Source organism: Hoplias malabaricus, chromosome 7 (genome assembly GCF_029633855.1).
Source record: "Hoplias malabaricus isolate fHopMal1 chromosome 7, fHopMal1.hap1, whole genome shotgun sequence".
In the NCBI taxonomy this organism is placed as follows: domain Eukaryota; kingdom Metazoa; phylum Chordata; class Actinopteri; order Characiformes; family Erythrinidae; genus Hoplias; species Hoplias malabaricus.
Window position 1 is genome coordinate 5,363,622 of NC_089806.1, and position 71,278 is coordinate 5,434,899.

The window sequence follows — 71,278 nt, forward strand, 5'->3', positions numbered from 1 at the left end:
CACCCTTCAAAATGCATTTTCACAATATCTGCGTTGCCAAACTAATGTTGCATCGTCATGTTGTGTGTCAGCAGCACAGTTCCGTGGTGTGAGGCAGGGCTCAGTCATAGTTCCCCTTTCAGAGCTAAGCCCTAGGACGTGATTCTTCTGTCACTGATGTTACTGATAAATATATTTACGTGGTGTTTTGTAATGTTGTAAACTAATAGACAGATCAGGATGAACTCTGAAAGCTGCAGCACGGGCTTTAGGAACTGGACCGGATCACACACTCCGATCAGATTCAGCATCAACAGAGATCCACAATGGCCCGGTCTGGGACAAAGGGAAGAGGGCTTGTTCTCATAATTACAGCATTGTGCGGGGTCAATTATCCATGAGCTCCCAGTTAAACACACACAGCTCACGCTGATTCACTTTCAAGCCAGACACAAGTCACAGGAGGGGGTCCCGCAGATCCAGCCCCCCGTACTGAACGCTGGAAGATGGGAAACTTAGAGGACGGGAGGCCCCAGCCTGGAGGATCAGGGAGGCCTTGCCCTTAAGCGGGAGAGTGCCTCACACTCCCTAGAGATCACTATCAACTCACCAGAGGTGTGATACGAGTCTGTTTAAGTTTTTTGACACTGGGAGCACAGTTCATACAGCACTGCAGAGCTGATGGATATTTGGGTTTAAACAGGTGCGAGGTGCTCCCTCGCTTAAGGGCAAGGCCTCCCTGCTCCTCCGGGTTGAGGCAGTTAACCACTGGAGTTCAGTTAACATAAATCCAGATGACATTAATATATTCCAGTTTATAAATACCTGATGCTAATTTTAATGTGGTTCAAGATCAACTGCCCTTTTGGTCCCAAGGCTGGAGCTGTCCCCTGAGGACACTGTCCCCTGACCCTCATCCCTCACCCAATCAGAGAACCCAGGGGGACAAGCTGGTGGACTCTGTGTCCCTCCCTTTAAATCCAACCCAGTGTAAATCCAGGGTTAAACCAGGACAGACCAGTGTCCCACGGGGACCAGAATGACCCTCTCTCCCTCCTCCCTCTCCTCTCTCTCTTTGTCTTGCTTTTTTCTTCCCTTTCTCTCACTCTCTTTTCATTTATCTCCCCCATCTCTGTCTTTCACTCTCTCTCTCCCTCTGCCTCCTTTTCTCTTTATAATTATATAACCGTCCGTAGCCGGCAGCTTCAGTCTTCCAGTAAAATGCTTAAAAAAAAAGTCAGCACTAAGGAAGGTTACCTAACGCCTCACATTTGCATTATTAATTTGATTGATTACGTACACTGTTCTCTGTTGGCCACGTGTCAAATAAATGCTCTGGCAGCACTTTAACTTCCAACACCAGTTCAGATCAGCGGAGGGCTCCTGTCCAGCTGCAGTTTGTTTAAATCTTACGTAATGTGCCCCGGAGCCATTAGAGAGCTCTGAATATCTAAAACACGCTGCGTACAGTGCAGGCTGCGTCTCTGTAAATGGGCAGCTGTGGGTTTGGATGCGTTCCCGTGAGGCTGCGTGGACACTGAGACATGTCCTGAGGTTTGGGGTGGGTCCTGGCTGTCTCTGACAGTAAGGACTGTCTCTACAACAGTGGACACAGCCTCTCGGCCCACTCGCCTCTCCCCCAAACAAAGAGCGCACTCTGCTGAGAACAATCCTGCTGCTGTGACTGCACCGTCCTCAAGAGTCACCATTCCTCGGGACACATTACACACACTGAGGCCCTGTCCCAATCCTCAAAGCTTTATTAAGCTTTGAGGGCCTCTCCGAAGTGAACACTTTCACTGGAAATTCAGGAACACACTCGACTGCGTCGCCTGACTTCAGTGTTTTACTGAATACTAGACTCCATGTGTGACACCGCATAGGATCTCAGCGGAGAGTAGATGACAGCCTTCAGGAACCCGTGCTCATGTGTGCACTTCTGAGAGACACGCACCGAGTGTTCATGGGGGACACAATATGTTGGAGACAAAACAGTCTCCTGTGACGGACTGCACCTCATCCAGGGCGTGTTTCAGCCTTGTGCCAGATGATGCCACACAGGATCTGAGACCACCACAACCCTGATCAGAATGAAGTGACTACAGATGAATGAATGCGAGAGCGGGGCAGACTAATGCTAGTTTTAGGACACAAAACTATAGTAAATGCTAGTTGTATAACACACAACACTAAATGCTAGTTTAATAAAAAACAAAACAAAAAAACAACAATGCTAAATTCTGATACAAAGGCTAGTTTTCTGATACAAAACAGTGCTAAAGGCTAGTTTTCTGATAAAAAACAACGCTAAAGGCTAGTTTTCTGATAAAAAACAACGCTAAAGGCTAGTTTTCTGATACAAAACAATGCTAAAGGCTAGTTTTCTGATACAAAACAACGCTAAAGGCTAGTTTTCTGATACAAAACAATGCTAAAGGCTAGTTTTCTGATACAAAACAACGCTTAAGGCTAGTTTTCTGATACAAAACAACGCTAAAGGCTAGTTTTCTGATACAAAAAAATGTTAAAGGCTAGTTTTCTGATACAAAACAACGTTAAAGGCTAGTTTTCTGATACAAAACAACGTTAAAGGCTAGTTTTCTGATACAAAACAACGCTAAAGGCTAGTTTTCTGATACAAAATGTTAAAGGCTAGTTTTCTGATACAAAACAACAGTAAAGGCTAGTTTTCTGATAAAAAATGTTAAAGGCTAGTTTTCTGATACAAAAAAATGTTAAAGGCTAGTTTTCTGATACAAAACAACGCTAAAGGCTAGTTTTCTGACACAAAACAACGTTAAAGCTATTTTTTTTATACAAAACAATGCTAAAAGCTAGTTTTCTGATACAAAACAACACTAAAGGCTAGTTTTCTGATACAAAAAAATGTTAAAGGCTAGTTTTTTTTGATACAAAAAAACGCTAAAGGCTAGTTTTCTGATAGAAAACAATGCTAAAGGCTAGTTTTCTGATACAAAACAACAGTAAAGGCTAGTTTTCTGATACAAAACAACGCTAAAGGCTAGTTTTCTGATACAAAACAACGCTAAAGGCTAGTTTTCTGATACAAAACAATGTTAAAGGCTAGTTTTTTGATACAAAATGCTAAAGGCTAGTATTCTGATACAAAACAACACTAAAGGCTAGATGTATAAAACAACACTAAATGCTAGTTTTCTGGTACAGAACAAAACTAAAGGCTAGTTTGATTATTACTCTATATATAATGTATTTATAAGCGGTGTCATGAATTACAACATTCACAAAAGCAGCCTCAAGACTCTACTCAGAATTCTGTGCTGTTGTCCTTTGAAAATAAAGTCAGCTGCTCAGCTACAGAAAGCAACAGCAGTGAGTTATTATTTTTCATGTAAGTGTTTATTGGTAGCTTATTATAGATTCATCATTATATCCCAATTAATTTAGTTTATATCTCAGCAGCATGTCATGTATATAGTTTTAATATAAAGGTGATTCTTAAATTTAGTACTTCAGTTAGCAGAGAATGTCAATGTATAATGTGTTAGCAAGAACATAGTTATTTATATTTATATATAAACAATACATGCTAGTTTTCAGATACAAAACAACACTAAATGCTAGTTTTATGGTTATAAAAGAACACCAAAATCGGTTTTTAAAATATAGGACAACTCTAAATGCTGGGTTTATAATTCAAAACTACATTAAACTAGTATTAATAAAAATAAACCCTCACTAAATGCTAGTTGCGTGACAAAAAAACAACACTGAATGCTAGCTTTAGGCTAAAAAGTCATTTCTTTTGAACTGCATGGCCATAATTATTAGTACAGTGAACTGTAATGGCCCCAGATCCTTTTGAGAGTCAATCAACAGCTCTGTAACACACACAGAGTGTGAACAGAGAGTGGCACAAAGAGACCAAGTGCAGCGTAAAGGGAGATAATGTTTTAATTATAAACACTAATGCTTCTGTGTATTTCCCCAGCTCTGACAAACAGGCCTTTCACTCGTGATGAAAGATCATGTTTTTGTGGAACAAAGTGGCGCTCTTGGCCCTCTGCCCTCGTCCGAGCGCAATGAGGAGCGTCAGCACCACCACAAACAAAACATTTCCTCTCAGAGGAGTCGGCGAGGTTCGGCGTTCCTCACTCCGCGCCTGTCCTGCTCCACTCCAGAGGCCGGTTCAGCGCGGTTTGTCACATGAAATCCCCAGTCCGTGCCTGAATGTGTGTGCAGTGGGACTTTAAGCTAACATGGCATTCAGAATCAGTGTTTTTGAGCGCGTTATCAGCCTGCGCAGACTTCACCAACCCCCACTTCCTGCCTCGCAGTCAGGAAACCCATGGCTCTGTTTGATACACAGTGCTGCCGCAGCATCACGGCATCGCAGCCTCTGATACAGGAACGTAAACAGGGTCTCGGGCTCATTTAGCAGCCGTCCGCCGGCGCTTGGACTTCTCTGGTCAAACGACACGATCAGTTACCCTTCAGGGCTTCACTAACTACTGGATAATATGATCAGCCATAACATTAAAACCACACCCTTGTTTCTACTCTCATTGTCCACTGGCCACACAGGAGCACCCTGTTGCTCTGCATACTTCGTTACCCCCGTCTCCCCCTGTTCCTCAGCGCTCAGGACCCCCACAGAGCAGGTGTGATGTGGTGGTGGATCATTCTCAGTGCTGCAGTGACACTGACGTGGTGGTGGTGTGTTAGTGTGTGTTGTGCTGGTGTAGAGTGGATCAGACACAGCAGTGCTGCTGGAGTTTTTAAACCCCTCAGTGTCTGGACCGAGAACAGTCCACCGACCAAAAACATCCAGCCGACAGCGTCCTGTGTCACTGACGAAGGACTAGAGATGAAGAACAGGGTCAAAGGAGTATAGCAAAGTATGCAGAGCAACAGATGGGACTACAGAGTGCTCCTGTGTGGTCAGTGGAGCTGAGAGAATGCACAGTGAGTGTAGAGACAAGGAGGTGGCTTTAATGTTACGGCTGATCGTTGGGTACATCACTTCCACAGCAGTAGGTGAATATTACCGTGGCCTTAAAGGCCCGTGTGTGGTCAGGCCTCATCCCCCGGACTGTTCCCCGCCGTTTCTGAGCAGAACTGAATGAGTGGTGATTCCAGTCTGTGTTTCAGAGAGTGCAGCACACACAAAGAAGTAAAATTAAGAGATAATTCACTCACCGCTGTGTTTCTTCATGAGAAAGGCGCGCAATGTAGAAGCAGAGGGAGGAAGTGGCGGTTCAGCATAAGTTCTCTAGAGTGAAACTCCACAGAGGAACTCAAGTCTCTCAGCCAATAGGAGCTCGCGCAGCACATCAGCAGCACTTTCAAACACATGTGCAGTAAACACCGGTGACCTCACGACACAACGGACCACTCCACAGAAAGGGCAGGTCACGACGGCTTTGGGAACATGAAGAGACCCCTGGAACTGATTCATCGATACTGGAACCTCTCTAACCCTCTCTGAGTGTGTGTGTGTGTGTGTGTGTGTGTGTGTGTGTGTGTGTATATATATATATATATACACACACACACACACACACACATTACTGGGCAAAAGGCACATGCAAATGTTGAAAAGTAAAGATGACTTCAAAAATAATGTCATTAATTCTTTGTCACTTGAAAGAAAAAGACAACAATGTGCAGTAAACATTAACAAAGGAAAGAAAGTTATTATTATATGTGACAACCCTTTTTCTTAATATTAGTCGTAGGTAGAGTTTATACAGCTTTATAAAGAAATTAGATGGTAGTTTTACGGAGCTATTGTTACACATTTATATAGCGCCTTTCTAGACACCCAAGGACGCTTTACAATCCACACACTGCTCAGAACACTCCATCCACACACACACTGGTGAGAAGCAGCAGCCAAACGCATACAGCGCACTCTCGACCAGGAACGACCGTCCACCTGGAGGACTGCATCGGGCACTAGGGTTTCACCCAGGACACAGCGCCAATCCATATCTGGGCACACACTCATTCACTCACTCAAACAGACTCAAACCTGAGACGCCGGAGGAAACCCGAGACCCCGGAGGAAACCCACGCAGACACAAGGAGAACACACCACACTCCTCACAGACAGTCACCCGGAGGAAACCCACGCAGACACAGAGAGAACACACCACACTCCTCACAGACAATCACCCGGAGGAAACCCACGCAGACACAGGGAGAACACACCACACTCCTCACAGACAGTCACCCGGAGGAAACCCACGCAGACACAGAGAGAACATGGAAACTCCACCCAGATGGGACTTGAACCCAAGATCCCAGCGCTGAGAGGCAAACGTGCTCACCACTAAGTCACCGTGCCGCCCGAGCGTCTTGGAGAATCTGCCACAGTTCTTTTAAGAAGTTGGATTGTTACACTTCTTTTTTCATGAAAAACTATGGTTTTTTTTTTGTTAAAACATAACCCTTTCTTTTTTACAATGAGTAGATTTCTTTACAAAACTACATTTATTATCTTTTGTAACATTATTATAATTGGTGAAGTAAATCTAAAATGTATTTGTGCTGACTCAGTAATGCAGAATTCATTTCTATATGTGAATGTGACGCTCTCAGACTAGAACAGACGCACGCAGAAGAGGTTAAAGTGTTTATTAACAATAACAGCAATCCAACAGAGTAGTCTTGAACACGCAGAGGGTAAACACACCAGCAAACAGGAACGCATAGGCAAAACACAGTCATAAACACTAGAGGCAGTCCTAATAGTCGAAACCAGAAAGAGTATCAAAGTCCAAAAAGGGAGAGGCAAAACCGTAGTCAAGGAAACAATCGATGAAAAACCAGAATATACAGACAGACAACACGCTCAGTACGCTCTGAGAACAGGGACGATACTTCACTTATGGAAGGTGAGAGTTTATAAAGGGTCTAATGCAGGCGTACTCAATCAATACTCAGGAGAGTTGGAGTTGTGACAGGTCGACCAGGTGGTTGGAGGAGTCATGTGACAGACAGAAGAGTTCTGGGAAGTGGAGTTTCAGGGTTCAGGATGTAGAGTTTGTTCACTAGGCCGCTCGTGCCTCAAACAACAAACACCTCCATGTTTCAGCTTCATTCCACCTCCATGTTCCTAATTCCAGAGGGATTAAGGAGGATAGAAGACAGAACGGGAGCTCTGTGTGTGTGTGTGTGTGTGTGTGTGTGTGGATAAGAAAGTGAGCGTTAGTTATGATATTTAAAACATATTTCAGCACAAATAAAGTGTAATCTACCTCCTGAACTCGACAGTAGGGTCACTGTTTACTCCTCTAAATAAAACCACTACATCCTGTAAAAAGAGTGAAATATGGGAGGCCAGTTTGGTAAAAATTATGTGGTGAAATGAATGTAAAGAATGTTACATTCAGAACTATATTTGAAGAGCAGTGCTCTACACACACACACACACACACACTCATCTACAGCAGAACACACCAACCTCAGAGAGACGGACGGCCTGAGAAAACACCTCTGACTCGTTGGTTATTTGGGGGGGGGGGGGGGGGGGGGTCTGTTTGCTGAGCTGTTACCGTGGGCTTGTTTTCTGTTGAGGATCCTGTTTGTCGGCCACAGTCAGCGCCTCTCAGACCCTAATCAAAGCCCTCTGCTGCAGTCACAGCTTCTGTTCTTCTGGGAAAACAATACACTACACATTACACCATAGCTGTGAGGATCTGATGGTATTCGACCACATCATCACTTCAGAGGTGAGGTCCTGATGTTGAATGATTACGCCCCAAACGTACTGGATGGAGCTCCATCGCTCCAGAGAACACAGTTCCACTGCTCCACAGCCCAACGCTACATCTCTAGCCTTTGCTTGGCATTGGCCTGTTTGGTTACGGGGTGTGTTTTTACTAAGCTGTTAACATGCGCCTGTTTTCTATTGAGGTACTGTTTGTAGGCCACAAAGTGGTGCCAGGGGGGCTCCTAATCAAAGCCCAGCGGGAGGTCTCGGGTCAGACTGGACCACTTCCTCCAAAGATCAATGTCTGTCTGGGTCAGAGACAGTAATGAAGTGCCTGAGGAAGAAGGACAGATTGAGGCTGTGCTTCCACAGCAAGCACCTGGGAACTTTAAGAAGTTAACTGTGTCAATGAACAGTTAAAGCCAGTGTCCACATACACACACACACACACAGAGAGAGAGAGAGAGAGAGAGAGAGAGAGGGAGAGAGAGAGGGAGGGAGGAAGAAAGAGAGAAAGAAGGAGAGAGAGAAAGAGACAGAGAGAAAGAGAGAGAGAAAGGGAGAGAGAGAAAGAGACAGAGAAAGGGAGAAACAATGAAAGAGAGGAAGAGAGAATGGGAGAGAGGGAGAGAAAAAGAGAAAGAGACAGAGAGAGAGAGAGAAAAAGAAAGAGAAAGGGAGAGAGGGAGAGAAAGAGACAGAGAGAGAGAGAGAAAGAGAGAGACAGAGAGAGAGAGAAAGAGACAGAGAAATGGAGAAAAAATGAAAGAGAGACAGAGAGGAAGAGAGAGAAAGGGAGAGAAAGACAGAGAGAAAGAGAGAGAGAGAGAGAAAAAAAGAAAGAGAAAGGGAGAGAGGGAGAGAAAGAGACAGAGAGAGAGAGAGAGAAAGAGAGAGAGAGAGACAGAGAGAGAGAATGAAAGAAAGAAAGAAAGAAAGAAAGAAAGAGAGAGAGAAAGAGAGAGAGAGAGACAGAGAGAGAGAATGAAAGAAAGAAAGAAAGAGAGAGAGCGAGCCTATCATACCGGACCAAGCCAGTTTGTTTATTTGCCCATTTACAGACACTGGGGCTTCGTAAATACACTACAACTGTTTCCAGAAGAAACTGACTGGAGAGCAGCACATGGAGAGAAAACATCCTGAGAGTTTTATTAAAAAAGTGTTTTTGATTACAATCGTGATATTTAAGTACATTTTTCTACTAACCTTTCAGGCTCTACACAGTCAATCTGGACCCACACACATTTTCATATCGTCTCTCGTTGTAGTAGATCTTCTAACTCGGGGCGTCTTACTGTTCCTTGTTTTAGACGTACGACGCTGGGTGGTGGAGCTGTCAGTGCTGAGCGCAGCAGAGAGGCAGTGGCAGTACGGTCAGAGGGAGCTGTGGAGAGTTTTGTGAAACCCTCTCGTCCTGCAGTGATTTTAGTGCCGTCCGGATACAGGAGTTAATCTCTGAGGAGACGTGGAGAGGGTTTCATTACCACCCTCACCCCCTGAGACCCTCCTCCACTCCCAGCAGGGCTTTAGAGGCTCTTAAATAAATGAATAAATGAATATAAATAAAGTAAACAATGACTATCTCTGGTTCGGTCGCGAGGTTCGTTTCACTGAAGAATGCGACGTTGCCTCTAAAGAGTCTGTTTGTAAGAGGCGTCAGAAACCACACACTCTTGGCCCTGACACGTCAGCGTGTTTCTATATCAGCGCTTCAGCGCTCACAACCTCACACACACACACGAGCGTGTGTTACTCAGCCCTGACTTCAGGTTCCATAGGAACGTACGCTCTGTGTCCAAAAGTGTGTAGACCACATTCGTAGCCTTGGTGCATGAAGCGGAACGCTCTGGAGCAGCTGCACACGAGCTGCCACCACGTTCAGTGCTAAGTGTCGTCCACAGGGCTATAAAGACCCTCCGCACTCGGGTGTGGAGCAGTGGAGCTGCATTTTGTGGAGTGGTGGAGCTCCATGCAGCATCTTCGGGATGAGCTCGAGTGGCTTTGGTGATCGAGAGTTTCAGCAACTGACCTCAAAATGTGAATGCCATCAAATCCTCACAGCAGTGTTCGTCTAGTGTAAAGGCTTCCTAGGAAAGTCGTGCACAAAGGGGGACCACATGGTTTACACCCATCCAGCCTGTGGTAGGTATTGGGCATGGAGACCAGGTGAAGGAGTTAAACAGTCGGAGTGAGAAAGTGAACAGCCTCAACAACCCTCCCCCTGAAGCACTTCCACGACAGACCTGCAGAGACAAGCCGAGAAACACCCGTGTGTGTTTACACAACTGTCTTATACCTGCCACGACACACCAGACCATCACCTTACAGAGAATATTCAATCAGCTGCTTGTCTCCTCAGAGGGGACTTATTCTCCGTCGTCTTCACAGTGGAACACAGTTCTGTTTCTTAATGAAACGTCTGTGACCTGCTTCGGTCCAAACCCCACGAGCCCCACAGCAGTGTTCTCCCCCTGTGTAAACAGCCCTGTTCAGAACGCCCGCTTTCAGCACCTGTTCCTTTAAATGATAATGAGCCGCTCGCTGTTCACCCCGACCCCGAGCGCACAGCAGTGAGGAGCGAGGAGCAGAAGCTCTGGTTTTTAGCCGTTTTCACTCTGTTCTCTTTCTTCTCCGTTTTTACTCAGTGCTCTTATTTCTCCGCGCTCGTTGTGTCTGTTTGTTTACCCTTGTCTTTGCGCTCTCACATAAACACAGGTCCAGCGCTGTGATTGGACAGACTCAGACGAGGGGGCGGGGCCATTCTAAAGTTTCCGAACTTGATGTCAGAAGGTTGCAGGATCAGAACGTCTTGTTTTCTCACTTAGAACACAGAAAACTGACTGGGGGTCTTGTTTTACAGTGTGTGGGTTGGTTATTTGCATATTGAGTAACTTTTAAAGTACATTAACGGTCATTAATATGAGCAGTGAGTGATGTAACAGAGCAGACACCCTACAGCTCTAACCTCACAGCAGAACCTCAGAGCTTCACACCTCCCTCAACTGTAACTGACTGCAACAAAACAGAAAGCCGAAGTTCACTTCTGCTTCTAGGAACACGTGCCTCTGGCAGAGAGCCGGTCCACATTCAGGCTGCTGGAGCCACCAAGCTTAGACACATAGGCACCAAGACGTCAGCAGCAGATCATTTAAGTCCCGTAAGCTGAGGGGGGCCTTCGTAGATCGCACTTGTTGTTCTGCTCATCTCACAGGCACTTGATTGAATTGAGATCAGGGGAATAGTGTTTGCGGTGTGGCAGGTCGCATTATTCAAAGAACTTGCTTTCCCTGCATGGTACCCACTCCACTCGCTGTTTGGTTCCCTGGATTTCCACCACCACAGCTGCCTCCCTGAAATGTAGCCATCAACAAAACAAAACCCCATCTCTAATGGGAACAGTGGGCTTTGGAAACGGCGGTGGTAACGTTAAGCGGTGTTTACTCATGGTGTATTGGCGTGTTGTTGTTGTTTGGGACTGAACACAGCTCCGTCATCAGTTCAGACAGATCAGTAGAGTTTGTTCCTTCCTTGTTGCAGCGTCCAGCTCTCGCTGGATTCTTTCATCTGCCACCGATCCAAGGAGCGTTTGAACCTCTTCAAAAGACCACGGCGTAATTTTACGAGCTGCCGTCGTGAGTCGGATAAAAACAAACGTGATCTCTGCTGCAGCTGGAGATTTTACAGATGGAGAGTTGGTGCTGGTCGTCTGCGTCGCGTGGCGTAGAGTGACGACTCTCTCTGGACAATCAGCGCTCTGCAAGGTTTACACGCCACGGTTTAGTCCCTACTCGACTCGCTCTGAACCACGAGAGAACAGCCACTAAACAAGAACCCGCTTCCAGAACCAGGACCTGCTGGAAAAACCAAGTTGAGCAAAGTAGAGACAATGGAAAGGGAGCTCCACTCCAGAGTGTACCTCTCTGTTAAACAATGCTTTTCTATGGAGATTAAGTCGTGTTAGCAGTGGATCTGAAATCAATGAGTTAAGGAAAAGAAACAAGGCATTAACTAAATCATCTGCCTGATGGTTATTCAGTCACCGCTGAAATGGGAATCCATCTTTGTTAGTTTTTTTATTGCTCTCCGGTTGAGGCACCAGCCAATCAGAGGACAGCAAATAACACCAGGCCGGCTACAGTCAGCCTCTGATTATTTGCCTCGTTGCCGTGTGCGGTGTCCTCTGTTATTCTGCAGAGAAGGAGAATACAGACCCTCTGGGAGCTGAGACAGGGCCGTCGCTCTCGGTAAACACACCTTAATAGAACAGTAAACAAACAGTCACACTTACTCTGATGATGTGGTTAGAGTGCCCCCTGTCAGGGATGGAGGCCTCCTTCCTTGTGCACGTGCATTACATCAAATTCACACCGGGAAAATGGAAATAAAGTGAATAACTTGTTCTCAGTGTCCAGTGTGAGAGGAATAAACCAACGTGTGGTCCGCTTCAGACCAGCTGCCCACGCTCCAGCCACCACCAAGTGCCTTAGAGCTGCCTCTACACTGAAGCTTCCACAGACTCCTAACTGTTATCAGCAGTAGACTGACCATCTTTTACATTCTTTACATTCTTACATTTCATGTAAAGACTAATATAAACACGTGTCATCCCCCGATAAAACCCCCGTATAAACAGCGACACTGGGCACGTCCCGGTTCCATACGTAACACAGTCTAGTGTCTGAGCACGGAGGAAAGTGTCCACGATGCATGCTTAGAACCACTCGGACTCAGAGTACAGCGCTATTAGACACTGTTTGTGTCTTTGCCGTTTCAAAGCAGGACGCTAAAAGCTGCAGTTAAAGAGCTGTGTTTGTTTGAAGATAAATCTCTGCCGAAGTGATGGAGTCACAGCTGGCAGTGAGGTGTGTTACCATAGCAACGCTACATCACTTCCTGTTTAGTACGCAGTGGGGCACTATAATAGTTGGTCTATTTAAGTGCAAAAACTATATGTTGAAGACCAGTATTAGGTATAAACATAATGGTACCCTATCACACCACACACTGAACAGCGCCCCCTTGTGGAGCAGCTACTAAACGTGAAGGAGTGGTGCCACCCTGTGGAGAATTTGAGGCCAAACTTGAGTGAGTGAGTATATACGAGAGGTGAGAAAGTGAGTCATTTAATGTATGAGTCATTTAAGATACATTTTGAATGAATGAATGAATGTGTATTCGTATTTGCTTGTGAATGAGTGAAAATGTATTCATTCATTCATTATCTGTAACCCTTATCCAGTTCAGGGTGGCAGTGGGTCCAGAGTCTACCCAGAATCACTGGGCGCAATGTGGGAACAAACCCTGGAGGGGGCGCCAGTCCTTCACAGTGCAAAATGTATTTATATGTATGTGAATTTGTGAGTAAGTATGAGTGCATGAGTGTATGTATGAGTAAGTGAGTGATCTACAAGCCAGTTCCACGAGGTTCCTCTCATGTAAACACACTAATCCGAGCGTGGACCAGTCCCGGCTCCAGAGGAGTGATGTCATGCTGCTCTGAGGTGTCGTCTCCTAACTCTGAGACACAAAGTCAATATCGCTTCATATTTAATGACCCCAGTGCTTCATCTGCAGAAAGTTAGGATCCATTAAGTCCTCGTCTTACTGCAGGTTTCTCCTGACCACAGCCCTCCTCGGGGAGGAACACTGAGAACACACACACGGCACTCACCTCAGAGTCTGACACTGACCCGGCCTTGACTCAGACGGGAGACGGAGGTCTCTGGGTAATGGAGGAGTCGATGGACCCGGCGGCACAACTAGGGTCCGACTAAAGCTGATGGCGCTGAGGGTGGGGCCTGTGTGGTGGGAGTGCTGGATGTACCAGTGACCTCCGTAGCCCATCCTGACTCCTCTGTTCATTATCTGAATCCACCACTGCATAAAAAACACCTCAGGTAAATAAAAGGAGGTCATAGCACACACTAGGGCTGTGTGATACTGCACAATTCATGATAACATCATCACAACGATGAAAACAGTACGATAAATCATTCATTCATTCTGCAACCGCTTATCAAAGCACTTTGAATTGCTTTTGTAGAAAAGGTACTCTATAAATAAACTTGCTTTGCTTATCCAGTTCAGGGTCGCGGTGGGTCCAGAGTCTACCTGGAATCACTGTGCGCAAGGCAGGAACACACCCTGGAGGGGGCGCCAGTCCTTCACAGGGCAACACACACTCACACATTCACTCACACCTACGGAGACTTTTGAGTCTCCAATCCACCTACCAACGTGTGTTTTTGGACTATGGGAGGAAACTGGAGCACCCGGAGGAAACCCACGCAGACACAGAGAGAACACACCACACTCCTCACAGACAGTCACCCGCAGGAAACCCACGCAGACACAGAGAGAACACACCACACTCCTCACAGACAGTCACCCGGAGGAAACCCACGCAGACACAGAGAGAACACATCACACTCCTCAGACAGTCACCCGCAGGAAACCCACGCAGACACAGAGAGAACACACCACACTCCTCACAGACAGTCACCCGGAGGAAACCCACGCAGACACAGGGAGAACACACCACACTCCTCACAGACAGTCACCTGGAGGAAACCCACGCAGACACAGGGAGAACACACCACTCCTCACAGACAGTCACCCGGAGGAAACCCACGCAGACACAGAGAGAACACACCACACTCCTCACAGACAGTCACCCGCAGGAAACCCACGCAGACACAGGGAGAACACACCACACTCCTCACAGACAGTCACCCGGAGGAAACCCACGCAGACACAGGGAGAACACACCACACTCCTCACAGACAGTCACCCGGAGGAAACCCACGCGGACACAGGGAGAACACACCACACTCCTCACAGACAGTCACCCAGAGGAAACCCACGCAGACACAGAGAACACACCACACTCCTCACAGACAGTCACCCGGAGGAAACCCACGCAGACACAGAGAGAACACACCACACTCCTCACAGACAGTCACCCGCAGGAAACCCACGCAGACACAGGGAGAACACACCACTCCTCACAGACAGTCACCCGGAGGAAACCCACGCAGACACAGGGAGAACACACCACACTCCTCACAGACAGTCACCCGCAGGAAACCCACGCAGACACAGGGAGAACACACCACACTCCTCACAGACAGTCACCCGGAGGAAACCCACGCAGACACAGGGAGAACACACCACACTCCTCACAGACAGTCACCCGGAGGAAACCCACGCAGACACAGGGAGAACACACCACACTCCTCACAGACAGTCACCCGGAGGAAACCCACGCAGACACAGAGAGAACACACCACACTCCTCACAGACAGTCACCCGGAGGAAACCCACGCAGACACAGGGAGAACACACCACACTCCTCACAGACAGTCACCCGGAGGAAACCCACGCAGACACAGGGAGAACACACCACACTCCTCACAGACAGTCACCCGGAGGAAACCCACGCAGACACAGGGAGAACACACCACACTCCTCACAGACAGTCACCCGGAGGAAACCCACGCAGACACAGGGAGAACACACCACACTCCTCACAGACAGTCACCCGGAGGAAACCCACGCAGACACAGGGAGAACACACCACACTCCTCACAGACAGTCACCCGGAGGAAACCCACGCAGACACAGGGAGAACACACCACACTCCTCACAGACAGTCACCCGGAGGAAACCCACGCAGACACAGGGAGAACACACCACACTCCTCACAGACAGTCACCCGGAGGAAACCCACGCAGACACAGGGAGAACACACCACACTCCTCACAGACAGTCACCCGGAGGAAACCCACGCAGACACAGGGAGAACACACCACACTCCTCACAGACAGTCACCCGGAGGAAACCCACGCAGACACAGGGAGAACACACCACACTCCTCACAGACAGTCACCCGGAGGAAACCCACGCAGACACAGGGAGAACACACCACACTCCTCACAGACAGTCACCCGGAGGAAACCCACGCAGACACAGGGAGAACACACCACACTCCTCACAGACAGTCACCCGGAGGAAACCCACGCAGACACAGAGAGAACACACCACACTCCTCACAGACAGTCACCCGGAGGAAACCCACACAGACACAGGGAGAACACACCACACTCCTCACAGACAGTCACCCGGAGGAAACCCACACAGACACAGAGAGAACACACCACACTCCTCACAGACAGTCACCCAGAGCGTGACTCAAACAGAGTGACAGAGACACCACCTGCTGCTCTACCGTGCCGCCCTACGATAAACATTGTGGTAATAGTGATGTTCTGACTAGTGTATGTAATAACCTCATGCTGTTACCCGTAATAAGACCTATATTCTTTACCTGAGCAGTTTAGACACAGTGAGGTACGAGGGAAGGTGGCTCTGAGGCGGAGGTATAATGGAGAGTGACTTCAGTGGAGATGGTTTAGTTACAGAATATCAGACGTACAGTAAACCATGGTGATACGTAAGAAATGAAAGAAGCCTGTAACAACAGAAGAAGGAAACACAACTGATCTGTTCCACCTCCTCGAGCAGAAGCACCCGGCTGAGGATGAGGAAAATCTAAAGAGATGTTAGAAGAGTTCAACAGCCAATGAGCTCCAACTCCAGCTCTAACCCCTCTACTGACTCAGCACTGACACTGCTCTGGGTTCGTTTGGGTATTTACTGTGATGCTTTAATGTTACTTTTTGTATAATTCTTTACGTTTGCTCTTTATATTCACACACTACATTTTGATTGTGTTGTACAGGGTGGTCATTTATATGGATACACCTTAATAAAATGGGAATGGTTGGTGATATTAACTTCCTGTTTGTGAAGCATTAGTATATGGGAGGGGGGAAGCTTTTCAAGATGGGTGGTGACCATGGCGGCCATTTTGAAGTCGGCCATTTTGGATCCAACTTTTGTTTTCTCAATGGGAAGAGGGTCATGTGACACATCAGACTTGTTGGGAATTTCACAAGAAAAACAACGGTGTGCTTGGTTTTAACGTAACTTTATTCTTTCATGAGTTATTTACAAGTTTCTGACCACTTATAAAATGTGTTCAAAGTGCTGCCCATTGTGTTGGATTGTCAACGCAACCCTCTTCTCCCACTCTTCACACACTGATAGCAACACCGCAGGAGAAATGCTAGTACAGGCTTCCAGTATCCGTAGTTTCTCTCCTCTAACATTAATTAATTTATAAAAAATCAGATTCTTTGTAAATTTTACAAGGTTTACAAATTAAACAAATGTTTACAGACTTTTTGTTCGCTTCTGAATGTTTGAAACTTACATTTGTAGTTAAAACTTTGTATTAATATCATTAATATACATTAAATATATTTAAGTGATGGACAAGTGGAAAAGATGAGATATTTAACTGAATACATTTAATATTAACATAACATTTATTTTGTTGCAACAGTGTGTTCATGAAATTGACAAAAGTATTTTTCAGTGTTTCTCATATCACCGAGAACATCCTTATTGCCAAAATACCCCACGATATTGTGATATAACTCTAGGACCGTATCGCCCACACCCCTAGAACACACCCTGACTTTAACCCCCTGTTTACTGTCTACACCACACTCACAGTGGAGTTTCTGAACGTCTGATGAGTGCACAGAGCCAGTTTAAATAAATTAGACCCGTGTTTTTATTTTAACAAGCTTCAGAGAGACTCCTGCCCAAAGGTATCTACGATATACATCTTATGTTTACTGTATTAATATCCACAGGTTTGTAAAGACTGTATTGCTCTTGTACTGCACACTATTGTTGTGTTGATCATTATTTTATTGTGGTTTCCGGTTTTAATTTCACCCAGAGCTGGTTTAAAAGCACTGCAGGCTGAACAGTTCAGACCACGTCCCAGGTGGGTTTCTGTGGGTGTAATTCATTTTAGTCATGAGAATATCTTACACACACACACACACACACACTCTGACGTGGTGGTGGTATGTTAGTGTGTGTTGTGCTGGTGTAGAGTGGATCAGACACAGCAGTGCTGCTGGAGTTTTTAAACCCTGTGTCCACTCTCTGTCCACTCTGTGAGACACTCCTCCCTCGTTGGTCCACCTTGTAGATGTAGAGTCAGAGACAGTAGCTCATCTGTCGCTGCACAGTGTGTGTCGCTCGTCCTCTAGTCCTTCATCAGTGACACAGGACGCTGTCGGCTGGATGTTTTTGGTCGGTGGACTGTTCTCAGTCCAGACACTGAGGGGTTTAAAAACTCCAGCAGCACTGCTGTGTCTGATCCACTCTACACCAGCACAACACACACTAACACACCACCACCACGTCAGTGTCACTGCAGCGCTGGGTTTGGTCCTGAGCGCTGAAGAACAGGGGGAAATGGGGGATAATAAAGTATGCAGAGCAACAGATGGACTACAGTCTGTAATTGTAGAACTACAAAGTGCTCCTGTGGACAGTGAGTGGAGATACAAGGTAGGTGTTCCTAATCCAGTGATTGTTCAGTGTGTGTTCAGTTGGGACCGTCTGTAAACTGCACTAAACTCATGGGTCTGTGATGTGTTACTCCCCTGAGGCTTTATTAAGGACTCAGAACAGAACTGGAAGCTGTCCCCTTTAGTCATTTGCTGGGGTCCTCCTCCCAGTCCACGTCCAGCAGCTCGTCCTCGACGAGGGAGGAGCTGAAGAGCGAGAAGCCGGAGAGGAGTCCTGTGGGGCCTGCTGAGCCCAACTGAAAACACTTCCTCCTGTTTGAGCTCACCGCCGTCTCCACAGCTCCCTGAGCTCGGGGGCTGCGCTCTGGCTTTGTGCTGCCGCCGTGGGGCCTCCTTTCTGCACCGCGGCCTGTGGTTGAGTTCATTGGCGTCTGTGGGTTGGCGACTCTCTTCTCCCTCGTTTCCTCCGCAGTCTGTGTTTCCGTGTCCTCCGCTGAGCTGGACGCCTTTTCCATTAAGCCGTCCTCGGAAACTGGCAAAGCTTTGGGCTGCGCCGGAGCCGCGGTGGTCTTCTCTACGGCCTTCTCCTCTGAGGAAACGAAAGAGAACCTAGAAAGTTTGGCCAGGGTGGAGGAAGCCACGTTTTTCTGAGGTCTTGGCTCCTGGAGAGCCACCGGAGGCGGATCCGGGGCAGATCTGACCTCACCTGGAGCCACAGCGGACAGTTTCCGCAGAAGCTGCTGACGCTTGTCCTCTACGTCTTCGCTCCGTCCTCTGCTCTCGTGTAACTCCTCACAGGGACGCTCCCTGACCCCTGCCTCCACTCGCTGACGGAGCTTCTTGCTTGCGCTGCTGCCCTCTGCTGGCCGCTCGGAGAACGTACCAGGCTCAGTGTCCTCCCACTGCTTCCCTCTCTTCTGCTTGGCATCTGGGCCCCTTCCAACACTTTCACCCACTGTAGGAACACTGTTTTCACTGTTGGGCTGATTTGCCTGCGCCATTCTTTCTTTAGGTTTGAAGCTGAAGCCTGAGAGTTTCCTGCGCAGGTCGCCCCCCCTCTCCGCTTCGTCACAGGGAGGTCCGTCCATCACAGGGGCACTAACTGAAGCAGGTTTCCTTTTGGAAGTCTGCTTTTTGCCTGATACAGGGGTGCTGTGAGAGTTAAACCTGTCTGGAGAGAACATCTGCTCCAGATCTGTGCCTGTGCCTATCCTGCCACCCACAGCCTCCTCCTCCTCCTCCCTCCTCCTCTTCTTCTTCTTCCCCTCTCTCTGCAGGAGGTCCTCACTCATTCCTCTCAGGCGCTTGGCCCGCAGCTTTCGGGAGCTTTTCTCTACTACAGAACTGGGGCTCTGAGCCCCCTCCGCGTCTCTGTGTGACTCAGCTGACGCCTCTGCTGCTCCGGCATCGCTCTCCCACGCAAAACCATCGCCGTGCGCAAAGCTGCTGTTGCCAGGCAACACGGCGGTGCTCTGTGGTCTGGCAGTGGTCTGTGTGGAAGTGGTGATGGGGGACACTGGGGGGAGCGTGGCGTTCGCAGAAACTGAGCTGGTTAAGCTCTGGAACCACTCCAGGCCTGGGTCACCGTCTCCGTGAACATCGCTGTGGTGCTCCACTCCAGAGGAGTCCTGAGGAACGTTCTGGAGCCTAAACGGGAACAGAGTGGGAAAGAGTCTTCAGGAAAATGGGCAACGTTTCTGTACATCATTAGAAAACAAAAATGTACTGCTGTGTGTGAGGGTCAGTTTACTTCATTCTAATGGATAAAGGGCTTAATATATTACTGTATAATAATATATTACAATAATGACCTTACAGACAGCAATATTCCCTTCTTTAATGTTTATTATTTAAACATGATTCTAAATAAAATAGCAATATAATTATGTATTAAAGTTTTCTTATGTATTTAAAGTGTGTTCTCTCTGTGTCTGCGTGGGTTTCCTCCGGGTGACTGTCTGTGAGGAGTGTGGTGTGTTCTCTCTGTGTCTGCGTGGGTTTCCTCCGGGTGACTGTCTGTGAGGAGTGTGGTGTGTTCTCTCTGTGTCTGTGTGGGTTTCCTCCGGGTGAATGTCTGTGAGGAGTGTGGTGTGTTCTCCCTGTGTCTGTGTGGGTTTCCTCCGGGTGACTGTCTGTGAGGAGTGTGGTGTGTTCTCCCTGTGTCTGTGTGGGTTTCCTCCGGGTGAATGTCTGTGAGGAGTGTGGTGTGTTCTCCCTGTGTCTGTGTGGGTTTCCTCCGGGTGACTGTCTGTGAGGAGTGTGGTGTGTTCTCCCTGTGTCTGCGTGGGTTTCCTCCGGGTGAATGTCTGTGAGGAGTGTGGTGTGTTCTCTCTGTGTCTGTGTGGGTTTCCTCCGGGTGACTGTCTGTGAGGAGTGTGGTGTGTTCTCTCTGTGTCTGTGTGGGTTTCCTCCGGGTGAATGTCTGTGAGGAGTGTGGTGTGTTCTCCCTGTGTCTGTGTGGGTTTCCTCCGGGTGACTGTCTGTGAGGAGTGTGGTGTGTTCTCCCTGTGTCTGCGTGGGTTTCCTCCGGGTGAATGTCTGTGAGGAGTGTGGTGTGTTCTCTCTGTGTCTGTGTGGGTTTCCTCCGGGTGACTGTCTGTGAGGAGTGTGGTGTGTTCTCTCTGTGTCTGTGTGGGTTTCCTCCGGGTGAATGTCTGTGAGGAGTGTGGTGTGTTCTCCCTGTGTCTGTGTGGGTTTCCTCCGGGTGACTGTCTGTGAGGAGTGTGGTGTGTTCTCCCTGTGTCTGCGTGGGTTTCCTCCGGGTGAATGTCTGTGAGGAGTGTGGTGTGTTCTCTCTGTGTCTGTGTGGGTTTCCTCCGGGTGACTGTCTGTGAGGAGTGTGGTGTGTTCTCCCTGTGTCTGTGTGGGTTTCCTCCGGGTGACTGTCTGTGAGGAGTGTGGTGTGTTCTCTCTGTGTCTGCGTGGGTTTCCTCCGGGTGACTGTCTGTGAGGAGTGTGGTGTGTTCTCTCTGTGTCTGCGTGGGTTTCCTCCAGGGGAATGTCTGTGAGGAGTGTGGTGTGTTCCCCCTGTTTCTGCGTGGGTATGTCTTAGGCGCTGTAGTAACGCCACCCCTCCACTCTGGGATTAGTAAAGTCGTGCGTGTGTCTGTGCTGAGAGGTCCCCACTGCTCCTTCAGTGATAATCAGGGACCGTTCTGTAGTGTGTGCTTTACCTCGAGAGCCTCTCCAGCTCTTTGTTGAGGATGTGGGTCAGCCCCAGACCCTCCAGCACGATCTGACACTGCGCCCTGTACTGCTCTCTCGGATTCTCGGGGAAGGAGGTGTGCAGCGTGTTCACCTTCCCCAGTAGTGCGCCCCCCTGTGGCAAAGGCACATATTTAAAACCAAAGGTGTGACTTTCCAAGAGGGAGTTCCACTGAGGAGAGACAAGACGTACCTGCATGGAGCACTCCATAACAGAGACCACCACAACGGCGTCCTCCACCGCGACCGTCTCCCTCAACATCAGCCGGGCGTGGGCTGCAGACGGGGACAGCAGGAGACAAAATGAGGGAGTGAGCATCAAATCCTGAACACAGCTTACTGCACTGGGGTTATTCTGTCTTCTTATGAGCCACTGTCATTATTACCTTTATCATTGCCTTAACCCCTTCACTTCCATCACTCTTACCTTAGACCTACTCCTGATCCACACTGTTATCTGAAGCTGCTTTGGGACGAAATCAGTTGTAATAAAGTGCTATATAAATTCATTTTGATTTGATTTGGTTCCCCCCTTCAGCCAAACATTGCCAGAGTTGAGACCCTGGGCCCCCCACCCTCCACTAAAACTACCTCCAGGGTCTGGATAAATCAATCTGAACCTGTGCAGGACTTTACTGTGTTATTTATTTATCTGCTCTGGGGTCAGCTCCTAAACTCCAAGAGGCTACACTCCTCACCTGACCCTAGTGTTGGCTCTTTATTATAACAATGACATACACCAGTGTTACCAAATTAGTGACGGATAAGGAAATCAAATCAGTGACATGTCAGAGTCATTTCACTACATTTTTAATGTCCTTCCCCCCTCTGTGTGAACAGCCCTGCTCTAAACCGTCTGATGAAAGTGTGTAATGGTTTCGACCTGCAGTGTGTTACTGGGTGGATATTACCCTCATAGCTCCAGCTACAAAAAGAAAGAAGCAAACAGAAGTCACATCATTAAATTTAAATTTGGGGGAAAGGAGGAGACAGTAAATGTGACGTGGAGAACAAGCGGAGACTGATACAGCAGTGGGCACTAGGCACGGTGACCTCATTTTAAAACATTAAACATGCTTTTATTGTCACTGTGCAGAGGTACATCGAGAGATGTCCAAGAAATACGAGGTTAAATGTAGAAAGACAACGAGCGCGGAGAAATAAGAGCACTGAGTAAAAACGGAGAAGAAAGAGAACAGAGTGAAAACGGCTAAAAACCAGAGCTTCTGCTCCTCGCTCCTCACTGCTGTGCGCTCGGGGTCGGGGTGAACAGTGAACGGCTCATTATCATTTAAAGGAACAGGTGCTGAAAGTTACAGGGCTGTTTACACAGGGGGAGAACACTGCTGTGGGGTTTGATCCTTGTGGTGTTTTGAACAAAGCAGGTCACAGACGTGTCATTAAGACCCTGGACTGTGTTCGACTGTGGGAAAGAGGGAGAAAATGTCCTCTTAATATTTGACTAAAATGTAGGGACAGCAGTTGTGTTACTGAGACAGGGAGAGAGAGAGAGAGAGGCAGAGACCGAGAGAGAGAGAGAGGCAGAGACCGAGAGAGAGAGAGACATAGAGAGAGATAGAGAGACAGAGACAGAGAGAGAGAGAGAGACAGCAGAGAGACAGAGAGAGAGAGAGAGACAGAGAGAGAGAGAGAGAGAGACAGAGCGACAGAGCGAGAGAAAGAGACAGAGCGAGAGAGAGAAAGAAAGAAAGAGACAGAGAGAGAGAGAGAGAGAGTGACACACACACACACACACACACACACACACACAGAGACCCTCTGCCAGGCGTCCGAGACTCTCCAGCATGCGGATGGTGGTGCGGGCAGCGTTGCGGCTGTCGCTCTGTCTCTGCAGCTGATAGTAGCGAGCCAGGATGGTGTTGGCCTCCTGAGTGATGTGGGGCCGCAGCCTCTTTATCAGGCAGAAATAGGCCCTCATCTTCTCCATGCTCCACAGGGACGAGGCCTGACCCGGGGCCCCTGAGAGGGAAGGTTTCTGTCAGTTTACTCTTCAGAGAATTAAACGTCCTGTCTGAATTTCACTCTGGTTTATCTTAAATCAGCTTAAAAACCTGTTAGTGTCAGCAGAAGAGAGAAGTACAGAGGTGTTTCTATTCCATTAAGATTGAGTTAAATGGGTGTAAAGCAGGTTTCCTTAAGATTGGCTATTAAACACATTTCAGAAAAAAAATACTGAAGCCAAGTATCAGTTACTTGATATTAAACACTGCCTCTGTGTGATCTTCACTTTACACACACACACACACACCCCAGTGATACAGATACAGCCAAAACACTCAGTAAAGACGCTACAGTGTAATATATAACACCCTCAGAGTCAGCATCAGTGGAAACCGTAACTGTGGAGGATCAAAGCCTCAGATCACTGTATCAGCTCTCACTCTCCGTCTGGTGGCTCTTGATGTTATGGGAGGTGTGAATATTGACCAGGAGCTGGATATTACCCACAGGTGAGGACCATGGGGTAAATACATGGCAAACGGCGACTGTTTACACTTCTTCCTGAATCAGACGACTGAGGTCTGACTCCACGTCTCTCCTCATTACATCCAGAGACGAACCAAACATACGGCACCTGACGCTATTCACCCAAAAACGACCAGAGGGTTTAATTAGAAAGGATGTGTACAGGAGGGAAGAGAGGAGAGAAAGGGGGATTAAAAGTGGATTAAAGGTGTCACTGCTGTAAAGAACACGCACAAAGTGAAGGAGCTATGTTCAGTGTTTCATTAACTGTTTTTAAAATTGTAGTTTTGTAATAGTTTTTTCTTTGAAAACCAAGGCAAAGCGCATTTAGACCTTTTTATTTAAATGGTGAAAAATTACTGAGAACCTGAGAAAATGAAGAGGAGGAGGAGGAGGAGACAGGACTTGGCCACTGTGGGGAGAATGAGTCGAATGTAAACACTAGATGGCAGTGTTGTGTCACAGTTATTTAAAACTGTGTGTGACGTGCCAGTGATTTTAATTATTTAAAGAGAAAGTGCTCTCTCTCCTGGCTGCATCTCACCACCAACAGGACTTTAACTCACCTTTATTCTGGAGGATGAAGGAGGAGATGATCTTGTCCCACTCTGGGTTCTTGGTGTCCAGCAGAACCAGGACCAGGTCGAAGCGGCTGAGGAGAGGGCTGGCCACAGCCACGTTCACGGACACGGACACGTTGGGGTCGTACTGGCCCTTTGGGTTGGTGGCGGCCAGAATAGTGGTCCTCGTGTCCAGTTTACACACCATCCTACAGAGGAGAGGGGCAGAGTGTTACCGTCACAGGCAGGAGGCAGGGGAACCCCCCAAACACAGCACACCACAGCCACAGACAGTGGGGCAGAAACAGCCTGAGCGGAAGAGGAAGACTGGGTACACGGGAAATACAAGAACCCCAGAAGAACACAGAGAACACGGGTCAGAGAGTCCAGGGGGACCAGGAGCATCAAGGTTCCCTGGGTGTTGGACTGCCCCCTCATCTAACGGCATGGCTGCCCTTCTCCAGGTCACAGTTTAAAGCGGTCCTTTGCCAGAGACGTCCCACTTCCTGAGTTTCTCGGAACCAGTGGATCGCTCTGTGACAGTGTTTTAAGCTCAAAAAGCAGTGCAGCGCTCCTCACCCAGCCTTGGCCACACTAATGGTCTGCTGCTCCATGGCCTCATGGATGCTGGTGCGGTCATGTTCCTTAATGCTGTTAAACTCGTCGATGCAGCACAGGCCTCCGTCTGAAAGAACCAGCGCTCCTGCCTCCAGATGCCACTCTCCAGAGTCCTTCACAGCAGCTACGGTCAGACCTGGGGGTCACACACACACACCTTCAACACTGACCCATCAGCACTGAAGAGCATTAACCAGCCCGTGTGGAGGGGAAGTGGGAACCTTTGCTGAGAGGATATTTAAGCCGCTAGACTTCATTTAAACTGAACTGAACAGCACTGTTCCACACCGTATCTGTGTTATACTGAGACAAGAGCGCTGAAAAGGCAGAGTGTTGAAGCACCTGCGTTAGTGGAGCCGATCCCAGCGGTGAGGACGGAGCGAGGGGTGATCTTGGCAGCGTACTTCAGAAACTGGGACTTCCCCGTGCCCGGGTCTCCCACCAGCAAGAGGTGAGACTCTCCTTCAAAAACAAACACATCATCTGTAACACAGTGCCCCAACGATTTGTTCTGATTCTGCTCCTCTTCTGACGTCAATGGCCCCGCCCCCTCGTCTGAGTCTGTCCAATCACAGCGCTGGACCCGCGTTTACGTGAGAGCGCAAAGACGAGGTTAAACGCAGTGAAACAGACACAACGAGCGCGGAGTAATAAGAGCACTGAGTAAAAACGGAGAAGAAAGAGAACAGAGTGAAAACGGCTAAAAACCAGAGCTTCTGCTCCTCGCTCCTCACTGGGGTCGGGGTGAACAGAGATGAATGTATAAATGAAAAAAAGAAAGCATTAAAGACTCAACACACCTTACCAAGTGTTATTCGGAGAGGGAGAATAAGAACACGTACCTCTCACCTTCGTACCCGAGGCATCGACTCTCTGGACGCCACCTGCCAGAACCAGAGCGACAGCCAACTTCACAACGTACATCCCGAACACCTGAGGGCAGAGGCTCATCAGAATCTGGTTCCTGCCTAAAAAGAAGGGTGGGGGGGGTGGTGACGACACTGTTTAGAGACACATAGCCCCTCATGGAACTGGCGTGTAACTCACTCACTCAAACACAAACACACTCCCACACGTTTAGCCGAATGCTGCACCTGGGGTTGATATTCAATGCTCCTTTATGAAATCTGACCCAGTTTTATATTTAAAAACGTGGACCACAGCTTTAAAACATCGCCGTGGAAACCCATCTTCCTCACGGTGACGTCTCCTGTTACCTACCAGCTATGGGGTCGTGTCTGTGATTTTCCCAGAATTCCTCAAACTCTTTCTGGAAGTCCTCTAGAGCCACTGCGGCTGTGGACTGGTCATTATTGATTTCGATGAAGTTGGCCTTCAGCGCTATCTCCACGTCACAGCGGGAGTCCTGGTACAGAGGCTTCCAGCGCTGCCACACTACGCCGTACACGGTGATGTCGTCTCCTGGGAAAACGAGGGAAACACAGCGCGTTCAGCATCAGAAGAGCTTGGACAAACGCTCACACAGTCCCACCCTCGCTCACCCCCCAGGCCCAGCTCCCAGCCGTGACCTAAAGGTTAGAGAAGTGCACTCGGGTTCAGAAAGTCGCTCGTTTAATTCATTAACTGTCAGGGGGCAGGTGGAGTGAAGAAAGAGTGGTGTGTCCTCCCTCGACATCCATGGCTGAAGTGCCGCTGAGTGAGACACCTGACTCCCAACTGCCCCCGGTGGTGCGATGGCTGAGTGTGAAAGTATACAAAGTTTCCACTCACCAGAGATAATTCAAATCCTGGACTGACACCCGGCCCAGGGTCTGCTCCTACCTTTAGCCCAATGACTCAGGGTTGGCTCTGGACCCACCACGGACCCTTGTAATGTGTTAAGACTGAGCTGGACTGTTGGACTGCTTGAATTGGACCACTCACAGCTCGGCTACAGGAAGGTCCTTTAATTCCCCAGTGCCTAAACCTTTGAACAGTGCCCCGGAGGAGATCAGGAATGGCCATGTTCTCTGACTGATGAACTCAGAACTGTGTGCTACTGTGATACACACAGTAGCACCCTCTGCTGGTCAGGCCTTGCAGTGGACCACATCCATTCTGACCTCCTCCAGAAATTAAACGTTTCCTCACCATTTTCCTGAATATTTTTAAAAACAGTGTGTAGTGTGTAGTCTATAAACACCACACGATCACTGGATTAGTATCCTGTCTTGTATCTACACTCACTGTCCACTTTAGCCCTCAGTGTCTGGACTGAGAACAGTCCACCGACCAGCGTCCTGTGTCACTGATGAAGGACTAGAGGACGAGCGACACACACTGTGCAGCGACAGATGAGCTACTGTCTCTGACTCTACATCTACAAGGTGGACCAACGAGGGAGGAGTGTCTCACAGAGTGGACAGAGAGTGGACACAGGGTTTAAAAACTCCAGCAGCACTGCTGTGTCTGATCCACTCTACACCAGAGCAACAGTCTGTAAGTGTAGAACTACAAAGTGCTCCTGTGTGGTCAGTGGAGCTGAGAGGGAGTGCAGTAGGTAGGTGTTTCCTAATCATTCTCAACGCCTCAGGAGCAGATAATCGTTCCCTAAACCCCAGTCATTTTACACTGGTTTGAAGTAGAGTCATGGAGCGTTTACCTGACTTGCAGCTGTCCACAAGATCATCTTCTAAAACGACCAGCATTGACCGGGGAATGCTGCCCACAGACAGTCTCTGCACCTGTGAACACAGCATCAGATCTGCATCTGTCAGACGGCCATAACAGCACCCACAAGGTCCTGAGAAGAAGGGGAACATTAGCCAGGAACACTGATCCAGGGTCAGATAAGTGGCTTTAGAGATGCCATCGCCCTCCTAACCATCCTCATCATCAAATAAACCGGCTCGGCCCCTCCCTCTCGTATCCTCCCGTCCTGCTGTGTGGTGAGAGGGGGCTGGTGCGGTTCGTCCAGGGGGAGGTGGAGGTGACTCCCTAGTGTCCCAAAGAATGTGAAAATGCTAATGTTTTGGGGTTTTCTGGATTTGGGCGAAAGAAACACAGTGTGGACAATTTGAAGCACATTTAAAAGCACCATGAAATGTAGCTGTGACATGACCACTGTTTCAGCAACAACAGAACACGAGAGGGAGTGTGTTTGTGATGAAATAAACAGAATAAAAATAACAGCACGGCTGTGACGCGGCGCAAGCAGGAGCTGAAGACGAGAGCTGTAGTCCGTCTCCATGATGACACACCAGCTCCAGTGTTCCACTGCTTTTACACAACAGTTCGGTAATAAATCGTGAAACATATAAACGGAGCTGTGAAAGTAAATTAGTAAACGCTTCCGTATTATAGTTCCTCAACGAGCAGCTTGTGCTACGTCACAGTAACGAACTCCACAGCACTGCACTCACGGCTCAGACTCAGCTCCACACTGCAGTATCACTGACCGCTGATCTACTGAATAAACTACTGCAGATAAACCTGCTTCTGCTCTAGAGTCTTCCTCTGTCTCGGTGAGCTCGGCTGAGCTGCAGCTATCTCAGATGTTCCCTTTGTAGTGCACCATTAGAGGAAATCAGAGGTAATGCATTATACTTCTAATATAACACACGTTCATATTGAACCACGGTTGTGTGAATTAATTTTAAACGTTCTGTGCTCAGTTCTAAACCCACAGTCATGACTTACATGTAGCGTTAGTGCACTACGTAGGGAATGGGGAATGATTTGAGACACGCCCTGAAATGTGCAGTTAAAAAAAAAAAAGCTGACAAACACTAAGGAAAACAGCAACTGAATCTCTGAAGAGCTTTCTCTCTCTCTGTCTTTCTCTCTCTCCTTTCTCTCTCTGTCTCCTTTCTCTCTCCCCTCTCTCTGTCTTTCTCTCTCTCTCTGTCTGTCTCCCTCCCTCTCTCTCTCTCTCTCCTTTCTCTCTCTCTCCCCCTCTCTGTCTCTCTCTCTTTCTCTCTGTCTCCCTCTCTGTCTCTCCTTTCTCTGTCTCTTTCTCTCCTTTCTCTCTCTGTCTTTCTCTCTCCCCCTCTCTCTCTCTGTCTCTCCTTTCTCTCTGTCTCTCTCTCTCCCCCTCTCTCTCTCTCTCTCTCTCTGTGCGCATGCGCGAGCGTGAGCGTTGGAGTGAGCGGAGCGTTGTGATTGAGAGCGGTTGGCGTTTTTTTTGCCAATTTTTTTGTGCGTGTGCGTTTATTTCAGATTTTTCTGAAGTTTGTGTGAGTGTGCGTGTGTGAGGTGTGTTTGGTAGTGTGTTTGTGGAGCTAGGGCCTGTGGGGGAGTCTGCTGTCGGCGTTTGGCGGAAGCATGGCGTCCTCCCACACCCTGTTGTGTGAGAGTCTGACCCACCGGCACGCGGTGAAGGTGGAGTGCCGGGCGAGTATGGAAGAGTGTGGTACGGCGGCGGTAGATGTCGTCGGCCACGAGAACATGGTTTCCATCTCGAAAATGAGCAACGCGTTTGTTTTGTTTTTGGTCAACGAGCATTTCGCGGCTGTTTTGGTGGAAAAAGGGTTAATTATTAATGACCAGTTCACGCCTGTGCTGCCCCTGAGTACCCCGTCCAAAAGGATTATTTTGTCCAACGTCCCTCCCTTCATTAAAGATGATCACATCGCTCAGGAGCTTTCCCGCTTTGGGAAGCTCGTCTCCCCGATCAAGAAGATCCTCATAACCTGTAAGTCGCCCTTACTTAAACACTTGGTGTCTTTCAGAAGAGCTGTTTTCATGGTGTTGAATGGAGGAGCTGAAAGTTTGGACTTAGTCCTGAAGTTTAAAGTGGATGGTTATGTTTATACAGTTTTTGCTTCGACTGAAAATAGTATGAAGTGTTTTGGGTGTAAACAGGTCGGACATCTTATTCGTGACTGCCCTGGACGAGTTAATACAGGTACTGAGGGGACAGGGGGTACTGAGCGGTCGGGGCCTGTAGTGGCTGTGCCTGCGGTGGTCGTCCCCCCTGCGACTGCTGCTTGGCCGGCTGCACGGACCCCGAACAGTAAAATGTCACCACCGGGGGGGTCCGCTGTTGGGGTGGCTGCCGGGGACGTGCTGGCCACGGTGGAGCCTTTTTCAGGGGGGCCCTCTGTTAGGGGGGCTGCCGGGGCCGCGTTGGCCGTGGTGGAGCCCTCTTCGGTGGGGTCCGCTGTTGTGGTGGAGCACTCATCAGCGGGGCCTGCTGTTGGGGGGGCTGCCGGGGCCCCGTTTGCCGTGGTGGAGACCTCTTCCGTAGGGTCCGACGTTGCTGGGGTGGCTGCTGGGGCCGCGCTGGCGGTGGTGGAGCCCTCTTCAGTGGGGCCCTCTGTTGGGGTGGCTGCCGGGGCCGTGGTGGAGCCATCTTTGGCGGAGCCCTCTGTGGGGGTGGCTGCCGGGGTCGGGTCGGCCGTGGTGGGGCCCTCTTCGGCGGGGCCTGCTGTTGGGGTGGAAGCTGGGGCCGCGTCGGCCGTGGTGGAGCCCTCTTCGGCGGGGCCTGCTGATGGGGTGTCTCCCGGGGCTGTGGTGGAGGCCTCTTCGGCGGGGCCTGCGGTTGGGGTGACTGCCGGGGCCGCGTCGGAGGCGGTGGAGCCCTCTTCGGCGGGGCCTGCTGCTGGGGTGGCTGCTGGGGCCGCGTCGGCTGTGGTAGGGTCATCTTCGGTGGGGCCTGCTGTTAGGGTGGCTGCCGAGGCCGTGTCGGCCGAGGTGGGGCCCTCTTCGGCGGGGCCTTGTGGGGGGGCTCTGGTGGTGTTTACGTGGAGGAGAGGGACGGAGGGGTGCAGCACAGCTGTTCTGAACTGGCTCCAGCCCGAGAAGCAGGACAGGAGGCTGGAGGAGTAAACCTGATGGAGGTTGAGTCCGTTTTTAAAATTCCTCATAAGAGGAAGAAGAGGGGCCAGGGAAAGGGAAAAAAACAGGCCAAACAAGATGTGACGGCAGTGGACGACAGAGACTCGGACAGTGAGGGCTCTCTCTCTGACTCGGGATGGTCTGTGTGCTCCCAGGAAGAGAACAGGCCTCAACTGTACACTGTTGAAGAAATTAGAAAGTTTTTACGAGTTACTAAAGGACAGAAGGGTGTGAGGGTGGAGGAACACTTCCCAGACAGTGTACAGTTTATACGGGACGTCAAACACTTGCGGAGGGAGGGGGTTTTTACGGAGCAGGAGACGTTTAGACTAAAAAAGTTACTGACCAAACTGAACAAAGTGCAGTGTGAAGACGACTCCTGAACGGACTTTTATCTCTGGTTGTTTTTGTCCCCTCTTTTTTTTTTTTTTACCTTTTTTAATGGAAGGTTTTCAAATCGCCACCTTAAATATTAATGGGGCAAGGGACTGTGAGAAAAGGGCAAAGTTTTATGAGCTGGTTAAGCACAAACGTATCGATGTTGTATTTGTGCAGGAAACCCACAGTGATGTGGAAAATGCTGCTGAGTGGGCGAAGGAGTGGAGTGGGCTCGCTGTTCTAAGCCACAACTCATCCCTTAGCGGTGGGGTGGCACTCCTTTTCTCACAGTCTTTTATTCCGGTCTCTTATACAGTGGAGGAAGTTTTAAAGGGGCGACTTTTAAAAGTGAGGGCTGTCTTTGAAGAAGACACTTTTGTTTTTATCTGCGTCTATGCTCCAACACTAGGGGCTGAGAGGTTACTGTTTTTAGACGCACTGAGCTCTCTTTTAACAAGTTGTGACTCCACAGAGTTTTTAGTCTTGGGTGGAGATTTTAACTGTACAGCACACAAAACAGACCGGAATCATGGCGAACCTCACGCGGCTTCACGGAAGCGTCTTTGCGAGATGCTGGAGGCCCATGAGTTATGTGATGTCTGGAGGAGTTTCCATGATGAACAAAGACAGTACACATGGGCCCACAGTAAAGATAACATGCTCTCGCTGGCCAGACTGGACCGCTTTTATTGTTTTAGACACCAACGATCTCTTTTTACACGGTGTTTTATTGCCCCGGTAGGAATCTCTGACCACTCTATGGTCCAGGGAACTATCTTAAAAACAAAGGTGAAGCCGCGGAGTGCGTACTGGCATTTTAATACCACGCTTTTAGAAGATGCCAATTTTAAAGAGTCTTTTACCTTTTTCTGGGGTGTTTTTAGAGCAAAGAGAAATGATTTTACCTCTGTTCAGCAATGGTGGGACGTAGCCAAAGCCAATGTTAAATTATTCTGTCAACAGTATACTCTCAATGTCACGAGGGACATTACTAGGTCACTTAAAGCTCTGGAGATTGGAATAGTGGGGCTCCAGGGTCTTGCGGAGACCACAGGAGATTTAGAGCATATTAGAGCTCTAAACAAAAAGAAGGCTGCTCTGGCTGATTTATTGGGTATAACAGCACAGGGGGCGCTGGTCCGCTCACGCTTTCAGTGCATGAATGAACTGGATGCTCCTTCTAAGTTCTTCTTTAGTCTTGAGCGTAGAAATGGACAGAAGCGGTACATGCACGCTGTGCGATCAGAATCAGGGGATCTCCTTAATGATCCTGCTGACATTCGCAAGCGAACAGTCAGCTTTTTCTCAAAGCTGTATGAGAGTGAGCGCACGGCGACGCAGGAGGTGGAGGACAGGTTCCTCAGGAATATGACCAGACTGTCGCAATCGGCAGCGGCGCAGCTGGATGCTGAACTCTCTTTGGAGGAGCTGCACGAGGCCCTCCATGGTATGGAGAATGGTCGCGCTCCTGGCATTGATGGCCTACCAGTAGAGTTCTACAAGACTTTCTGGTCGGTCATCGGCCAGGATGTGCTGGAGGTCCTCGGGTGCAGCATACGTGATGGAAAGCTTCCTTTGAGTTGCAGGAGGGCGGTGCTGACGCTGCTGCCGAAAAAGGGGGACCTGTCCGAACTGAAGAACTGGCGCCCCGTGTCTCTGCTGTGCGCCGATTGTAAACTGCTCTCGAAAGCATTGGCCTCGAGACTGGCGAAGGTGATGGAGCAGGTGGTTCACTTTGACCAGTCGTACTGTGTACCCGGTAGGTCTGTCTTTGACAACGTTTTTTTAATTCGTGATGTTTTGGACGTCTCCAGGCTATTGGGGTTAAAGACTGGTCTCATATTTCTAGACCAGGAAAAGGCTTTTGACCGGGTTGAACACGGGTATCTCTGGAAGGTTCTGGAGAGCTTTGGGTTCAACCCTGGTTTTATTGCCATGATCAAGGTTCTGTACGGTGACATTGAGAGTGTGCTGAAAGTTAACGGTGGTTTATGTGCTCCTTTTAAAGTTTTTAGAGGGATCCGACAGGGCTGTTCACTGTCGGGTATGTTGTACTCACTCTCCATTGAGCCCCTGCTCTGTAAGCTGAGGGAGGGACTGGAGGGTTTTTATGTTCCAGATTGTACTGCCCCATTACATGTCTCTGCTTATGCAGACGACCTTGTTGTTCTTATCAGTGCTCAAGATGATGTAAATGTTTTAGTTGATGTTTTACATGATTTTAACATTTTATCCTCTGCAAAGGTAAACTGGGCAAAGAGCGAAGCAGTTTTACTCGGGGACTGGGAAGGTGAAGAACCCAGACTCCCTGATGGACTGGCCTGGGGGACGGGCGGGTTTAAATACCTCGGTGTGCATTTGGGGGACAGTGTTATTGAAGAAAGGAACTGGGATGGTGTGCTGGAAAAGGTGAAGGGGAGACTCAACAGATGGATGTGGCTGGTTCCTCAAATGTCATACCGAGGTAGAGTTCTCATCATCAACAACCTGGCTGCGTCCTCCCTGTGGCATAAACTGGCGTGTGTCGATCCCCCACCAGGCCTGCTGGCCAATCTTCAAGCTGTGCTGGTGGATTTTTTTTGGGATCGACTTCACTGGGTTCCTCAGGGAGTTCTTCATCTTCCCAAGGATGAGGGAGGGCAGGGGCTCATTCATTTAGCCAGCAGGGTGGCTGCCTTCCGCCTCCAGTTTGCACAAAGACTGTTTACTGGCCCTAAGGAACTGGTTTGGAGGGAGGTAGCCTGCAGGATCCTGCACACAGTGGGAGGCCTGGGGATGGACAGGACCCTGTTTTTAATGAACCCAAAGTTACTGGACACTGCTGGTTTACCTGCATTTTATCGTGGGCTTTTTAAAATATGGAGTTTTTTTAAAGTCAAAGGACCGGAGAGTACAACGCTGCACTGGCTGCTGGAGGAACCTCTGCTTCACGGCGCCCGGATGGACATTTCAGGCCTGTCGACTCCTGCACTGACCAGAGTCTTGGTTTCTTCGGGGGTCACCACACTGCGTCAACTGGTGGACACTGCGGGACCTGATCTTTCTGGTACAGAGAGACTGACTGCACGGTTAGGCCTGAGGTCTCTGCGCGTGGTATCTCGGTCTCTGTGCAAGTGGAGGACAGCGTTGACCCCTGAGGAACTTAGGATGTTGATAGACTACGGTGCAGGGGTGACTAGGCCTGCAGAGGACGACCCCTTTCCTGCTCTCATCCTGGCCCCTGACCTGGAGGACTGCGAGGGGCCCCTGCTGGAGTGTAAGGGGGAGTCCTGTATGAAGTTGGACAGTGCATCCGGGAAGCTGCTGTACAGAGCATGCGTGAAAGCGCTAAACAAAAAGAGACTGAATGGGAGGGTGGACACGCCGTGGAGGGAGGTTCTATCTCTGGGTGATAATGTAAAGCCTGAGTGGAGAGCGTTGTACAAGCCACCGTTAACAAAAAGAGCTGCTGACCTCCAGTGGAGGGTTTTACATGGGATTTTACCTGTCAACTCTTTTATCTCTGTTTTAAACCCTGAGGTTGCACCAGTTTGCCCTTTTTGCACACAGAGGGAAACTGTCTTTCACGCTTTTATGAGATGTTTTAGGCTACGTCCCCTTTTTGATTTTTTACAGACAGTTTTTATGGCTTTTAATGTGATTTTTACCGTGCACACTTTTATCCTGGGTTTTAAATACAACAAGAAGGAGAGGGCCAAGTGCCAATTGTTGAATTTTATCCTTGGTCAAGCGAAACTGGCCATTTACATCAGTCGAAAAAACAAGGTGGAACAGGACACTGACAGTGAGGTCATAAGGGTTTTTATCAGACTGGTGAGATCAAGGATTTTTATTGATTTTAATTTTTATAAGTGCATGAAAACTCTGGAGGTGTTTGAGGAGGTGTGGTGCTGTGGGGGAGGGGTGTGTTCTGTATGTGATGGTGAACTAATTTTTAATCCATTTTTCATTTAAATGCACTTTTTTTTTATATATACCCAGGTTTTATAGTGTGAGTGTTGTTTACAAGTAGTTTTTATGTTTCAAAATTGAACTTGGACGAATATTGAGTCCAACTGTTGATAATAAAGGACCCTAAAAGTAAAAAAAAAAGTCCCTCTCTCTCTCCTTTCTCTCTGTCTCTCTCTCTCTCCTTTCTCTGTCTCTCTCTCCCCCTCTCTCTCTCTCTCTCTCTCTGTCTCCCTCTCTCTCCGTCTGTCTCTCCTTTCTCCGTCTCTCTCCTTTCTCTCTGTCTTTCTCCCCCCCCTCTCTCTCTCTCTCTCTGTCTCTCCTTTCTCTCTGTCTCTCTCCCCCCCCCCTCTCTCTCTCTCTCTCTCTCCTTTCTCTCTGTCTCTCTCTCCCCCTCTCTCTCTCTCTCTCTGTCTCCCTCTCTCTCCGTCTGTCTCTCCTTTCTCTGTCTCTCTCTCTCTCTCTGTCTTTCTCTCCCCCCCCCTCTCTCTCTCTCTCCACTGCTATCTGTTCTGTCTTCGTTTTTCTTGTTTTTGTTCTTCACCTGTCTTCGTCTCAAGTCATTTAATTAATGTCTTATTTTGTGTTAGTGTTGAATTAAACGATGTTTAGAGCCAGTCACTGCCATCAGTCTCCAGAGTTAAAGGGGTTAATAACAGTGACGGAGTTTAACTGGTGCCTGATTTTTCTCGGTGTTAGTATTTATTTCTCAAAGTAAACTGAAGACACTTTATTGGTGTGAAGCGTGAACTGAAGGTAATTTAAAGTTAATAATATGATAACGACGGCTGAGCTGCAGCGTAGAGGGTTGTTAGCGGCGGTGTTCAGTCGAGTGACACAGTGGTTGTGAAAAAAATGTGCAGTTTTCAAAAATAAAGAACGCTTCAGAGTGTTGTATAACCACTAACATTTATCAGACCCAGAGTCTGGTCTCCTGGCCCTCACCTGCTCTTGGATCTTGATCTCCTGGTAGTCCCTGCAGGCGGCTGGTGCGCCGTCGCTGTCGGAGAGGCAGGTGAATTTGAAGGAGGAGCAGCCGTCCTCACTGGGGCAGCGAGTGGGAGGAGAGAAGCTGTAGAACTGCTCAAAGTCCGCCTGCACGGAGAACACATTCCTGCACTTATTACACATGTAGTCCCTCTCGTACTCCAGCACCTTGGTCACGCTGGTGCGGATGACTGTGCCGGTGACCGACAGGAAGTGTCCCACGTCCCGGGCCTTAGGGATGTGGTCTCTGGTCAGCTCCGGGCACACGGGCAGTCCTGTGAAATACAGAGAGGTCAAAGAGTCATTCTTTACAGAGAGTTTTTCTTTAAACAAACGAGCCGCTCTCTGTTCACCCCGACCCCGAGCGCACAGCTGTGTTCTCCCCCTGTGTAAACAGCCCCTGTTCAGAACACCCTGTTCTTTTAAATGACAATGAGCCGCTCTCTGTTCACCCCGACCCCGAGCGCACAGCAGTGAGGAGCGAGGAGCAGAAGCTCTGTTTTTTAGCCGTTTTCACTCTGTTCTCTTTCTTCCTTTAGTAAATTTAATCCAGTCTGAGAGCATGAGTTCTATCTCTGAGGAGACATGGACAATGCTTAATCACCACCGTCCCCCTGAGACACTCCTCCACTCCTAGCAGGGCTTTAGAGTCTGACTGAGCTGAAGGCAGTGGAGGGGAGGGACATAAACGTATCACTAATTATTATTTTCCAATATCGTTCAGTCCACTATGTGTCTTATCAATCACCGCACTTTAAGTTTAAGCATTGAAGTTAGGGTTAACTGCAGCTAAACAGACACAACGAGCGCGGAGAAATAAGAGCGAAAACGGCTAAAAACCAGAGCTTCTGCTCCTCGCTCCTCACTGCTGTGCGCTCGGGGTCGGGGTGAACAGCGAGCGGCTCATTATCATTTAAAGGGACAGGTGCTGAAAGCGGGCGTTCTGAACAGGGCTGTTTACACAGGGGGAGAACACTGCTGTGGGGTTTGATCCTTTTGGTGTTTTGATCAAAGAAGGTCACAGACACTTCATTAAAGACACAGTTCTTGTTTTGGCTTTAGAGCACTTTTCAATAACAGTTTAAAAGAGAAAGACTCCCAAACGACCCCCGGTGCAGATGATCTGCCTGACTACCTGGTTACTCGATCCTGAAACCACTAGAGGGCACTACAATCCCATTTAAACTAAAGCACTCAGCCTGGCGCTCTACTGCACGGAGAGAGTCTGTATGAAGAGGAGAACACGTCAGAAAGAGGCAGTGTACTAAAACATAATAAAAAAGTGTGTCTGCAGGTCGGAGCTGGGGAGTAAACTGAAGACCATGACGCCTCAGGTCTCCAGCAGCTCCCACAGACCGTATTAATACTGAATGAATGTGGAAGAAACAGAGGTGCCGTGAAGCCTGCTCATCCTGATCTGTGGTGTCTGAGCGTCTGCAGAGCGCCTGTGTAATTACAGGTGACACCGCTCCTTCCCACGCAACACGAATAATAAAAGGAAGGCGCTCTACTTCATTGCAATGCAATATTTTAAACCACAAACGTCATTGGGGATAAAAGCCTTTTCTCTCCAACCCTCCCACGGGGCACATCTTAAACAAGCTCTTTGCATCTCTTAACGTCGCACTTCACAGGGCCCTGGTTCTGCCTGCCGTGTCCTTAATGGGTCCTGAAACGCAACAGGCCCGTCCTTATCGATTACTTTAGTAAACAAGGGGCAACACGTTCACTGCCAATCGAATGTGTTTAAAAGCAACCTATCATGAGAACTTCACTGTTTTAGTGCTCGTGTGTGCAAACATCTGGAGCCCACCAACCCACACACTGTGAAACAAGACCCACACGAGATTTCATGTCAAGTGCAGAGCCCCGCCCCCTCATCTGAGTCTGTCCAATCACAGCGCAGAACCTGTGTTTATGTGATCAAACTGTGTAAAACAAGTGCTATACAAATACAGATTATTTTATATTACTATAATTACGATTATAAAACGATACCAGAGAAGAAAGAGGACGAAGCGAAAACTGAGAAAAATTAACTTCTCCCCGTGTCATAGTCGGGGGGGTGAACAGCGAGCGGCTCATGATCATTTAAAGGGACAGGTGCTGAAAGCAGACGCTCTGAACAGGGCTGTTTAGATCCTTGTGGTGTCTTGAACAAAGCAGCTTAAAGCAGTGTTCTTCTGGAGAACACGTCCTGTTTAACGGCCAAACTACAGAAATGGGCAAAACCCCAGGTAGCAGAATGAACACAGCCTTTGAAGAACCCTCCCGAGAAACAGACAGCTCTCTCAAACAGAACAGAGTAATGGGTGGTTTAACACTTGAAAATATTTTGAGACAAAGTCCAATTGGGACACGTCTCCAAGTTTAAGCAGGTCGTCCTATGTGACGTATGTGGTCCCTGACAGCCAAGACACCAGGGAACTCTCCAGAGTCACTGCTTTCACAAAGAATCAAAAAACAGATGAGCAATAATGGCGCCCTCTTGTGGAAAGTCTTTAAGGACTGTCAAACATGAGTGAGAGAATAAGTGAGGAGCAGAGGAAACAGACACTATGTCTTTTAAACTTCATTCTGATAGTGTCCTATCGGATATAGCTGTAATAATTCGCAATTTGATGGAACACCACAGCGCTACAGCTTTAGTGGTTCACATACCACCTCCGGCCAGTTGACAGGCGCCTCTTGAGATTGCTCTTGTAAGAAACGAAGGGATTAGGCTCCTCTGTGCTTAAGGGCAAGGCCGGCCGGTTCCTCCAGGTTGGAGCATGTATCCGTGGTAGTGCGGGGAGATCAGTGGATCTATTTGCGGAAACAATTCGAATGTAAAGATGTGCTCCATCAGACAGTTTCCTAACATTTAAAACTATGTAAGACACTACCCACATTTGTTAAAGCCGAGCGGAGCATGTACACAGGAGCGCCAGGGTGTTACCAGTGGACCCGTTCATTAGGACCCATTTGGACTGAGATATTATTTCTTATTATCTCACATTATGCTTTTCTGGGCACAGTGGGGTTCTGTCTTTGTTTAGTGAACTGAACCACAGTGTGATGAACAGAGCCCAGTCCTGATTGGATTTAGTGCAGTGTGAAATGCTGAACAATAACTCATTGTTTGGGGCTCCCAAGTGCTGCAGTGGTTAAAGCGACGGTTGAAACCACCACTGGAAGATCCCCAGTCTCATCTGAGTCCGGGAGTCCAAGAGAACACAACTGAGCCATGGATCCATTGTGCAGTTCCCTACGTCACGCCTCTGTGTGTAACCTCGCAAAATCGTAGGAAGAAGCCTCATCTTTCAGCCGACACCAGAACCCTGATTTCAGAAGGGTTTAACACTTGACCTAACGTACCAAACCCACCGAGCAAACAGACCCCAGTCCAGAGACAAGGTCGAGAGTGAAAACACCCTGAAGGGGTAGGATGGGTTGCTCCACGTTTCCTCCAATCACACAAGCACAGTGTTGATCAGGCTGATGTGACAGTTCTGGGAAGTTTGCATTCTCCTACATGAGTGCGGAGCTGTCCAGAGGCGTTGTGTTTGCAGCAGTTTGAAACGAGGTGTCGCTGGCATCACGTCTCACAGCGCTTTTTCACCAAATAAACACGGGTTCTTGAACAGGTTCAGTTCCTGATTCAGTTCCTTAGTGCTCTCCAGTGAACCCCCCTCCCCCTGTTTCCACCTGTTTAGACTGGAACTAAGGATACGTCATCAGCGGGGGGTGCTGCATGGTTCTGTGGTAGGGCTGTGGTAGATATTGACAGACATAGTCTGGACAAGGATATTGTTTATTTTTGATGATTATGACATTTAATACTCATGGGTGAATGTCTACGAGTAACGAATCGTCCTGCGGCGGATGTGAACAGTGGAGAAAGTAGCCAACGTGCCTTGTGTCACCGTACCTTCCCAGTCTATTACTAATTATCCATTATTAATTTATATAGCAGGCTTTAAATGACCGTGTCCAGCTCCACTGTGCAATAACACTTTATTTAAGGCTCTGAGCTCTTTCTGGAGCTTCATCATCTCCACACACAGACACAGTTAAGGTTCACGCTAAAGAAACAACTCTACCTTGGTTCCAGCTGGGAATGAACTTGTCTGGTTCACGAACGGGAACAGAACCAGGGTTTCGTTGGTGGAAAAGAGCGATCAGAGGAGACGTGATCCTCACCTTGGACTGCACTGTTTCTTCCTGTATTTTTCAGCCTATTACACCTCAGAAAAACAAGTGTTACATACATCTAATGATTACACGAATCGTGATTGTGTATTTGTCTCATATCACACAGCTCTACTCTGAAGGACAACAGAAATAGCCCTCTGCAACTCTACAGAGAGAGAGAGAGAGAGAGAGAGAGAGAGAGAGAGAGAGAGAGAGAGAAGGAGAGAGAGAGAGAGGGAGAGAGAGGGAGAGAGAAGGAGAGAGAGAGAGAGAGAGAGAGAGAAAGAGAGACAGAGAGAGAGAGAGTGAGAAAGAGAGAGAGAGAGAGAGAGACAGACAGAGAGAGAGAGACAGAGAGACAGAGGGAGAGAGAGAGAGAGAGAGAGAGAGAGAAACAGAGACAGAGAGAAACAGAGACAGAGAGAGAGAGGCACAGAGAGAGAGAGAGAGAGAGAGCGAGGGAGAGAGAGATAGAGAGCGAGAGATAGAGAGTGAGGGAGAGAGAGATAGAGAGAGAGAGACAGAGTGAGAGAGAGAGAGAGAGAGAGAGCGCGAGGGAGAGAGAGATAGAGAGCGAGAGAGAGAGAGAGATAGAGAGCGAGAGAGAGAGAGAGATAGAGAGCGAGAGAGAGAGAGATAGAGAGCGAGAGAGATAGAGAGCGAGAGAGAGAGAGAGATAGAGAGCGAGAGAGAGAGAGATAGAGAGCGAGAGAGAGAGAGTGATAGAGAGCGAGAGAGAGAGAGTGATAGAGAGCGAGAGAGAGAGAGTGAGGGAGAGAGAGGGAGAGAGAGAGTGAGGGAGAGAGAGAGAGAGACAGAGAGTGGGAGAGAGAGTGAGAGAGAGAGAGAGAGAGAGAGAGCGCGAGGGAGAGAGAGATAGAGAGCGAGAGAGAGAGAGAGATAGAGAGCGAGAGAGAGAGAGAGATAGAGAGCGAGAGAGAGAGAGATAGAGAGCGAGAGAGATAGAGAGCGAGAGAGAGATAGAGAGCGAGAGAGAGAGAGATAGAGAGCGAGAGAGAGAGAGTGATAGAGAGCGAGAGAGAGAGAGTGATAGAGAGCGAGAGAGAGAGAGTGATAGAGAGCGAGAGAGAGAGAGTGAGGGAGAGAGAGGGAGAGAGAGAGTGAGGGAGAGAGAGAGAGAGAGTGAGGGAGAGAGAGAGAGAGAGAGAGAGCGAGAGAGCGAGCGAGAAAGAGAGAGAGGGAGAGAATGACCATGTCGCCATGCTGCTGTGACGCCACAGGAAAACAGAGTAATCTCCAGCGGCTCAATCTCACACCCCACAATGCCCTTCACCAAAGCCCTGTTACAGCAATCACACTCAGCACAATCACACAGGAGCCGCGGTCCGATAACGGCAGGCCTGGTGTGTGGGGGGCTATTTATGGAGCGTCTACTTCATTCTCACCATGTCCCCGAATGGAGCCAACCTTGGGCTATTTATACTTCTCCTAGACTAACACACAATGGCAGCTTAACAATGACATGAAAGCTGTGTGAGACAACAGGCGAGGTCATTATACCGAGGTACACACCACTGAGGAGAGCAGGCTCCAACTCTCTCCAACAGTGTGAGGCTGCATCCTGATTCACCTGCAGTTATCCAGTCCGTTTATTATTTACACAGTCCTCCTCCTCGTTCCTACACTCACTGTCCACCGTCTCTTCTCCACCGACCGCACAGGAGCACTCTGTAGATCTACAGTGACAGCCTGTAGTGCACCTGTCGCTCTGCATACTTTATTAACCCCCTTTCACCCTGTTCTTCAGCGCTCAGGACCCCCTCGGAGTAACTCTGCATCTATTTAGATTAGAGGAACTGTGTCACCTGCCTATAATTCTCCACTAGGGGGCAGCACGCACTCATGAGTATCACGCCTTTTTAAAAAGACATTTAAAGGAACAATAGGCCTAATGTTTACCTTCAAACTGCGGTCATTGTGAGGCTCCACTGAGCTGTAATAAGGAGAACGAGGCACTGTATGCTCCAGCTTCTGACCGAGTGTTTCACACCGAGCTTTGCCTTTACCATCTGGGCTCCCGCTCGAACCCAAAGTGACCCGGTAGTGAACCCTCCCGCTGGAGCAGGACTGTGACAGATCACTTTATTCAGCTCAGTATTTCAGGAAAACCCCGGCTCTCACGCAGTCAGCGTTTGATGTGTGTAGCTGTTGTGGCCCCGACTGACGACAGAGCGCCACAGATGAGCAGCAGCTGGACTCCCTCAGAGACGTCCCTCAAATCCCAGGAGCTGTCAATAACCTGCTTCAACTGTGTCTTCAATATCAGAGACACAACACAGAGCTGTCAGCCTCTCTCTCTTCTTCTGTCTCTCACACACACACACACACCTGCAAACACACAGCAGCAGCAACAAACAACAAAACACAATCTGTGACCTGCTTTGGTGAAAACACCACAAGGATCAAACCCCACAGCGGCAGTCTTCTCCTGTCTGAACAGCCCTGTTCATTAGAGCCACTTTCAGCACCTGTTTGAATGAGCCTCTGTTTATTTTCAAAGGCAAGGCGCCCAGCACTGAGGGCGGATCCAGCGCTGTGATTGGAGAGACTCAGACAAAGGGGGCGGGGCATTTAAGATGCAGCACAAAATTTCTGCTAGTTTTATCCCATGTTTTCTGACTTACAGCACTTTTCCACTGCATGGGACCTACATTACTCTACCAGGGACCAAACAGAGAGTAGAGCCAAGTCGAGGAGGTGATCAGGCCTCACCTGAGATGCGGACGTGCAGGTTGCGTTTCTGTCTCACGTCTCCGTGCGGCGCCCCTGTCTGAGAGATGGATGTGACGGCTCTTTGAAGAGCGCTGTCGAAGACGGGCAGCACCTCGTTGGGGAAGGCGTTGAAGAACTCGCCCACTTCCATGTTGGCCTCAAACAAAGACATGGCGTTCACCACCAGCGGGTAATGGCCGTCTTCATCTGGCTCCTGGAGGATCTGCAAGAGGTCACCCTTATGGTGCTCGGTCACATAGGCCTCGAACACCAGACCTATCAGCTCCACCTGGTCTGGACTCAGAGACATCTCTTACCTGGAACACAACGAGTCCGAGGGAGGTGCTCATACTGGATCATTTACACTTTGGGTTTGAGTTATCTGTGGTACAAAAGAGGTCCAATAGCAGCACCTCCTACCCCACTTTTAATGGTCATGCTAAATGTCCTTCTCAGTTCTACACTCTCTGTGCAGCCCCACTGACCATCTGTTATTGTGTATACTCTGTGTGACACTGACGTGGTGGTGGTGTGTTAGTGTGTGTTGTGCTGGTGTAGAGTGGATCAGACACAGCAGTGCTGCTGGAGTTTTTAAACCCCTCAGTGTCTGGACCGAGAACAGTCCACCGACCAAAAACATCCAGCCGACAGCGTCCTGTGTCACTGATGAAGGACTAGAGGACGAGCGACACACACTGTGCAGCGACAGATGAGCTACTGTCTCTGACTCTACATCTACAAGGTGGACCAACGAGGGAGGAGTGTCTCACAGAGTGGACACAGAGTGGACACAGGGTTTAAACACTCCAGCAGCACTGCTGTGTCTGATCCACTCTACACCAGAGCAACACACACCGAGCACTGAAAAACAGGGTGAAAGGGGGTTAACAGAGTATACAGAGTAAAAGCTGGACTACAGTGGGCCTCTGTGTGGTCAGTGGAGTTGAGAGAATGGACCGGGAGTGTAGAAACAAGGAGGTGGTTTTAATGTTATGGCTGATAGGCGGCACACTTCAGAAGATGAAGACTTTTTAGAGAAAAACCAGCGGCAAACACAACCCTCCCGAGCTCGGTTTACTCCTAAACCACAAATGAACAAACCTAAGCACGTCTCTAGTTTATATTTCTGAATATTACTGACCTTTCACGGTTTTAAAGCTTTATAAACTGGAGCTCCTCTTAGAACCGTCTCTGTTTGTGACATGTTTCAGAAGTGGCGCTGGTTTCCTGGACTCGCTGCTCTCCGCGGGGGGGGGTCCGTTAAGAAACAGGCCTATCTCTCCCAAACTGTGGGCACCTCTGGACAACATGGAACCTTATATCACGTTATAAGTCCGTACTAAACCTCGAAAGCATGTGATTCTGTCAGTTTAGTGTAGTTTCGTTTGTTTCAATGTACAAATTCCACCCTCCGCAGGAGCTAATGGTACATTCCGCGCTCTCGCTGTTGGTTGGCGCCAGATCCACGGTTCTAAAGGCTAACGTCTGGGAGTCGATTCCCAAACAAAGAGTCGATTCTTCGAATTAAAGGCTGGTTTCCAAATCGCAGACCTATATGTGTCACGCGAATGAGCGTTTTATTGTTGGGCACTGTGTTCACATTCCGTTTAAAGCGGCTTTATGAGGTTTAAGCCGTACTCCAGCTATCTGGGTATCGAGAGTCGACTCCAAAGATTTGGACTCGAATGTGAGATGTTCTACCCGAACACTCAGGAGTCAGGTTAGTTCAGTTGCTATGGTTAAATAGATCTTTTAAATGAGCAGAGGTTTTGTGTTAATGAGAAACAGACTTTAGGGCGAACTTTATTTTGATTTCGGCACGTTTCCTTTAAAGTCTTACATTCAGTCAAATGAATGTTTATGTTGTTTATGGGACATATCCTGAGTGAATATGCGCTCAGTAACATGGCTGAGTATTTCTGCTTTGTAACCTACAGGGATCCAAACACAGACTCGGACACATGGAATCAGAGAGCCGGGGTTTGTGATGTCACACACCTCACAAACCAATACATTAACTTGCAGGGTGTGGCTTTCAAGCTGCAGGTGAACGTTGGAGGGGTGAGTGGCGTAGACGCTGGCACTAATTACACATTCATCCGCACATACTCAGTGAAGGTGAATGTGTGGTGTTACAGCTACGACACAAGGGGACTTTTATCTTGGAAATAACTTGTATATCAGTAGTTAAGAATATAGTAGATGGCAGGAGGGGGGCTTTAAAGCTGCAGTAGGTCAGTTATTTCAAAAGCAATTATTCTTTGCAAATAAATAAGAATATGCTCTCATAATAAAATAGTTGCAGGACTAACTTTCATCTCATCTCAGTCAGACCCAGTGAAATGATTGGATGACTTAGCTGTTTGTTTATCTACCGACCCACATCTGACCCGCCCTGATGCATGCGCTCTGCAGTCTCCAGTGCTCTCAGAGACTCCTCCAGCTGTAGTCAGGCAGCATTCATACGTGTTGGGGGCAGGGTGTTTTCCGGTTGGATGTTTTCAAAATCTTGCTGACACTTGCTGCATTCTAATATCTAATATAGAAAATATCTATTATATAATAATGTATCTTTCATGTTGCTGGAGTGTGGAAAGCGACGACTGTAAGGAGGAGCTCAGGGTATTTTCTCTATGTTTATGTATCAAATGTCTTTGTTCCTTATGAAATGTTTATATGGTGAGAAAGTTACTTCCCGTGACTAATAAATAACACTGTAAGACATTACCCCACCCCTACATCAAATGTGGAAAATGCTCAAAACTACCAGTTAATAATAATATTTATTAATTAATATTTATTAATAATATTTTTATGAGCGGGGCACGTGTGGGCGTAACACTGGGTGAGATTTTCAGAATGTGATGTGTCATTGTGCTTCACGTTTTCTGCTCCTACACCATAACAACAGAAGAACCCTTACATTCTCCATCAGTCTGCAGGACACTTTCATGATGCAGAGAACCCATATAAAACTATCTCCTTTAATAAAGAACACACCAGGGTGTGTTATCCCTGTGTCTGCATGGGTTTCCTCCGGGTGACTGTCTGTGAGGAGTGTGGTGTGTTCTCTCTGTGTCTGCGTGGGTTTCCTCCGGGTGACTGTCTGTGAGGAGTGTGGTGTGTTCTCCCTGTGTCTGCGTGGGTTTCCTCCGGGTGACTGTCTGTGAGGAGTGTGGTGTGTTCTCCCTGTGTCTGCGTGGGTTTCCTCCGGGTGACTGTCTGTGAGGAGTGTGGTGTGTTCTCCCTGTGTCTGCGTGGGTTTCCTCCGGGTGACTGTCTGTGAGGAGTGTGGTGTGTTCTCTCTGTGTCTGCGTGGGTTTCCTCCGGGTGACTGTCTGTGAGGAGTGTGGTGTGTTCTCCCTGTGTCTGCATGGGTTTCCTCCGGGTGACTGTCTGTGAGGAGTGTGGTGTGTTCTCTCTGTGTCTGCGTGGGTTTCCTCCGGGTGACTGTCTGTGAGGAGTGTGGTGTGTTCTCCCTGTGTCTGCGTGGGTTTCCTCCGGGTGACTGTCTGTGAGGAGTGTGGTGTGTTCTCCCTGTGTCTGCGTGGGTTTCCTCCGGGTGACTGTCTGTGAGGAGTGTGGTGTGTTCTCCCTGTGTCTGCATGGGTTTCTTCCCCCGGTCAAATGACTGGTTGAGTGTGTGACACTGTGCACAGGTGTGAGTGTGTGAGTGACTGGGTGAGTGTGTGAAACTGTCCACAGGTGTGAGTGTGTGAGTGATTGGGTGAGTGTGTGACACTGTCCACAGGTGTGAGTGTGTGAGTGACTGGGTGAGTGTGTGAAACTGTCCACAGGTGTTAGTGTGTGAGTGACTGGGTGAGTGTGTGACACTGTGCACAGGTGTGAGTGTGTGTGTGAGTGATTGGGTGAGTGTGTGAAACTGTCCACAGGTGTGAGTGTGTGAGTGACTGGGTGAGTGTGTGAGTGACTGGGTGAGTGTGTGAAACTGTCCACAGGTGTGAGTGACTGGGTGAGTGTGTGAGTGACTGGGTGAGTGTGTGAAACTGTCCACAGGTGTGAGTGTGTGAGTGACTGAGTGAGTGTGTGACACTGTGCACAGGTGTGAGTGTGTGTGTGAGTGATTGGGTGAGTGTGTGAAACTGTCCACAGGTGTGAGTGACTGGGTGAGTGTGTGAAACTGTCCACAGGTGTTAGTGTGTGAGTGACTGGGTGAGTGTGTGACACTGTGCACAGGTGTGAGTGTGTGTGTGAGTGATTGGGTGAGTGTGTGAAACTGTCCACAGGTGTGAGTGTGTGAGTGACTGGGTGAGTGTGTGAGTGACTGGGTGAGTGTGTGAAACTCCACAGGTGTGAGTGACTGGGTGAGTGTGTGAGTGACTGGGTGAGTGTGTGAAACTGTCCACAGGTGTGAGTGTGTGAGTGACTGAGTGAGTGTGTGACACTGTCCACAGGTGTGAGTGTGTGTGTATGAGTGATTGGGTGAGTGTGTGAAACTGTCCACAGGTGTGAGTGTGTGAGTGACTGGGTGAGTGTGTGAGTGACTGAGTGAGTGTGTGACACTGTCCACAGGTGTGAGTGTGTGTGTGAGTGATTGGGTGAGTGTGTGAAACTGTCCACAGGTGTGAGTGTGTGAGTGACTGGGTGAGTGTGTGGTGCTGTGTCCAGTGTTTCTTGGAAGACTCCGGACCCACTGCCACCATGATCTGGATGATGTATTTACAGAAGGTGAATGAATGAATGAATGAATGTGCACCAGGACACGCTGTGATTTAAATGTCACCATCGTTATTTATTCTTTAAGCATACATACAGTATAATATAAATATAAAATATGCACTTTTTTATTTTAAAATCGGTGAGACATCATTGTATCTGTGTTGAGACGACCATACAAACAGTTTGAGTTCTACCAAAAGTGGTCACGCAGCTGTAACAAACTGGTCACGGTGCCGTTCTGAAATAAGAGACACAGAGAGGACACTGAACTCTACACTGTATTCAACAAAGAGTCGACAGCAGCAGATGCACCACTCTGTAGAAACGGCATGGAACGCAAACGGCAAACATACCTAATAGCACTGTACAAAAACAACAGACCCATTCACAGTGGAGGGAGAAAATAAAGAACAGATGGAATGATGGACAGATGGAGCATCTCTTTTTTTTTCGTTTTTTAATGTTATCTCCTTTTGCCTTTTTAATTTATTTTTTATTTTGGCGGACATGCTCTTGGAGTTTGCTAAAAGTCAGAAGGTGAAGTACTGGGCGAACCACTCCTGTCTCTGAGGATCCGGGGACGCTACGGGGGACTCTTCTGTCTCAGGAGGGCTGTGGAGAGAGAGAGAGAGAGAGAGAGAGAGATTGAATCGGACAGAGAGACAAGGAGAGGGATTGGAAACAAAAGAGGGGGATGAAAGGAATGGGAGAGAAAGGGAAAGAGAGTAGGAGAGGGGAGGGGAAGAGAGAGAGAGAGAGAGAGAGGGTTTGAAAGGGACGTGGGGGAGAGAATTGAAAATCAAAAGGGAGGTGTGTGTGAGAGATGAGTGGGAGGGGAAGACGGAGAGAGAAAGAGATGGAGAGAATGAATAAGTGATAAGGTGATTAATAGAGAGGGGAGAGAGGGAGTGTGATAGAGAGAGAGATGTACAGATATCGAGATAGAGGGAGAGAGAGAAAGAAAGAGAAAGTGAAAACAGAGCAGTGCAGTGGTTATGCTGCAGTTGTAATTCTCAGGGCTGTCTTCACTTCTCATTCATGCATTCATCCTTCGATGTGACGGACAGTGTCGTCTCTCTCCGTCTCTAACCTCTCCTCTGTCTCGGGTCTGTCCCCTGGACGTCCCCTGGTGCAGAGCTCTGTGGCAGAGACAGGGCTGTCCTCAGTGTAATCTGAGCCCACTCTGGACCTGTGTCTCTGAGGGTCCCTGGGGACGAGGGCTCTCCACGGGCTCAGTGACTCTGACCGGACCAGGAATTCATGTGGTTGCTAAGGTGTTTCAGGTGGTTGCTAGGGTGGTTGTTAAAGTGTTGTAAGCAGGCTATATAAGGTGTTCTTAGTGATTCCTGTTGTGGATTCTTTGGTATTTCAGGTGGCCCATCTGGTTGGTGCGGAGGCTGCCAAGGTTGTTGCTAAGGTGTTGATAAATGGTTGCTATGGTGTTGCTAAAGTGTTTCATGTAGTGCTTTTCCACTGCAAAAAAACTGGATCTGCTCGACTCGGCTTGATTATTTTTACCTGGTCGTTTACCCACTCCCACAGCCCCCCCATGAAGTGGAGCTGGTGATGTCACAAAACCCCGTCTCTAATGGGAAACACAGGCTTTGAAAAACACAGCGGCGGCGGTAACGTTAGCCATTGTTTATTTGTTGTGCATTCTCGTGTTGTTGTTTACTTTTTATTTAATCTTTGGACCGAACTTAGCTCAGTGTCTGAACCTCTTTAAGACCCCTCAGAGGAATTTTAAAAGCTGCTGTTGAGAGTGAGATAAAAAGAAACGTGAAAGCTGCTGTAACTTCAGAGAATTTACAAGTGGTGAGTTAGCGCTGGAGCTCTGCATTGTGTAATGATTCTCCGTCCAATCAGCACTCGGCAGGGTTTACACGTCAAATATGTTGAGTACATATTCAGCTCAGTTGACAGCAGGCATGAGCTGGGATTAAAAAAGTACCCGGTTCCAGGATCAGGGCCCAAATTTGGCCAGTGGAAAAGCAAAAGAGTTTGGTCGCTATGGTGACTGATTTATTAGTTCAGGTGATTTTAATGTGTTCTGATTGGTTATTAAGGTGTCCCAGGTGGTTGTTATGTGGCTGCAAAGAGCTCCCTATTGGTTACTATGGTATCTTTGTACCGATCACTTTCGTGAGCATGGGGTGTGACTCGAGTGCTCCCGCCGTACACTGGAGACGGTTCTGACGGACAGTTCCAGTCTAGGTTTAAAGGTTCTGAGATCACTCGTCCTCGAAGAGCGTGTTAAATAGTAAAAAATAAGTGCAGCCTCTATCACAGTGGGACAGCAACGCGGTCTTCTGTTGCCATACCCTTAACTACGTTTAGTTTAGCTAGCTAAGTAAATCCCTTTTCACACGAGGTGCGGTAACGCTGCTCCTCTGTAAATCACAGTACACTAACAGTGTTAACGTGCACGTCAAGCTCACGCACACTCTCTGGTCCACTTTTGATGCAGTTGCTGAGCAGAAAACAATACAGCACTCAGCATTCTCGCTGTGTCATGTGACTTAGGCCCAAAATTAAAACCTGAAACAGCTCTATTTTTACTCCACAGCGTTTCGTAAACAGTGCGTATCCTTCCAGAGATGTTCACTGCAGAGGTTTGTGATACTCCTGCTACCTGCCAGCTGTTATTTTAAATACAAATGTGTTCTTAATGACTTCCCTGGTTTAATTAAAGGTTAAATAAATGAATAAATAATGACAGATCATGGATTTCTCATTTTCTCTAGAGTCTACATCACAGGCCTCAGAACAGATCACAGAAGCTGATGTTGTGCTGAAACCATTGAGGACTTTGGCCATCAGTTCCTCATGTTCCTCACGTAATGAAACTCTCATTCCGTTAGTTCTTTAAAAGACGTGTGAAATGGCAGTGAAATAAAGCTTTGCTACATGTTTTTCATGAATAATAACGAAGTTTAACTCTCAGGTAAATGACCAGAGGATGATGAGCTGTGGCCAATCAAAGAACTGAAGAATCAGCCACTCGTGCCTCATCGAGAACCGCGTGAGAACCTCTGGGGTGAAGCGGTCAGCGTTGTGGAGTAGCTCTGAACTCACAGGCCATGACACTTCTGCTGTTAAACCAGCCTTAGACGGCTACATTTGATCTGTGTGGCATCGCTCCAGAGAAATCCTCTCGTATTTTAGAGAAGGCACTAGAGAATTAAATCTAATCTCTTAAAATGTGTGGTTCTTTAAGGGTTCTTTTGTAAAGAAAATGGTTCCGTAGAAAACCACGAACCCTTAAAGAGCTCTTTGCATGATTAAAGTTTTCTTTACGTTGTGAAAGCCTTGTATACTGCTCCAAAAAGGTTCTTCTGTAGTTACAAAGTGAAGCTTGTTCCGATAGAAGAACCACGTTGGTGCTGTAAAGAACCACCTCCATCACATTCTCCATCAGTCTGAAGAACCCCTTCACGATGAACAGAACCCCTTTAATTATGCACGGGTTCTTCAAGTGTTCAGGGTTTTATTCAGAACCATTGTAAAGTGTGTAGAAGAAGAAGTCTGACAGACGCTGTAGGGCTGAGGGGTTTATTTGGTTTTGATGGTGAAAGGTTTCTCTGTTGTGGCTCACTGCTCCCTGCTGATATTTTCAGTCTGTCTCTCACTCTGACTGTCTGACTGTCTGTCTCTCACTCTGTCTGTCTGTTTCTCATTCAGTCTGTCTCTCACTCTGACTGTCTGACTGTCTGTCTCTCACTCTGTCTGTCTGTTTCTCATTCTGTCTGTCTCTCACTCTGACTGTCTGTTTCTCATTCTGTCTGTCTGTCTGTTTCTCATTCTGTCTCACTGTCTGTTTGACTGTCTGTCTGTCTCTCACTCTGTCTGTCTGACTATATGACTGTCTGTCTGTCTGTCTGTCTTTCTGTCACTCTGTCTGTCTTTCTGTCACTCTGTCTCTGTCTGTCTGACTATATGACTGTCTGTCTGTCACTGTCTGTCTGACTGTCTGTCTGTTACTCTGACTGTCACTCTGTCTTTCTGTCACTCTGTCTGTCTGTCTCTCATTCTGTCTGTCTGTCTCACTGTCTGTTACTCTGTCACTCTGTCTGTCTGTCTGTCACTCTGTCTGTCTGACTATATGACTGTCTGTCTGACTATCGGTCTGTCTGTCTGTCTGTCTTTCTGGCTATCTGTGTGTTTGTCTGTCTGTCTGTCTGAGTGTCTGTTTATCTGTCTGTCTGTCTGTCTGATGGGTGGATCTCTCCCATTGAGTCTGTTCTGCAGAAGTTGCAGGTCACTGATGAGCAGCTGATGCCTCCTCTCTAAGATGGGCTTCACATCTGGAGAGCCAGAGAGGAGAAAGTGAGGAGAGAGGAGGGAGACAGTTCTTTGAGTGTAACTGGCTAATACAAGGTGTCAAGTTCAGGAAATGGTGCTGAGCTAAAATGGCTCATTATAGGAAGGTGACGAAGGACAGATTAGAGTTTAATCAGTGAAATATGTCAGAGATGGATGGGCTCCCTGAATATTTAAAGTGTCTGGAAGGCAGTGAGGGGTCTGCTGCATTGTCATCGACCAAAACAACGGCAAGGAAATTAGTTTCTGGGCTTCCACGAGGCATCACGACAACGTCAGTGCATTCCACACTTTGTGTCCGTTACTGTTCGAGTGCTAATCACTGACAAGATCAAGTAATTTAGCACCACATCACTTTTCAGTTTGAGCAGCAATACCATAAACTTAGACATTCTCTCCTCTTCACCACAAGGACCAAACCCCACAGCAGTGTTCTCCCCCTGTGTTAACAGCCCCTGTTCAGAACGCCCGCTTTCAGCACCTGTTCCTTTAAATGATAATGAGCCGCTCTCTGTTCACCCCGACCCCGAGCGCACAGCAGTGAGGAGCGAGGAGCAGAAGCTCTGGTTTTTAGCCGTTTTCACTCTGTTCTCTTTCTTCTCCGTTCTCATATTCTCCGGCTGAGCACAGAAAAGTGACCGGGTGGTCTTGTTTCACAGTGTATGTGTTGGTGGGCTCCAGATCCCCACGTTAAAATGGTACGCTGCTGTATGAAGACGGTTTGCGCCACTCTGTCAGGACTGGAAGCACTGCTTTGTGTGGACGGTGCACGCCGTTGTGTTAATGTCCACATTCTCTGAACAACGGATTTGTACACAGTACGTCCATTTTAAATGTTGGAATCATCCTGTACCACCACCTTTCACAAAGAACCTCATCTTCTGTTCCTCCAACTTCCAGAGACTCGTTCCTTTTCACCAATATCTCTGCTGCAATCAGTGTTCTCTGTCCCAGATGCCTCAGTCCCAGCAAACTCAATTTAGCGCTCAGTTGTGCATGCATATTAGCCTTTTCATCACCAACTCAGCTCCTCCCTGCGCCCAGAAAAAAGGGGTGATGGCTTCAGCCGTAACACAATGAACTAATCATAGCCATGTCCCCTGTGGCGGGTGCTGGACTGAAGTCTAACATATTACAGAAATATAAATTCCACAGGGAGTGTGTTCCAGCAAACATCTTAACTCTGGGAAACACAGTCCGTAGTGTGGTAAAGGACTGGGCCATCACACATTTACGATGTGATGGTTAGACCGGGTGAATTCCAGACTGAGACACTGACTCTGACTGTAGTTTATATTTAACAGAAGGGGTTCTTGTTCTCAGTGATTCATTAGATTAGTTCACTTTTTCAAGGACTCTGATTGGGTAGTAGGAGCTAGGAAGTGCCCTGTGTGTGTGTCGAGTGGAACTACTGCCCATCCTGTCTGACCTGATACTACAGATAGACCGCCCAAACTGGGGTGTCCCCATCCGGCCAACCTTGACCATGAGACAGCACCTACACGTGAACCCGAACACGTCTTCTGAGTTGTGGATTCGTGCTGATCACTTGTGGAGTCGTCTGCATGTGCTCGAGTGTCTCACCTTCACCGTACTTTATTAAACCAGCTTTTAATACACTCAGACCATGGAGTTATAGACCACTGTACACTCACTTTACCCCCATCAGTGTCAATTCATACTGCTCTGTGTTTATTCACTGCTCTTTGTTTTGCTCCAGTGTTGACCAGCACGTTGGTGGAATGGTCTCAAATCAGTGGAATAGTCTCACGCCAGTGGATCAGACTCACATCAGTGGAATAGTCTCACGTCAGTGGAATAGTCTCACGTCAGTGGAATAGTCTCACGTCTCACATCAGTGGAATAGTCTCACGTCAGTGGAATAGTCTCACATCTCACATCAGTGGAATAGTCTCACGTCTCACATCAGTGGAATAGTCTCACGTCAGTGGAATAGTCTCACATCTCACATCAGTGGAATAGTCTCACGTCAGTGGATCAGACTCACATCAGTGGAGTAGTCTCACGTCACTGGAATAGTCTCGCGTCAGTGGAATAGTCTCACGTCAGTGGAATAGTCTCACGTCAGTGGGATAGTCTCACGTCAGTGGAATAGTCTCACGTCAGTGGAATAGTCTCACGTCAGTGGGATAGTCTCACGTCAGTGGAGTAGTCTCACGTCAGTGGAATAGCACACCTGATAAACAGACACAGTCGAGCGGAGGGTGTAAAGCTGAAGGGTGAACTATCCCAAACCAAACAGCCGGTCTGACACCTCCCGTGGTTCAACTGATGTATCATCAAAGCATTTCAGTGCTAGCTGTACCGTGTATGACGACGTATGTGACGAATAAACTTGATGTGGCATGACTGGGTTTGAATCCAACACTATATCTATGTTGCACTAAGGTACTGATCTACAAGATAACGGCTTTGTGTGGCCTACTTCTGCAGATGTCTCTGTTTAGGGCAGTGTTTCCCCAGTCCTGCCTGAGGGACCCCTACATATACCACATATTGGCTTTGCTCCAGGTCTCCTAAGCCCTGAACTGGAGTATCGTTAAATACCTGCTACAGATAATACCACAACAAACGCATTTGACTTCATCTACATGGAGCCTGCACAGAGACTGTGAGAATGTGTGTCATGTCAGAGTGTTATCAGCCTGGCTACACTTCAACCAACAAGGTTTATTTAGCTTTAGGGCATTATCCCATTCAAATTTTAATCGGCTGTCTCTTCTCATTAACGTAGTGTTGTGTAGCTGTGCACCAGACTAGGGCTTGATTCCCCACCTGGGTAAACCCACCACAATACACCAATAAGTGTCCTTTAGCAGGATTTTAAACATGGCATTAGCCAACACCTGTAGCATGGTTAGAAATGTAATGGCGCTTTTCCACTGCATGTTCCCGACTCTGCTTGGTTCTTTTCCTTCTCCATTAGTCAGCTCTGGTTCTGGAAGCGGGTTCTTGTTTAGTGGCTGTTCTCTCGTGGTTCAGAGCGAGTCGAGTAGGGACTAAACCGTGGCGTGTAAACCTTGCAGAGCGCTGATTGTCCAGAGAGAGTCGTCACTCTACGCCACGCGACGCAGACGACCAGCACCAACTCTCCATCTGTAAAATCTCCAGCTGCAGCAGAGATCACGTTTGTTTTTATCCGACTCACGACGGCAGCTCGTAAAATGACGCCGTGGTCTTTTGAAGAGGTTCAAACGCTCCTTGGATCGGTGGCCGACGAAAGAATCCAGCGAGAGCTGGACGCTGCAACAAGGAAGGAACAAACTCTACTGATCTGTCTGAACTGATGACGGAGCTGTGTTCAGTCCCAAACAACAACAACACGCCAATACACCATGAGTAAACACCGCTTAACGTTACCACCGCCGTTGTTGTGGTTTCCAAAGCGTGCTGTTCCTGTTAGAGACGGGGGTTTGAGACGACACCGGATACATTTCCAGGGGGAGGCTGTTGCAGTGGAAAATGAACCAGGGACCAAACAGTGAGCAGAGTCAAGTAGAGTCCAATAAAGTTGAATAGAGTAGGCGCCATATGTCTCTGTGTATAAGTGCATCTGCAAAAGCTGTAAATGTGAAAGGCAGAGGAACAGAGCACAATGTGGACTTTGTAGGGGTCGCTGGGAGAGTTCAGAACTGTTAGAAATCAGAGGGGTTTTAGAGTGAGGACGTGTGAATGTTGATTTGTCTTGGTGCATTTTGCTGAACAAGGAGGTGGGGGTCACCTTGTCTCAGCGTGAGCCAGACAGCCTGTGTGTGTGTGTGTGTGTGTAGCGGAGAGACAGGCAAGTCCCATGGCGATGGAGGGCAGCCTCGCACAAGTCCGTCTCACCACTTCACCATCAGCTCATTCACATTCAGGACAGCATGCAAGCAGAGACACACAGCAGCACCCCAGACGCAAAGGCACTTTTCAGGAACGAGTGCAGGGGAGGCGTCCGCGAAGCACAGCCATGCATGCGCAACACTCTCACGCAGCTCACGTGCAGCAGCAAACCCAGTCGAAGGCTGAGGTTTATTAGAGAAAACGGTTTCCGAGGTTTGGAGGAAGATACCCAGAAAAGCAGTGCACATACACAGACACATAATACAGAGGATGAACATGAGATCGCACACTTTAATGCAGCCTCATCCTCTCGGCGGCCGCAGGTCACGTGACCTGAAAGGGCAGAGTTATTTACAGAACAGAGAAACAGTGACACACACATCAGAGAAAACAAATAAAACCACTTCAGTAACATGGACATCACGTATGAGTTGTATAACTTCCAGCACAGGGACGGGGAAGAGACAAACACCACGACACAGAGACGACAAAAGAAAAGACGTGCACCGAGACGATGAGGACACATGCTCCCTTTTGCATTCCAATGCCATTCCCAAAGCTCATGTATGGGACTCAGTGGTCATTGTGATACTCATACATGTGTACAGTACGGTGATAAAGCGTGTACTCTTCATGCCTCTGGAAAGAAACCCAATGTGTTCAAAAAAAAGAAGCCAAGCCAAGTGCTGGTTCTTCAGTTCCAGCGAGGACTTGATCATTGTCTCTTTGGGACCCAGGTAAGTCTTTTGTACCAGCGTTATCTTAGCATGGGACTTCAACAAGACCCCTGTTCTTTCGGGAGCCCGGGAGAAGGCATTCGTTTAATCCTGGCACTGATTATTTCGAAGCTGAGTGATCTGCAAATTCATAGCCACACACTGGCGATATATTCGAAAGGAGCCAAGGATCAAGAAACACAACAAAAAAAACCATATCAACCTGTCAGTGTCACACTGGCTTCTTTCCAGCATCTCAAAGTATCTAAGAGTAGTTAAAAAGGGGGATACTGCAACAACCAGCAACTTCCGGAAGCGTCTGTGCTTAGAAAACCCCTCAGAACAGGTCGATGTGGAAAGTCTTTATTGATGATGTTGTGCTTGTCCTCTGGCTTGTGGTGTGAAGAGTGGGAGAGTGGGAGAGAGAGAGAGAGACAGAGAGAGAGAGACAGAGATGGCGTCTGTGGTGGGGAGGTGTGGCTCACCTCATGAATTTCTTGGGCTCGGTGGGAGGGGTCGGTGGGGGGAGTGGTTTGCTGGTGTTGAGCTCCAGCTGGTGAATGGGGGAGTTGGGGATAGGTTCGAGGCGACTGGGCTGGGGCTGGCCGCTCCCTGTCCCCGAAGCCTCCGCATTGGCCCTTAGATTGGGCGAGCTGCTGAATCGGTTGGCCGATTTGTCATTCTTTCTCTTTTGCTACACAGAAGGACACAAAAACAAAAATATAAAGACGTATAGATATATAGACGTATCCCTAGGAGTCGGGAGAGCGGCTCTGGTTAATAGAGTAGGCTCCGCTATGACCTCCCGTCTTCTCAGCCACAAAACCAAGCTCATGGGTTGATGGTGAAGCTTGCACCTCTCAGCAGTGGAAGCAACAGTCGCTCTCAGCCAAATCAAAATGAGGCAGAAACAGAGGTGGCAGAAAGGAAGAGGCTACTGAAAGTGTGCGAGTGATAAAGAATGGCTTGGAAAGCAAAGAAGAAGAAGAAGAAGGGCTGGATGTCTAAACAGGGAGAAAACAGGGACACACACACACACACAGAGACACACACTACACACACACACACGTGACGTTGACACTGAAACAGATATTGGAAGTTATAGAACAGTGTTCCTCAAGTCTGGTTCTACAGGGTCATGGCAGTAACACGGATTAGTGCTTAGCCTGCTCCAGCACCTGAGTCAACCCAGCGCTTCCATCCTTCTCCACACTGGGCCCTCCGTGAGCCGGACCAGGGCCAGTACTAATCCGTGCAGTGCTGTGAGCCTTCAGGACTGGATTGAGAACACAGATGGGGCAGCAGTGAACCACCCGCTCATGCGCACAGGCCCTTTGGGTTACTGCAGTTACACTGAAATGGGACGATCGATTCCCGCCTCTGACAGGACCAGGGGTGCACTCGTATGGAATTTAGCAGCTGATAATAATAACTGATAACAACATCCAGGCAAAGCTTGATACCTGTGACCAGTGCTGATCATTTTAGGATTTAAAGACAACCCATATATAAATGAGATGTAAGCCATATTGAAGCCACATGAAGATGAGGTGTCATCAACTACACCAGAGGTGAGGAACCTCATTGACCTTAGACACAGACAAATCTGGATTAAACTCCCCTTTCACAAACCTGCTTTGAAACATGGTGTTGGTTTTTCTGAGCCCTTTTCCGCTCACACAACTGGTACTTGAACTGGTTCCATTCAAGATCCTTGGAGCTCTCCAGCGAACTGACCTTCTTTTCCACCAGTTTTGATTGGAACCAATGATACATCCTCAGCGCAGGGTGTCGCAATGTTGCTGTTAGTGTTGTCATGTTACAAAAATTATGACTTTCGATACAATACCTGCCTAAATATCTCGATACCGATACTGAAACGGTACCATCGCAAAACCCTAAAACATCAGGAAAAACAATGTACTTTCTCCACAAGCTGAGGGCAGTTGGCAAAATCACTCATATCCGCTTGTTAAGTGGGAAGCCACACGTGACGTTTCGCCATTTCTGGTTCCAATCATGCCTTCAGTCCCGTGTCATACGTCCACAGCTTTGTCAACATAAGACAACAACATAAGTTCATAATAGTCTGTCACAAAACATAGGTTTTATTTAGTTGTTCTGTGATAAAACAAGTATATTTAAATTTATTCTAAAATATTTTGGCCCAGTTGGCGTTCCATAGCGCTCAGCCATAGACACTCCTGTATTCTGCGCCTCTGGAGGCGCCCAGGCACTCCGTCCCTCTCCCAGGCCCAGAGAGTGACTGATCTCGGCATACCGCCTCTCCTTGGCTTCGTCTGAGTCCCTGTTATTGGTTTACAGACGTGTCAATCACTTCTGACCCGCCCACTCAGAGCTCTGAGCGAATCCTAGTGGAGAGCGCTGTTCAGCAGCGCACCCCTCCCCCGGGTAAAAGGACCCCGCTCACAGCCGGCAGCTGCTCATTGGTGCACAGCTTACACTAAGGAACGGCCTCAGCTTTGAATCCATGAAAACTTATCTTTTGGAGCTTTTCACCGGTGAGGCTCTTTCCTGAGACTGGAAGTGATGTTTAAAGACAGAATCCAGAATCCAGAATACAGTTTTTAATGACATAGTATTGAGTATTGAGGTAAAGGTATACCGTTCAACACTAGTTGCTGTGAATTCAGCACCAGAGCCGCAGATAAAGAGTCAGGACAGAGTCATGGTTTGTCCACTGTTACAGAGCGTTCAGATCAGAGTGAGATGTGACGCACGTGTTGAAACGATGCAGTGTTCTGTCTCGTTCTAGGGCCGTCTGCTGACATGGGGAACAGTGAGAACCGTGGAGAACAGTCGCCTTAAAGTGACCTCACCTTGAGTCGCGCTGACCATGGCCCCAGAAACCACACAGACAGCAATTTCCTATTTTTATTTCATTTCTTTCCAAATCAGAAATCCAACAACAGGTCGTTTCTTGTTTTCCATTTTCCCATTTCAGAGCGAAAAGTTCCACGGACCCGTCTGGTTCTCCGATCTTTACCCAGAACCTCACTGAGGTGTTATCATAAGATCTTGTCTTATTTTATCTTTTAACACACTGAAAACAACCTCTTCCAGCTCCACTTCACTATGTGGCTTTATTGGAGGTTCTGAGCTCTTTCTGGAGCTTCTTTATCTTCACACACACACAGACACCATCACAGTTCGCACTGAAGAACCATCACTTCTTTGTTGGTGCTCACTGCACCTCCCTGAGCACCTTCATGGTCTCTGCTCGTACCGCCCCTGGTAGAGGGGGGGGTGATCTGCGTGTTTGGTGGTGGAAGGTTGGTCAGTGTTGCTGTTCTTCAGGACGGTGAGGGTTTCTTCACTGTCGGTGCACTGGCTTTCCTTTCACTCCAAACAAAAGCACATCCTCATTATCAGCTGTCCTCCAGTGAGCCGCTTCTGTAAACTCCACCGTACTGATGCCCGAGACTCAGATATTGAATGAAGCAGTTGAAACATGTTTATATAATCCGCAGAACACCCAATGGCCATTTCAAAAAGCCAGGATACACAACCAATAATAATCCAGGCGATATATAACAGGCCTCATATGGTTGAGCGTAGGGCTGTGTGTGTGTCGTAGGCTGAAGGTTCCCCACCCCTGCACTTCACTATGTATTTCTATGAGCTACAAGCTTCTGATTGGTCCAAATCATAGCCACGGCTAGCTACAAGCTACAAGGGACTAAGGTGGAGGTAAAACTGGACCTTCATGTAAACAGTTACAGTTACCAGCTTCGCCGCTGATGTCAGATCTCTAACATCTCCATTTCTTGGTGAAAACTCATCAGACACCGAAACAAACTGTGCACCTCTGGTCAGGACTCATTTTCCCAAAAGCACGCCGTAAAAACCATCCAAACACATTCTCCACGCAGCACTGACAGCCGTGCTTTTGAGAAACTGGACGCTGATAAAAGTCAGGAGAGAGCTAAAGACGGGCTCCTCATTTACGCATGTCATGGGCAGATATGAGTCTCATTATTCACACACACACACACACACAGTGAATTTCTGAACCTGCGACGTGTCTACGTGTACTGCCTTTGATTGATGTAGTAGTAAGAATGAAGCAGTGTCTGATTAGGGTCTGTTTAGGGTCTGATTAGGGGGAAAAGCTGGGTAAACGCTTCTAGGTGGGCTTTCAGAAGCCTCCAGTCTTAGGCAGGTGTAAAAGTTACAAAGAAAAGCAGCACATACACACGTTCCACCATCATTATCACCATCTGTCTCAGTCAAGGATTAGAAGCAATGTGGGAAGCAGAGTTTAGGGCTGTCAGATCTTTCAAATGAAGCACTGTGATTAATCCCTTGGGTTTTGTGTAAATAAAAGTCTGATTTACAGTTTCTATTAATAAAGACGATGTCTATCCTGTAGCTGTGAGAGAAATACAAACGGGTAAATGGCTAATGAATCCACTCTCTTCAGCAGATTCTTCCTCTGGCTGAACTCTGAGGGGCTGGTGTAGAAGGGGGTGGGGCCTTGCGCCACTGAATCTATAAATATACTGGCCTCATCTCGCCTTATTTCCAGGAAAACAAAGAAAGGCCCCCGCGGCCAGGAGACCGAAACCTGAGGGTGGACGAGTGAGGCACGAGGGGCCATTAACGGGCGTGAACATTGCCTCACTGATGTGCAAACAGAGATTTGTCATAGTACTGTAGTAAGGAGACACGTCATCTGTGTCTTTATAGACGATTTTAACCAGAGAGGGCGCTGTAGAGGAGGAACAATGTTTTGATAGTTTTGTTATTAAAAAGCAAGGGTCTGGGAGTAAAGGGTGGACTCACTCTTTAAAGGGTGACAATAGGAAGATGTGTTCATTAAAGCTGCACTATGTGAGCCTTGGCGCCCTCTCTGGTGGAAATAAGTAACTGCAGAAGAACGCTGCGTCCTAATTAAACATCTCCGACCCAACAGCTCTGACTCTTACAGTGTGGCTCGCAGCAGCAGGAGGTAAAGAGTTTTCCTCTTGACTCAGTGACACCACTTCTGTCTGTAGCTAATCGTACGTAGTGCAGCTTTAATGTAGTAATTAAAATGATTAAATTGTTATTTGAATAATCACGAATAGTTAAATTCCACCCTCTCCTTCTCTGTGAATCTGCGGTGGAATCCTTGTCACTCTATAATTATATTATACACTTCTCGCAGTTGGAGCGAGAGCTCTTCTCTGTGTTGTTTTGGTGAATAGTGATTCGTGTATAGTGAATAGTGATATTTTGAGTGTTTATTACTTTGTTGTGCCTCAGTTCAGTTTCATTTGGCTGTATTTTGTATCAATAATGAATGTGAACAGGTTCAGTCATGATGCTGATCAGTTTAACACTTGTTCAGAGGATAGTCCACAGGGACAGCCCTAAAGACGACGTGCTTCTGATCCTTGACTACAGTGACGTTAGAGTGTTCCTCAAGCCCCCAACAGCACATCAGCACACAGGGAGTTCCAGCAGCTCCAGGAAACCCTTCCTGATGTGGAACAACACTGAAGGCTGCTGCGTTATGAAACGAGAGAGAGAAAGAGAGAGAGGAGAGAGAGAGAAAGAGAGAAGAGTGAGAGAGAGAGAGAGAGAGAGAGAATAGAAAAAGAGAAATAGAGAGAGAGAGAGAGAAAGCGAGAGAGAGAGAGAGAAAGAGAGGGAGAGAGATAGAGAGAGAGAAAGAAAGAAGAGAGAGAGAAGAGAGAGAGAAAGAGAGGGAGAGAGATAGAGAGAGAGAAAGAAAAAAGAGAGAGAGAGATAGACAGACAGAGAGAGAGAGGGAGAGAGAGAGTTAGAGAGAAAGAGAGTGAGAGAGAGAGTGAGAGAGAGAAAGAGAGAGAGAGAGTGAGAGAGAGAGAAAGAGAGAGAAAGAGTGAGAGAGAAAGAGAGAGAGAGAGAGAAAGAAAAAAGAGAGAGAGAGATAGACAGACAGAGAGAGAGAGGGAGAGAAAGAGAGAGAGAGAGAGAGATAGACAGACAGAGAGAGAGTTAGAGAGAAAGAGTGAGAGAGAGAGAGTGAGAGAGAGAGAGAGAGAAAAAGAGAGAGAGTGAGAGAGAGAGAGAGAGAAAGAGAGAGAGAGAGAGAGAAAGAGAGAGAGAGAGAGAGAGAGAGAGAGAGAGAGAAAGAGAGAATGAGAGAGAGAAAGAGAGAGAAAGAGAGAGAGTGAGAGAGAGAGAGAGAAAGAGAGAGAGAGAGAAAGAGAGAGTGAGAGAGAAAGAGAGAGAGAGAGAGAGAGAGTAAGAGAGAAAGAGAGAGAGAAAGAGAGAGAAAGAGAGAGAGTGAAAGAGAGAGAGAGAGAGAAAGAAAGAAAGAGAGAGCGAGAGAGAGAGAGAGGGGGGGGTTAGTCAGACTCACCTTGATGAGGGGGTTTATCACGCCGACGTTGGGGCTGGTGTTAAACACTTTGTTGAAGTTGGTCTCTCGGTTCACGAGCTCCAGCTGGTAGAACTTTTTATCGTCCTGCGCACACAGGGCATATCTCAGGTCACTGTGCACATGAATGTCTCGCCTACTTTGTGCTGTGTAAGGAAGGGCAGATCTTCAGTGAATACGTGACTGACACGACTCTGACAGTTCGGTCGCCTCTGTGTAGAGTAAACGTCAGAGGGTTTCACAGCAACTGTGGCTTATTTTAAAGAGAATATAAAAACTGTTTCTGATTAATCTACAACACCAGTAGAACGTGTTGGTCCCGAGCAACTTCTCATCTTTCAAATAACTCAAAACCCGTTAATAATATATTTGTAAACGTCTCACAGTGGGAGTTTGACACAAATATCACCCACCAATATATTATTAACACAACTGACGTTCTTTAATGAAAATCTAATTCTATTATGACGTTTAAATATGTATCAGACTGATGTCGTGTAAATAACGGTTTAATAATAATAAACACGTCGGTTGGTATTGTATTAAAAAGAGCCACAGGTTCCCGAACTGCAGCGTTATACGTTTGTTTATCACTTGCAGTGTGACCATGGCAACAGAGCACTATTTATTGTGTTATATAATAACAATACAGGAGGTCCTCGGGTTACGTCAGTCCCGAGTTACGATGTTTCGTGGTTACGACACATCTCCCATTTACTGTATAAAGCCTTGTTTCGACTTAGGTGGTTTTGCGTCGTAAACGTCGTAACGTGAACTTCGTGTGTGGTGTGTGCGGCGCGGCGGGAGAATACACGGTTACGTGGCTCGGGACCGAGGAGGATAGGTGTTAGGATAGGATAAGTATTTACGTACGTACAGTATTTACGTATGTTCCGACTTACACCGACAATCAGTTTACGACGTGACGTAGGAACGGATCAACGTCGTAAGTCGAGGACCCCCTGTATAAGCGCTCAAACGGAAATGACTCCAAACTTTAGAACGGCAGTGTGATTCTGGAGCCTCTACGGCCGAGTCCTGCCTTCAACACTTCACTCACCACCAGCTTCTTGACCAGAGACTCCCTCTCGGTCACCATGTCCTTCAGCTCAGCGATCATCTGGAGGTCTTCTGGCCTGCTCTCTCGGTTCCTGAACTTCTCCTCCGTCCCCTCCAGCCTGAGGAACACCAACAGAAGTTCACTTTTCACTTACGTTACGAAACAAGCCCGTGAAGCAGGTCGGCGCTCTGAGCTGGCCGTGCACCGCTGGAGGAGAGATTTGAGTTCTCTGGAACTCCATTAGACGGTCCCGGGCTCAGGGTGCTTGGAAAGCCATTAGTTTCGAATCAATGTGAAGGTACCATCCCACTTCACTGTCTCCACTTTAATCTCCCAGAGCCCGTTTGGTAATTAAAATCAGCGGCGTCTCTGAATACCTGTCTGTCTCAATGAGCCCTTCATCTCCACACATCCTTTCATTCTCTACATGAATGGAGCCACTGTGAATCAATATCTGCTCAGCCTCTGGATTACTGCTGGATATTGTATGCGCAAAATGGGCACACGGCAAATCACCACCGCGCTGCTTCCCCTGAAGGCACCTTTATGATTGATGATTTTCTGCAAATGAAAGAGCAGCTTATGGATTGTGTTTGGCATTAATTATCTGGGTTTAATAACTCTCTTTCCTGCAAGACACTAACGGCGAAACCTTTGTTTAATAACTATACAATGGCCTCATTCTCTACACTGCCTGGAAATGAAGTTACCTTCTAAGTGAATGTACACAACACAAGAAAACCTTCCACTGATCCGCCATAACATTAAACCCACCTCCTCCTTTCTACACTCGCTCTCCATTCACTCAGCTCTGGAACTGTGGAGCTACAGAGTGCTCCTGTGTGGTCAGTGGAGCCGAGAGAATGGACAGAGGGTGTAATGGTACGACTGATTTATTTTGTTAACTTCGCTATCCATCTTTACATCGGACTCTGAGAACCTTAACACGAAGGGACCGTGTTGCTTTGGCACTGGTGTATAAACAACTACAGTTAACTATCATACTACCCTTACACCACCCGAGATACGGCTAGTCACAGACACACACACTAATTTAAATAAAAGGAATCAGAAACGTTAACATATCACTGCTGTTCGAAGAAAAACATCCATCAGTGCAGTTTTGCAGTGACTCCCTCAGTAAATGGGAGAAAGCCGAGATTTTCCGCCTAGTCCTAGATCCACAAAACATAGCCCACCCTCTTGCTGGACATCAGCATGTGCTTCACTGTTTCACTCTGTGTCTATAATAATAATAATATTATATAAGTTCTCCCTGTGTCTGCGTGGGTTTCCTCCGGGTGACTGTCTGTGAGGAGTGTGGTGTGTTCTCCCTGTGTCTGCGTAGGTTTCCTCCGGGTGACTGTCTGTGAGGAGTGCGGTGTGTTCTCCCTATGTCTGTGTGGGTTTCCTCCGGGTGACTGTCTGTGAGGAGTGTGGTGTGTTCTCCCTGTGTCTGCGTGGGTTTCCTCCGGGTGACTGTCTGTGAGGAGTGTGGTGTGTTCTCTCTGTGTCTGTGTGGGTTTCCTCCGGGTGACTGTCTGTGAGGAGTGTGGTGTGTTCTCCCTGTGTCTGCGTGGGTTTCCTCCGGGTGACTGTCTGTGAGGAGTGTGGTGTGTTCTCCCTGTGTCTGCGTGGGTTTCCTCCCACGCTCCAAAAACACAAATTGGTAGGTGGATTGGTGTCTCAAAAATGTCCGTAGGTGTGAGTGTGTGTGTGTCGCCCTGTGAAGGACTGGATATTACAGATTACAGACCATGAATGAATATTGTTAATAGGTCTGCAGGGCCCTGAGGGTCGTACTTGTAACTTCAGTGCTCCTCCAGGTTCTCTGTCTGCATTTCCCCCTCTGTTTATAATTACTGTCTGAATGCAGAACACGAATAACACACTTGTGCCAGCAAAACATCTGATTTTGCATCCTATTATGGAAATGTACAACTTGTACACTTTCTGCAGTGCTAAGTAGCCCTTTAGTGACTAACAGAATGACGTCTCGAGCGGAGCAGTCTTTCACGGGTAACTTTCACACTGTTTTTTCCAACTGCCATCTCCAGGCATCTCTGGAGGGCTGGGATTTTACAGCTTGCTAATTAAGCACAACATAAATCTGTTTTAATGACGGTGCCGTCCTTCATGCAATTAATCACTGTGACAATCAAGTCGCCGCAAACCCAGTCCCCGACCAGCTTTACATTTCAACTCGTTTAAATCTCTGCCGTGCTTCGGCATCGGGGTATTTCTCCACATCTATGTGTGTGTGTGTGTGTGTGGAATATACCAAAACCTGTTTACACACTCACCTTGTGGGGACTTGGTTTACATGTGGGGGAACACCAGCTGGTCTCCACAGTGTATACCTTTACATTTTAAGGTGAAGAAATGTTTAAAGTTTAGGGTTCGATTGAAGCTAGCAGCAAAAAATTAATGGTAGGTGTCCACACCATGAATTGAAGTCTGTGTAATGTCCCCACAAGTGTGTGTGTGTGTGAGAGAGAGTGTGTGTGTGTGTGTGTGTGTGTGTTGGTGTGAGTGTGTGTGTATGTTGGTGTGTGTGTGTGTGTGTGTGTGTGTGAGTGAGAGAGAGAGAGAGCGGAGCAGGCCTGTGGTTGTGTGTTCTGTGGTCACTGTGAGTGCTGTTGTGTTCTGAGGAGTGTAGAATCAGCAGAGTGATGATTAATTCAGTAAGTGCCGCCCAGAGTCTCAGGCAGTGTGTGTGTGTGTGTGTGTGTGTTACAGAGACGGGGTCACCACCCAGTCACACACCGCCTCATGCTCTGGACCCAGTCTCCATGAATGAAGCGTCTTCACTGCTGTGTAGTTGTGGACAGTTTTGTAGTTGTATTTTTCAGATCATTTATAAACACCAGCTGCTCTTCACTGCGTCTCAGAACTGACCAAATGATAAAGGTCCAAAACCGCTGGAGAATAAAGTGTTACATTAAAGCAACACTAGGTAAGAATTTGTATTTTTGACTCTTGAGCTCCCCCTACAGTTTCAGAGTGTAATTCACATTTACAGCACTGTCCTGAAATCAAGGTGAAGGGAGGGGAGGGAAGGGGGTAGTTTCCTACCCTCCTTCAAAAGTTACATAGTGTAGTTTCTGCAGTGCTGAGCCTTGAGTAGCAACAGCAGAGGCTCTACTGTCACTATTACAGCTCAGTGGAGCATCACAATGAGTTTGAAGCTGTTATTTTAAAGTTAAAATAATACCTAGTGTTGCTTTAATGTAGAGTGTTTTTCCTTGTTTGGAGATGTGACTATTTCCTCCTCTGGTTAGTATCTACAATGACAGAGTCACCCCTGTGTGTGTATATCCCTGGCTTATCGTAGCTCATGTAGTGTAATAGTGTGCTGTAGTCTACACCAGTCTCCTGATATAAACAACACGGACTGTAGGGACACAGAGAAACAGCAGAGGCACAGATGGATAGATTCTCTCAGCTCCACTGTCCACAGGAGCACTTTGTAGTTTTACAGTTACACACTGTAGTTCCTATGTTGCTCTGCATACTTAGTTAACCCCTCCCACCCTGTTCTTCAGCACTCAGGACCCCCACAGAGCAGGTGTGATGTGGTGGTGGATCATTCTCAGCGCTGCAGTGACACTGACGTGGTGGTGGTGTGTTAGTGTGTGTTGTGCTGGTGTAGAGTGGATCAGACACAGCAGAGCTGCTGGAGTTTTAGAGCAGACGCTCCTGTAACGTAGCGGGTCATTTTATCCGTAAATGCACTTAACTGGCTGACGGCTATGTTTTATTAATGCAACTGTGCCTTCATGCGTTCACTCTGAGATGTTTTTTTTTTGGGGGGGGGGGTCCTTGCTTCTGTTGTGTTTTATGGAATTTAGAGTCAGTTCAATAGAGCAGCGTCCTCATCTCGGTTCATTATTTTCAAACATTTCTCTGCTGTGAGCTGAGAGAGTGTTTTATTAAATTTGTTTTGGTTCCTCTTTGTTTTTCATCTCAAATCGTGGACATCCCCTTTACAGAACCTGTATACAGAGTTTATACACACACACACACACACACACACACACACACACACACACACACACACACAACACAATCACTGCAGAGAACAAAGCTGTTTGCTTTTTCATTTTGAGCTGCCGTTTTCAGAGGAGCTGGTGAAAATGTGGAGGATGTGAGAAGGAAGATGAGCTATTTTTACCAGGAGCCGTGTAATAGTTGGATATGCGACTAGATGATGCTCTCATTCATGTGCCTTAAAATAGGTCATACCTCCCAGCGCTGTCCTGAGTCATAGAGCTCCTGTACATCTGCTCTGTCTTTATGTACACACACACACACACACACACACACACACACATACGCACACACACACACGCACACACTTCTCTTCATTACGTGTAACAATTTCACTCCCGTTTCACAACCGCTCTGTGTGCTACGCCAAACAACGAGAAACAAATCTCTGTCTTGCTGTTAAACTATGGGTGTGTGTCACCACTGGCCCTCACACACAGACACACACACACACACAGACACACACACACACAGACACACACACACACACAGAGACACACACACACACAGACACAGACACACACACACAGACACACACACACACAGACACACACACACACAGACACACACACACACAGACACAGACACACACACACAGACACACACACACACACACACACACACACACACACACACATACGCACACACACACACGCACACACTTCTCTTCATTACGTTTCACTCCCGTTTCACAACCGCTCTGTGTGCTACGCCAAACAACGAGAAACAAATCTCTGTCTTGCTGTTAAACTATGGGTGTGTGTCACCACTGGCCCTCACACACAGACACACACACACACACAGACACAGACACACACAGACACACACACACACAGACACACACACACAGACACACACACACACAGACACAGACACACACACACACACAGACACAGACACACACAGACACACACACAGACACACACACACAGACACACACACACAGACACACACACACTCAGACACACCGACACACACACACACACAGACACAGACACACACAGACACACACACAGACACACACACACAGACACACACACACACAGACACAGACACACACACACACACACAGACACACACACACACAGACACACACACACACACACAGAGACACACACACACACAGACACAGACACACACACACAGACACACACACACACAGACACACACAGACACACACACACACAGACACAGACACACACAGACACACAGACACACACAGACACAGACACACACAAACACACACACACAGACACACACACACACAGACACAGACACACAGACACAGACACACACAGACACACACACACACAGACACAGACACACAGACACACACAGACACAGACACACACAAACACACACACAGACACACACACACAGACACACACACACAGACAGACACAGACACACACAGACACACACACACAGACACACACAGACACAGACACACACACACAGACACACACACATAGACACACACACACACAGACACTGACACACACACACACACAGACACAGACACACACACACACACACAGACACACACAGACACAGACACACAGACACACACACACAGACACACACACAGACACAGACACACACACACACAGACACACACACACAGACACACACACACACAGACACACACAGACACAGACACACACAGACACAGACACACACAGACACACACAGACACACACACACAGACACACACACACACACACACACCAAAAGGGCATGGAGCAGGAAGCATTTGCTGGTCTTAGACAGTCTTGAAGAGCACAAGTAGCCCCTCTCTTTGGGAGTGCAGCATGCCCCTTCTCCACCCATCGCACGAGCGCAGTGCTCACCAGGGAGGATGTCTGTAAGCTGGCATGGCACGTCTGGAGAGTTAGTGCTCTCCTCCAAGTGTGTTGAGCTGCAGTGGTGTTGAATGTGCTTCACGTGTCTCAGAGGAAGCGTGTTCCGCCATATTGTTTACAGGATTGTTTGTATGGCACTGAGAACTACACTGAATCCACGCTCAATACAGAGATGTATACTGCCCCCTACTGTTTGAGCACTGTTCTCACACCAGCACAACACACACTAACACACCACCACCACGTCAGTGTCACTGCAGCACTGAGAATGATCCACCACCACATCACACCTGCTCTGTGGGGGTCCTGAGCGCTGAAGAACAGGGGGAGAGGGGGGTAAAGTATGCAGAGCAACAGACAGACTACAGTCTGTAAGAGCAGACACTACAAAGTGCTCCTGAGTGGTCAGTGGAGCTGAGGGAATGGACAGCGAGTGTAGAACCGTGGAGGTGGTTTTAATGTTATGGCCGACTGGTGTGTAGCACAGTTTACAGAGTGCTGTCGATTGCTCAGATTGTGTTTTGTCTTTTGTGTGCCGTCTTCCGTCTTTGTTCTGGGTCCTTTGTCTTCTGTGTTAATTACAGTCCTTCACAGTTAAACAGTCGAGTTTCGTACAGTGACTTCACATGAGAGCGCAGGGGTCTGAGAACAACAGCCCCTCGATCCCCCCACTGTCTCAGTCTTTAAAGAGGAGAGTACTGCTTTACTGCACTGTGTCACAGGTGTGAGTGTGTGTCCTGGTGTTTTAATCCGTATTTAAATAAACGTTACACTTAAAGATACGCCTCGATGTCATTGTTATAGTCCCACTGTTATAGTCACTATATATTTACACAGTAATCACTTTAAGAGAGGGTACAATCTCAAAAAATCCCTGAGGCTGGATCACACCTCAGAACCCCTGACAGTGGTATCACCATGGCAACATAAACAACGCAGCATCAGTAGGGGAGCAATAGCGAAACAGCAGGCTAGCCCAGTTAGCCGGGGTGTGGATGCCCCTGCAGGGGCAGAGCCTCTGGGCCACTTCTAGAGGTGATAATAGCAGCGAGGCTTTGGTGGTAAATTCAGAGGGAGCTGTGGAGAGTTTTGTAAAACCCTCTGGTCCTGCAGTGATTTTAGTGCCGTCCGGATGCAGGAGTTACTCTCTGAGGAGACGTGGAGAGGGCTTCATTACCACCCTCACCCCCTGAGACCCTCCTCCACTCCCAGCAGGGCTTTAGAGTCTGACTGAGCTCTTTATGGAGGGGAGGGACATATTGTCACACAAATCAAACTTAGCCCCGCTCACTAAACATTCAACAGTAGCAGTAGTTTTTTTTTTTACACACACACACACACACACACACACACACACACACACACACATCCAGCTGTAGTCCGGCAGTGTTTAAGTGATTTGGGGGTGTGGCTTTAGGAGGAGGGCTATACAGATGGGTTGG

General features: G+C 48.0%; 2 protein-coding genes and 1 long non-coding RNA gene across 5 annotated transcripts in view; 1 reads left to right on the top strand and 2 right to left on the bottom strand.

Annotated features, from left to right (window-relative positions):
* Nucleotides 1–16,703: 16,703 nt before the first annotated feature.
* Nucleotides 16,704–44,286, bottom strand: mcm9 (minichromosome maintenance 9 homologous recombination repair factor). 3 transcript variants are annotated; one of them, XM_066676720.1, is made up of 13 exons: nucleotides 44,077–44,285; nucleotides 42,936–43,252; nucleotides 35,988–36,304; nucleotides 27,541–27,622; nucleotides 26,160–26,360; nucleotides 25,781–25,906; nucleotides 25,281–25,400; nucleotides 24,900–25,074; nucleotides 24,327–24,529; nucleotides 23,050–23,253; nucleotides 21,467–21,549; nucleotides 21,243–21,388; nucleotides 16,704–19,716 (listed from the first exon to the last, which is right to left on the bottom strand). In XM_066676720.1, exons 2-13 carry the CDS (start codon nucleotides 43,243–43,245, stop codon nucleotides 18,255–18,257), a joined length of 3,429 nt encoding a protein of 1,142 aa, XP_066532817.1. In that variant the 5' UTR covers nucleotides 43,246–43,252; nucleotides 44,077–44,285; the 3' UTR covers nucleotides 16,704–18,254. The 3 variants fall into 3 exon arrangements, with proteins under 3 accessions (XP_066532817.1, XP_066532818.1, XP_066532819.1); XM_066676721.1 differs by lacking the exon at nucleotides 25,281–25,400 and having other exon boundaries at nucleotides 44,077–44,286; XM_066676722.1 differs by lacking the exon at nucleotides 23,050–23,253 and having other exon boundaries at nucleotides 44,077–44,286.
* Nucleotides 44,287–47,684: 3,398 nt separating this feature from the next.
* The window catches only part of fam184ab (family with sequence similarity 184 member Ab), a 126,750-nt gene continuing 103,156 nt past the window's right edge, over nucleotides 47,685–71,278 (bottom strand). Inside the window, exons 16-19 of the mRNA XM_066677780.1 lie at nucleotides 63,925–64,042; nucleotides 62,847–62,951; nucleotides 56,980–57,188; nucleotides 47,685–48,227 (exon numbers count right to left, since the gene is read on the bottom strand). Of these exons, the coding sequence (XP_066533877.1) occupies nucleotides 48,146–48,227; nucleotides 56,980–57,188; nucleotides 62,847–62,951; nucleotides 63,925–64,042 (514 nt within the window). The 3' untranslated portion in view covers nucleotides 47,685–48,145. The remainder of the gene's footprint in view (nucleotides 48,228–56,979; nucleotides 57,189–62,846; nucleotides 62,952–63,924; nucleotides 64,043–71,278) is intronic.
* On the top strand, nucleotides 50,147–50,694 carry LOC136702633 (uncharacterized). Its single transcript, XR_010803940.1, has 3 exons — nucleotides 50,147–50,227; nucleotides 50,360–50,452; nucleotides 50,560–50,694. It is a non-coding gene; the product is annotated as an uncharacterized lncRNA (long non-coding RNA).

Coding starts and splice junctions, on each gene's coding strand:
- mcm9 (XM_066676720.1), bottom strand. CDS start 43,245: ATGTCTCTGAGTCCAGACCAGGTGGAGCTGATAGGTCTGGTGTTCGAG. Junction 21,550..23,049: donor TCTCGGACGCCTGGCAGAGG/GTCTCTGTGTGT, acceptor CCCCGTCTGCAG/CCCACGCCCGGCTGATGTTG. Junction 21,389..21,466: donor TTATGGAGTGCTCCATGCAG/GTACGTCTTGTC, acceptor CCTTTGCCACAG/GGGGGCGCACTACTGGGGAA.